This window comes from Anoplopoma fimbria, chromosome 12 (assembly GCF_027596085.1).
Source record: "Anoplopoma fimbria isolate UVic2021 breed Golden Eagle Sablefish chromosome 12, Afim_UVic_2022, whole genome shotgun sequence".
NCBI lineage: Eukaryota > Metazoa > Chordata > Actinopteri > Perciformes > Anoplopomatidae > Anoplopoma > Anoplopoma fimbria.
In genome coordinates, this window is record NC_072460.1 from 13,656,993 (window position 1) to 13,717,940 (window position 60,948).

Sequence of the window (60,948 nt, forward strand, 5' to 3'; positions counted from 1 at the left end):
TACTCTTTATATTTTAACAAGTCCAAGACTCCATTGATCAGCTTGTAACAAAGCTTTTTTTTTGGTTTGTTTTTGCAATAAACATAACATTGATCATATTTAAAGCCTCTTGGGTTGTTGGTTATGATTAGTGCAGATCCTCTCAAGGTGGATATACGTAGGGCCCACGTCTGACCGGTCGTAGGAAGATGAAGGGGTGGGGGGTGGAGGAGGGTGGGGGCGCCTGTGGAGGGGGTGGTTCGGTGGGAAGCTAAAAAAAAAAAAAAAAAAAAAAAAAAAAAGGAGAAAGAAAAGAGCAGCGTCTGTGCCTGTGCCGGTGGAGCAAGCCAGCTTTAACCTGAGCTAACGCACATCCAAAGCGCATGCCATGAGCCGGGTTTGAGCCTGCGAATCCTGGAAGAAAAAAAAAAAAAAACCCCACTCACGACTGCAAAGAGAAATCCGATGAGAGGAACGGCTCGGAGAGAGTGAGCTGGCGTAGATTGTCCAAAGGGGCAGCGTTTCTCTAGTTCCGGTTTGTCTGCCTGTGCGCGCTGTGCGAGTTGGGACCCTAAACAAAAGGCTGCCATCATCCTAAAGGAGATATTCTACAGCGAGAGAGCCCGTCTGCTTGATGCTAACTAAACATGAGCTCCTATTTTGTTAACCCTCTTTTTTCTAAGTACAAAGGCAGCGAGTCACTGGAGCCAACTTACTACGACTGCAGGTTTCCACAAAGCGTTGCCCGCAGCCACACGCTGGTTTACGGACCCGGAGCAGCCGCACCGGGCTTTCAGCACCCGTCCCATCATGTGCAGGACTTTTTCCACCACGGGACCACGGGGATCTCCAACCCAGGATACCAGCAAAACCCCTGCGCTTTGGCGTGCCACGGAGACGCTACGAAATTTTATGGATATGAAGCCCTTCCGAGGCAAACGCTTTATGGTACCCAGCAAGACGCAAGCCTAGCGCAATACCCAGACTGTAAATCGTCGAGCAGCTCTAACCCCGGAGACGGACAAGGCCACTTAAATCAAAACACCTCTCCCAGTCTTATGTTTCCTTGGATGAGACCCCACGGTCAGAATCATACAATTATTTCCTATTTCTTTCTATGTTACCCTGTGCGCGCGCGCGCGTGTGAGAGAGAGAGAGAGTCTATCTGTGTGTGATTTTTGTCTGCCTGTGTGTATGTGTTTGTGTGCACGTGTACTAAATATGCCCGAGTATACACGAGTGTGTCTCTTAACTATAAAACGAATGAAGTCAGGGAACATGATGGGGCAGATACAACCTGTACTGCAGGCAGCTGCTATACTCTGCAGCACACATGTCCATACAGGGCTGAATTGTTTTGCTTTGAAAAGTGCCTTTAAACACCGAATTGCTGATCACAGCTCATGACACCAGCTCTTTGAAGTCAATTATCGTTGCCATAAGATATTTCACAAACTCTGAACGCACTAGGCAGAAGGAGGGAATATGTCATAGTTTAAAATATGACGGTGCCACACACCAGCAGCGTGCAGAGTGACAGGAGGGTTAGCTGAAACACACAACATGCCCCGCTTATCCAGAATCAGGGTTTTAAGGGTTTGGGGGTAATTTGAACCCCAGGCCCAAATGTGGCTCAGACTCATACAGCCATAACCATAAGGGCTTTGCAGATATGACCTCCTCCATTCATGGATCGTTCTGTTCAGGATATCAGGCTACATTAACTCCACACAGGTGTAAGCTTCATTTGTATCTGCCCAGAGAGAGATTTATCAAGTCTGTCCCCCTTCTGTTGTTACAGCGCACTTTAATCTCACCTCTATTTTCGCATACTTTCCCCTTCTTCTGATTTGCCTGAAGTGTGTGTGTGTGTGTGTGTGTGTGTGTGTGTGTGTGTGTGTGTGTGTGTGTGTGTGTGTGTGTGTGTGTGTGTGTGTGTGTGTGTGTGTGTGTGTGTTTGTGTGTGTGAGTGTGTGTGACTGAAAATCGGAACCAGGCTTGTATAGGCCCTGTTGCTAGTGAGGAAAACCATACTTTTTTTCTCTGCTTCTACATGTAGTTTGAATACTAATCTTAAATACAATATTGATATTAGTTTGTAAGGATTCTGCATCAATAAACTGATGGCAATTTATGACACTTTTGCCTAAATGCACATGCATATGAATAAATAATTGATTTTGCTATGTAAATATATAAAGATAGTTTCTTTTCACACTCACCCAGTAACTCTTTGGTGTAGTGGGTGTAAAAGTCCCAGCTCCATATCTGTAAATAGTACAAACATACGTGAAAAAATATAATGACTTTTAGAAATTCCACATTATATGAACTCTATCACATATATGTTTAGACTAATAGATTTACACACCTCCAACTTCAGATTTAGACTTCCCCCGCTCATTATGAGTAAATGTGAAATAGGATGGAAGTGAAATGAAGGAGCTGGACGATTAGTATTCATGCTGAGGGGGAAAGAAGCAAATGCTGAATTAATTATAAGTCATCGCAATGATTTTTTTTTTATGGGGGGACCGTGGTCAGTCCAGCTAACCTCTGGCTTTATTTCATTCAAGCCCCAGGAAGACGGAATGGGAGGCAAACCTACAGTCGTTACCAAACTCTCGAACTGGAGAAGGAGTTTCTCTTCAACCCTTACCTCACCCGCAAGAGAAGGATCGAGGTGTCCCACGCCCTGAGCCTCACCGAGCGGCAGGTGAAGATTTGGTTTCAGAACAGGAGGATGAAGTGGAAAAAAGAGAACAACAAAGACAAGTTTCCGGGTCAGAGAGGAGAAGCTGAAGCTGAAGCTGAAGCCGAAGCCGAGGCCGAGGAGGAAGGCAACGAGGACGGTGAAGTGGAAGAAGCAGAAGAGAAAGAAGCGGAAGAGAAAGAAGAGACCAAGGAGTGATTTTATGGTCCTTTTTATGGTTATATGGCTGAAAAAGAGAGAAAAAAAAGAGAGGTCCCATAAACAGAGGAAGAGTCACACGGAGGCAGAGAGCGTCAACTTTATGACCATCCTTTCATTTTGTCAAGAGGGAACAGGAATCCCTCTCATATCACAAATAGACAAAATTCTCCCTCCTCACCATTATCCTATCATGATCTGCTTTTGGATTTTTTCTGTAGAAGCTACACATGCTTGTAGCACATTTTCTTTGATAGAACAGTCGCCCTTGCAAAAAAAAAAAAGGGTCAACTAAACGCATGTTAGATGGAAAATGGCATAGCTATTTTTTAACAAATTTGCTTTTAATAATAACTGTATCAAAAGCATAGCCAAATAGGATCAAAACATGACCAACGCCGACCTGTGTTGTAAATAGATTATAGCCTACATTTAAAAGAACGTGGACGTCATTTCAGAGTAGCCTTTCCGAAATTGTAAACGAAATGTAGGCCTATAACTTAGTAGTAAGTGTTCAAACATCATCGCAGCAGTTACATTGGCTAACAGCCTTTGTATAAACCACAAGTTTTATTATTCTAATTGTTACTGTTACTGTTTTACTCGTTTTCATGTGAATGGCCTAGACAAAGATAGCCATTAGCTCCTCAGACATCTTTTTTCTAGGATTACCAGGGAAATGCAATCGTTTGAAATCCTTTGATGCTACCTAAACCTGGGGGAATTGCAATAGAGATTTCTGAATATAGAGATTTCATATGGTTTTAATTTTAAAAGTGTTCTATATCAACCTTATATTATTAAGTTATGTATGTAGCATTTACCCAATATACACTATACACTTGTTGGAGACAATTTGTGAGTCTTGGGAAGACAATTAGCTCAAAGCCAAGCAAACAATTTTGAGATTGTACCACGGCACTACCTAAACTCAGAGCTTTGCCTTCGCTGAATTTATATTCCTCACTTGTGGCATCGCTCTGATTCGATTGCAAGCTATTTCCCCAACAACTAAAACTGCCTATAACGCACATTTACTGTGTATGATAGTACCTGCTACAATTACAAGGATTTTAAAGTAAGGGAATTTTTATTTGAATGTGCTGGTGACATAGCGTAGTTGTTTTGCACTGAATATAATCTTTATGTACGTCTTGTTATATATTGATGTTAACAATATGCTCGTTTCCTGGTGTTTCTCCTGTGAAAGACGGAATTGTGTGTCCCCGCCATTGTTGATGTAAAATCACAAATAAACAAGATGGCTCACAATCATTTCTGTTTTTTATTGATTTTACAGCCTCGGTTACCAAAATGATTTCCTCTCCTCCCTCCCTCCGTCCTCCATAACACATAAAAATGAGTCGCATACACACGTGAATGGGGGAAAAAAAGCGAAGACAGAGTGACTCTAACATGCAGTCTGGTACATATTCTGTTACCTATTTGCATCTTCTCTGCTTTTCCCTTGAACGAGTTACACACTTCGGGAAGCTGTAGAGTATCGGTTTTCATACAAAGAGGTAATTTGATACAAACAATCAACATTATGCAATGAGGGAATTGCTAAACGTGCAACAGTGTTGATGCTTTGATGTTGCGCTCAAAACATTAACTTGGCGGCGGCAGGAGGGAAGAATAGGCGCGAGCATATTGAATAGCTTCTTGACTAAAGTTTGCCTTATTTAAACTTTTCAACTCATTCGATTAAAAAAAAAAACCCCCACCAGAAGTGCCTTTGCAGACGGATCCCTCCACCTTTTAAGAAAATATTGCGAGTCCCTCTCACAGCATGCGTTCCCTCTAAAGCCTGAGTCGTGTTTGATTCATCCTCTTAATAAGAAACTTCCTCTCTTCAGGGAGAACGCCAAGCTTTCCTTAATGAATCTTGGGATGAATAATGGCTGTTTGAGATGATATGAACAAACATCTGGCGTGATGTTAATAATCAGACTAAAGCATTTGGGAGGCTTTATCTGTCTATACCATGCATGGTCTTGTGTAACACTTGGTGTCCAGACAAACCTCCGGAAAGCCGCAGAGCGTTGGAATCAGAGCGGATTAAGAGGCCAAGGCCAGGTAACACCTTGTGTCTTCTCTCCTGTGCAGCTGCTGATGCTGCTTCTATGACGACTGCTTAGGATAAACGAAGGTAATGGGCAGTCAACATCAAATCTGAATATTATTGAAATAGTACAGACACTTCAGTATGTCTCACTTGAAGGGTTGTTACAACAAATAACATAACCAAATTGCTCAATTATATTAATAAAAATCAGATTTTTCTCTTTTAAATCATGTAATTTGATCTCCTCTTCCCTCTACTGTTTGCAAGAGGATTTGTCCCGCATTTCACTGAAAGACTGAGCTGTGTTTTTAATTGTAAAGGGAAAACTTTTTTATATATATATATTTTTTTTTACAACTTTAATGTTATATTAGGACTTCATCCCTCGAATAATTAGCAATTCCGTCACTCCGTGTGGTTATTTCACTGTCATGAAGCTAAATTATTCAAAACTCGTGGCTCGTCTATATAGCCTGTCTGCGTTTTATCCGCTCAGTTAAAGACTATTTTCAATAAGCTGAGGTTATCCATTCCATGTCTATATGAGACACTGTGGAAGCAAATAGTTTACCGTGAAGATGACTGTAAGGTGCAAGTGCTTGTAAAGGTAATATGTCTTTAATTTGAATTCAAAATGTTTAATTATGTTTTATCTTGAAGGTAGATATTATATTTGGAAAATCAAGGCCTCGACTGAATCCTTTTTAGACAGAAATATACAAAACAAACAATAACTGCACGTTCTTTTGAAATTAGCAGCTGTATCTTAAAATCTTTTTATATATGTATATTTTTTTTAGCCCAACCAACTTAAAGATGAAAATATAGGAGCAATATTTATTACAACACTTGGTAAAGTTAATATAGGCTAAGGAATGGAGTCAAAACGAAATTGCATACAGGACTTTTTATTACATTTTATCTGTGTTAAAAAGCAGATTGTTTGCAAACTGCTTTTTAAATTAAGCACTTTTCCTCAATGCATGTCCAAGCTGATACCACAAAAGAAAAAAGGGTCTTTGAGATCTGCAGTTTAGGGTTTCCCCCTCAATTGTGTCTAAATGAAACAATGTTCATCCAGGATGTTTATTTTTCTATTTACGTGCGTGTAGTCTTTAGAAAATTCCGGATGTGTCCCCAAGTCACAGCTATTCTGCCCCACTGATGGGCCCATTGTGTGTGTGTACTTTTACCACAGGGTTGACATAACCAATAAAGTTTAGTGTACCTGCTGTAAACTTTATTGGCGGTGTAAAGGCTCGGCTCGGATGGGTCTGCATCTTTTGTCTGTCTGAGCCGAGGCTCAGTTTGGAGATCACGGCCTGCAAGGACAAGATGCAACACTCATCCAAGTATGTTACTCACGTTTCTTTGATACATTTGGTGTTGGGAATATATTTTATTCGTTACTGAGATACATGCAATTAATTTCTCTAAATTTAAAAAAATCAAGAGGAATTGCTCAAGTGGAATTTATGAGATAAAACCTGCGTGTTAGGCTGAAATTAAGTTATTTCTTCTCTATTTTTCTCTTAATCTTGAATCATCTTACTGTCTTTTATGCAATATATTTGTTGAAAGGGAAGACATTTTCTTGTAAACCCAGTGGCCGCCTCGCGTGCTTCTTATTTCTGAGATATACCAATGTATGTCCGTGTTTTCAAATACGTATTTTTTCTCCTTCTCTGCGTATGTTACTCATCTAATCTGTTGAAAGTTTACACCATCTTAACAATGTTTATGGTTTGCTTGATATTGGATAGCTGCTGTTGTGTGCGTGCGTTTGTGTGTTCTCTGCAGGTTACCTTTCCTGCTTTTCAAGTTTAAAATATGACGTTACGCTCCTTGGTTCAATTTGAAATAGTCTCCATACTACGCATGTACCTGGAGCATCTAGTTGATGTTTGATGTTCCCAGTGGAACATGATATCTGGTTACTGTCACATAATCCATCCTGAGAATCGGTCAGAGAGAAAGAGGCCCTAATACGGAAGTGTAGTTTAGCTAATTGAAGTTTAATTAGACGTCTCTCTCCATGTCTCACTGTGCCTCTCTATGTCTCCCCTCCCTTTATTTCTCACTCACACTTTTAATTCCCGTGGCTTGGGTACATCATGGCATACAGCTTGTCCACCAGGGGAACTGTCATATTCTTTTGATGCACGTCTATTTTGTAACAAATGGGAAATCTCAGCATCCCGCACAATGTCGGGTGGTCATTTTTTAGCTGTGTGCAATCGAAAAAAGGAAAAGGGGAAAAGATGGGTGCAAACATTCCTGGTTGTTAAAGGGAGAAATTTACAGCTGAGTAATAAAAGTTTACGACTGAATCCTTTCTGCGATTGGCTGCGGCGAGCCACGTGGCACACGCTCTATGAACATGAACTTTATGCTGTTGTCTATTCTCTGGTCGTTCCCTTGTATCAGCAGCAGACTAAGCTGGGCGTAGAAAACCTCTTTTTTTCCCCTCTACTCTAATTTAAAAATACTGCACAGATATGTTGTCGCTGCCTCGTGTGATATTCATCCGATCTCCGACTCCCTGTAACAGGGATCTTCGGGACAGTCGCCGCCTCCACCAGCCGCTGCGTTTATCCCCCCCGGAGGCAATAAAACCGCGACTGGGAAGGAGAAAAAGGAGCCAGTCAGCCTGCTAGAAAAGACTTTTCTCGCCTAACAGACAGCCAGCCTCCACGAGCTCCTTGTCGCCGGGATGTGAAGACAGCACACGGGAGATGTGCGCTCTGTTGATATTCCCCACCCCGCCATCGTGACCCCCTCAGCTGCTATGTTGGACCATAATGAAGCTACAAACTACGGAGAGCTCAATGGGGTAAGATTACGCGTGTCTCGATCACTCTTTATTACTTGTTTTCATGTGGTGTTGTGACAGTCAGCCCGTGGTTGCTGGATTGAAATGATGCGAGTGCGTTCGCGTGTTGTCCATTCCGTGTGACCTGACCTGTAGCCCGGGAGGCTGCTGCTGCGTTGTACCTCACTGCGTTGGTGGAGCAGCACCTGCGTGTTTGCCACTGACCGCTTTGGCCTACATTAGCGGAGCATTTTAGAGATGCTCTGCCAATGTGTTGCAATAAATTGTGTACTGATAGTAAACTTTGTCATCACTCACAGGCCCTACTGACCAGGCAGTGACAAATTACATCCTTGTGCGCTAATTATTTCTTGTTTCCATACTTGCTGTCAGTTGTTGTATTCAGCCTCTGCCAAGGGCCTGAATATCATGTGCAATCTCACGCACGCGCATGCAAACACACACACACACTCACACACACACACACACACACACACACACACACACACACACACACACATGCCACAGTATGTACACACTGACACACAGTGTAGATTCCGGCAGTGCCCCCTAGCGATCAGAAGCGTTTCATATGGAAGTGGGCGGGTGTTGAGGCTTGTTGTTTATGGCTGCTGGTTTTCGGCGGCGGTTCACTGCGGATGTCAGCTGACCCATCTGATACACGGCTGTAAGCGAGCAACCGCACGAGCTGACACAGAGGAGTGTTTCTGGGTGTCTGATTTGTCGTTGCCACCTCTGAGGATGAGAGATTGGTCTGTTTTATTGTTTTCTACTGGTGTAATAAGATGGTGATTTGTTGTAAGATCTTGTGACATAATCACTGACAACATTATGATGAGCAGCACGAGATTTTATTCACACCATTAGTAAAACATCAGCACAGATATCCTCATTATCATCAAAACCACCAGTAATAACAACAGTGATCTTAAAGAACAGGCCTACAGGTATAATTCAACTGTGTGTAGTAAATCATGAATGGTGCTGAATTGTGATGAAATTCACTCCAGTTCTTTGCAACAATTTGACCAAAAAACAAAAGCAACCCATATTCATTTCTAAATATTCTCAGTATATGTGGATCAGATGGGACTGAAACCATCTATCCATTATACAGGTGTGTGTGTGTGTGTGTGTGTGTGTGTGTGTGTGTGTGTGTGTGTGTGTGTGTGTGTGTGTGTGTGTGAGAGAGAGAGAGAGAGAGAGAGAGAGAAAACAAAAACAAAAACGTGTACAAAATATATAAATGGTTAATGATACTAAATTGGCCCTGCACGCCAAAACAAAATATATTAACAATTCCAGGTGTATCCAATGACATCTTCAAATACCATAAGTGTGTGTGTGTGTGTGTGTGTGTGTGTGTGTGTGTGTGTGTGTGTGTGTGTGTGTGTGTGTGTGTGTGTGTGTGTGTGATTGTGTCTCCCTCAGTTCTTTCTGTGTGCATTTAAAGTTGAAAGCGGATGTTTTGTCAAAGCTTGCTGCAATGCTCCCTGTGTTTTATTATAGTCTGTGCGGAGACGAAATATGCTCAGTGTGAAGTGAACTCATGTGTTTCTGTCCAATGCTGGAGCTCAACGGTCTCTGCGTTTCAGTCTTGTCAAACGCAATCATTGGCAGAGCCTCGCTCTGGAAGCCTTTACAGTCTTTTAACCTACTGTTACACACGTTTGTTTGTTTTCCCTTATGAACCATTGTTGTTGCAATGGTTCGTGTCCGCTGCTGCCCAGGACTTTGCCTGCAGAGAGAGGGAGAGAAAGAAAGGGAGGGAGAGAGAGTCCATTTAATCCATGACGGTGGGGTTGTTAGGTAAATCTTGGTTTAAAATAAGAGGGGGAAACCACAGTCTATTGTTTTGCCCTCTGCAGTGTTTTTAAAAGCAGAGATAGGTTCGCATAAAACTCCATGAAGTCATGAATCTGTCCGCATCACCACATTTAGAACCTCACTTACAAATCCCGACAGGGCAAAATTTTTGCCTACTAATGGTCATAATTTATGATGTGTGGATCAACATGCGCTCATTGGGCAACAGCTTCCTGAGTGCTTAACGAGCATAAAGTCGAACACTTCCGGACATTAATTGGGCTAGCCAGCGATGGTAAAGTGCTTATAGAGGGCTTTACATTGTTAGTATGTGAATTACTCCTTATTAGTAAGGTTAGAAGCGGGGGAGAGTAAAAAAGCATCAGGGGCCGACCAGACTTTGCCTCCCTCGCTGTGTTTTTAATCATGGCTGATAATGCAGAAATTTTACAGGTCCCGTATAGCTAATTCTGAGTGATGCTGTGCCGTTGGATATTGATGTATAAGAATGCAACAGACCAGTTATAGGTTCATGGACGTGGATGGGCCCTGTTGTGTTGCATGGGGAGCAGGCTGTTAAAGTTAGGCCTTCAGCAAAAGAGCCAATTATAGTGCACATTTAAAAAACGATCCAACATGACAGCTGCTAACCCTATAACCCCGACAAATAAAATAATAATAATAATATAAATAATAATAATAATAATAAGCCCTGTTACGCATGATCTTTTACCATAAGTCTTACCCTTCATTGCGCATTCACCGTGGATAACTACTAACTACAAATCAAGAGCATATAGTATTCATTGATAAATAATTAATGCTAATTATTAATATCCATGTTTGGTAGCCTACTATAGAACCAGGCTGATCATTTCTAATTTCTCGGCTAAGACCTTCTTGGATCTTTTCGTTCAACGCCAGTTATAATTTCCTTTCAAAGATCGTGGAAACGTGGACCAAACGGCTCCTTTCCTTCCTGCATCAAAAGCCGCAAGTGAATTGCCTGACGGGCCGCAATAAAACACTAAAACACGGGGGAAAGAATGACCTTTCTAATTCTGCACACTGGCACAACCTCTGCTGCATTCCTGCCTCTCCAGTCCACACATTGGCTTTAGTGTTCAGCTCTTATTTACAACCTTAACTTCATGGAGCGTTTCTTTTTTTCCTTTTTTTTTTTTTTTGGCGGGTGGCTGTGAATAACAATTAAGGAAAATCTGTGTTTTAAACCCCAAACAATTTGAAAAAAAAAAAAGATTTAGTTTAAATAAATATTTAGAAAGTTCATTTTTGAATAATGAGTAAATGATAACAACATGGTGACAGGAACATAAGTTGTTAATGAAACAAAGGCTTTTTACAAAGCCACTACTACGTTTCTGACACCGTGATCATGACAAAGTAACGTTGAATGCAAAACACCAAATTCTTCACATTTTGGGCTTCCGATTTTTTTAGATCTTAATTTAGTTTAGCTGTTAAAGAGATGAATAAACTTGATGTTTGTTTGTTTCTGTATTTTTTATGTTTTTTTTAACAATGGCTTCTCTGTGGGTTAAAAACACATGTATATGGGATGAATTGGGACTCCCAGTATTTAAACCCTGCTATTTATGTTTGTTCTGTCTCATCATCAACCGATTCATTACTTTATATCAAAGTGAAAAGGAAAAATTCCAGGGAAAGCAGTAGTGGGTCATTGCAGCCTCCAACTTTTGGGCTTTATTTGCCTAAAATTTGTGCCACGCGGATATCACATATGGTCACGAATAAGGTGAAGAGAAACTTTTATTGCACCAGCTACTTCCTTCTCTTTGTTCTTGTCTCTTTTATGGGCTATTCAGGATCCCAAACAACAGACCAAACAGTGTTGCACGTTTAGGCTGCGAGAATTCACCCTATTGAGGAAATCAATGAAGTGGACCAATAGGTTGCTGCGTTTGAACACACATTTTCAATAAATATATTGATTATTTTCTTGGTATCTATTGTGGCCTGTTCCGAACAGCGGAGATAATGTGAATTATATTGTTTCAAATGGATGTGAGAAGTTTTATTATTTGTCGTTTTTAAACGTCCTATTTAAAAGAAAAAAAAATGCTGGTGGTGTAAAACTACTCTCTAATCAGCTGCACGAAAAGTAATTAAATAACATTGATCACAGAAAAGTGAGAGCTCGGGAAAGTGGTCTCTTTTGTATCATAAATGTAGAATTTTACGCATTTAGTTTCAGAACATTTCAACCTGACAAGCGCTCAAGATTTGCAAAATTTTCGAAGAACACCTCAAAAGTAATTTCCAAACCCATAATTTGCTGCTGAGATAATTATCGGGTCCCCTTTCCCCTGTGAGCCAGAGGAATGTCGAAGTATGATCAGAACAGGGGGGGAGAGACTGCAACATCTGCATAAGCATTTTAACACTACACACGTTACATTTTAGTTTAATTCAACTCCAACTTCTGAGCGTAAATCTGAAAGCGTATTGTGTATAGCTATTATTAAAAGAGACTGTACCTGCTGTCAGCTCAAAGGGAACACCGGGCACTGTTGGCCTCTGGAGGATGTTTTGTCTGACGTGTGCTGGACAGTCGCATAACTGATTTAATTTTAATAGAGAGTGGAACAAATGGTCTTCTTGGACGCATGGTCTGTGCTAGCCAGCCGGATCTATACGCGCTGTTTCCCTTCACTTTATGCCTCCACGTGCTGTGCAGTGCTTTCAGTTCTCAGCCTGGGAGATTGCTGCTCTGTGTTGCAGGGCTCTGCTGCAGAGATAGTTGTTGGTGTGCTGGGGAACGTCACTTGTTTTATTGCCCTCACAGAAGAGAAGACCATAAACGCATTCTTACCACCTACACCCTCCCCCAGTACACTGCAAATGCATTGAAATTGCTCACATGCCAGATAATTCATACACAATGGAAACATTAAGACTATGCTGGAAACTCGTCGATATGGCTGAGATAAACAATAAATGCCAATATTCATTTTAGTCTTAATACAAAAGGAGCTGCGTCCTGCGGGATGACAGCATGCAGATATTGTTGCCCATCGCTGCAGTAAAGTGTTGTGAAAATAACTCTGTTTTGAAAAAAGCACACACACACACACACACACACTCACACAAAACACGAGCACTCAAAATCACAGAAAAGGGCTCTGCGTTCTGTTTCAGTAAATTGATATTATAGCTGATTTTGTGCACTCTTTACCACCTCTGGAGTTGTGTTCATATGTATTTTTATGCAAATGTCCCGCCTTGCTTTGAGTGTGATCACTGTACTGAATGACATTGCCCACATTCCGCATCATTCTTCCTCCCAAACATCACATATTGTAAAACTTCAAGTCAAAAATGTCTCATCCAGCCGGGCTTATAGTGTGCCACTCCAACTCTACGTTGTGTTTATCGGCATTTAGCACTAATGTTCAAGCGCTGAGCTAAAAGCTACAGTTTCCCCTCAACTCCTGCCTCTCAATTGGTGGAGAACGGTCAGCTGACGTTGTCATATTGTCTCTCACCGAGCCAAGCCTCGGCTATAACACTCGGGTTTGTGCGTCTTAACCGGAGATTGGAAATTAATAATATTGAATCCTCAAAGTAGCCTACGTCCAGTTAGAGAAGCAGAAAGTCGAGAGAAAAAAAAGAAGACCTTGGAGAAAGGTGTGGTTGGTTGACACAGACGGGAAGGAGATTTACTGAGAAGGAGATTGAAGAGAGACCGATAAAGAAGTGGGGAGAGTTTGGAGAGAGGGTTACAGGCAAGGTATGAATTCTTATTTCGCAAACCCGTCGCTCTCCTGCCATTTATCCGGTGGTCAAGATGTTTTGCCTAACGTACCCCTAAACTCCACCACCTATGACACAGTCAGACATTTTTCTTCGTACGGCGCTGCTGTGACCCAGAATCGGATATATGCACCTTTCTACTCTCCTCAAGATAATGTCGTTTTTGGGTCTGGCAGGGCACAGTATGAATATGGATCAAACGTGTTTCTTCAAGACAAGGACGTGCTCCCCAGTTGCAGACAAACAAACATGGGACTGAACACACAAAGCCACATTGCTCAAGAGTACAGTTTGGATCAAGGAAGAGCAGGAGCGCAGGATCAGAAAACCAACATCCCGATCTACCCGTGGATGCAGCGAATGAACTCACACAGCGGTGAGTTTTACTACGACAAATAAATTAAGGAAATGGGCCAGTTTTACGATATGTCTTACCAAGAGAGTAAGTTACTTTTTATGGCCCCATAAAACATTACTGTATCCCCTCGACTTGTAGATGGGCCTTTACATGTGCAAACAAACAGCTTTCATATTAAGAAAGATATAGTAGCCATAACCAGCAGCGAGAGACACAGAGAATGTATTATGATGCTTTCATTATTTCAGATAATAAAGCTAAGATGCCCTTTGAGAAGGGATTTGTCTTTCAGTTAAAATGAGTTTATTTTACTTCGTGGATTTGTATCACAGTTATGATTCTAACAGTGAAGTAAAACTTATGCTCAACTGCTTGTAAGTATTATTAGGGCACAGACAGACAGGCATTTGTTTTTTAATGTGAAATGTGGCTTCGGCTTATAAGCGATTCAATTAGTGACTTCACTTTGTATTTCAGCAGGAGTGGGCTACGGGACAGACAGACGCAGAGGACGTCAAATATACTCTCGTTACCAAACACTCGAGCTGGAGAAGGAGTTTCATTTCAACCGCTACCTGACGAGGCGCAGACGCATCGAAATCGCGAATGCGCTTTGTTTAACGGAGCGGCAGATCAAAATCTGGTTTCAGAACCGACGTATGAAATGGAAGAAAGAGAGCAACCTGACCTCCACGGTGACTGGAAGTGAACAGTCAGGAGCCTCTCCGGAGGAGGAAAGCAGTGGCGCAATCGAAGAACAGAAGGAAGAGGACAAGAAGAAAGAATAGTTGGAAAAAAAAAACAAGAGTGGAAAACACCTGATGACCATTTAAACCCAACATAACTACCTAAAAAAAATCTATATGGACTTGAGAGCGACTTCACTGCATGATGGCTACCGCAGCTCTCCCACTTATATCCCTTGTTGACCACAGGAGTGTTGAGCCTTAGAAATCCAGATTATTTCAGCCACAGTTTGTCCCCCTGTGACACTTGGGGTGCTGATTCTGTTTTATTGCAATGTCACACTTGTATTGTGAAAATAAAAAAGAAGTGTTCATTTCTACGTTATTTCTCATGCCAGTAAAACCAGTGTATTTATCCCCCAACACCCCATCCATCACTGTGAACTCTTTGATCGCCTCACAAAATACAGTGTTGGTCAGATTTATCTCAATGTTGTACATGCACATTCCACGGAAGGAAAGAGAAAGGACCAGACGGACACTTCATTTGATCACAGTATTATAGTGGGCCTACTTGAATCATCCGCCGAAAAGTGTCCTGCATAAACATGAAACTTGCACGGATATAGACCACAGTCCACACACAAACAACTGAAAAATGCCTGTATATAATCAAAGTAACGATATACTATGTAAATCCTGTCAGGACCTATGTGCATTTAGCCGCTGTGATAGACGCCGCATAACATAACATTGCGCTTAGCCCCCTTTTATGTTTATCATTTGACACAATAGGCTACATTGTGAAACAGATTTGTACACTAGTAATTCTTCACTTCTGTTCGGGAGGTACGAATTCATGTTTTGTCATAATTGTGTATCATGGAATAAAATATTTGCAAAAATGTCTCACACTCGTCCTGTGTTTTTGGGAGCATCGGACTTTCTGAGTCAGATGATCGTATAAAAAAAGATTTCTTGAAATATGCACCAAACTCAGTGCGTGATTCTGGAGACTTGTTTGACATTTTATTTTTATCATGACCTTTATGGTCAATGAAGGCTGTAAATGCAAGTTACAAAAAAAAAAAAACTAATGAAGGGATTCACTCTTTTTTAACCAATTTTGGCCTTTTAATTATGAAATATGCAACTTTGCATGATCCATAAGAGTATGGGAATGAGCTTTTGTCCAATATGCGGTTAAACAATAACATTCCCGTAGCTGTATTTCTATAACACATCTTCCGGCGCCTTCAAGTTTCACGTCCATATGAGTAAATATATTTAAACCGAGTGAGCACTTTAAATTGCAATAATTATTATTTTTATTGTTATCATTATCATTATTATTATTATTATTATCTTATGATATGGGGCTGTTGGTGGACTCGGTGTGTTGGGGGCAGAGAGCTCTGGCCGGTCCTGACCGTCCTGCCCCATAGCAGACACCAGATGACGCTCTTGTCTTACTGTCCTGCCCTTTTTGCGCTAAAGATCCCTGCCTGGTCCTCAACAACCAACAGCTCAAAGTTTACCGGACACGTTTCTCCTATTCATCAATATCCCCATTGAGTATCAAAGCCAATTTATGACTGGCCAACATGTGCACGTGATCCCATACAAATACCCCATATTTGGGCAGCGCACGTCGGATCAAGAATTAAAAAAAAAAGATACCAAAGCCTACTCCACCTATAAATCCTGGATTATTTTTTTAGGGCAGACAGCTCTGAATTTTCCAAAAGCGGCTACAAAGAAAAGCAATGATCAACAAAAACAAGGAAATAAGCGCAGCAAACATCCCGCAGCACTCTCTAGTTTAAAAAAAAGAAAGTATCGCTGGTTGTTTATAAAAAAAATGAGCTCTTATGTTGACAGCTGCAATCTCAGGCAAACAAGCGAGACAACTTCTCCTAACACTATGTTTAGTTTCGATCTGTCTGGGCGCCCGTCCAGCGGCTATGCGGGTGTTAATGTGAACGGGATATTCACGTGTCCCGTCCCAACGACCTCTGGTGAACGGGAGGAGATGAAAACTAGCCTGCGTGGCAATACGGATCCTCCTCTCCCGTCAGGACCACAGATAACCATGGTCTCCAGTAGCTCGTCTGTGAACGCCAGCGGTCTCAGCTACGGCACCGGCACGCTGCTGGGACGAGGGACGGAAAGAGACCCGGAGAGGAGCGCCAAGTCCGGCGGCAACAAGAGCCAAGAGGGCGAGAGAAACGCGGAGAACACGCAAACGGTGAAACGACACACAAATGTGAGCCAGCGTCAGGACAGTGAGCCGCGGCCACAGATTTATCCATGGATGACAAAACTGCACATGAGCCACGGTAAAGTTTGCCTGTTTTTCTAAAGTGCGACTAAAGATGCTTTTCCTGATTCTCTCTTTACGCTGCAACACTTCTTTTCGGCCGTTCCAGTTTCCCCTCTTGAGTTTTATAGGCCAAACGCAGGAAATAATAAAAACTCGTGGTCATAAATTTTATGACAAAGGCATCCATTGCTCGTAAACCTGCTCTGTTACGGTGAAGAGGTGATCTGCGGGGTGATTTATGGTGGTATAATTGGATAAGAGAACAAAATTGTGATAAAACTATGAAATAATATTCACAAATTCAGCTCTAAGTATTAGTTTTTGCCTTGCTTGCTTTATAGTCGTAGTTAATGTTTTACATCGTCAGACTCACTGTGTGGGAGAAGCTTTAGCCTTAAATTGAACTCTGGGAAACACCAGTGCCCTGACCCAATCGTGAACTTTTCACCTCTAAAAGATGTGAATAGGCGTGCTCCTTCTCCTTGCCCTAAAACCACTGGTTGACTATTTAGGCTGCAGATGGACGATGAGCACATTTGCGGCAACAAAAAAAAGAAAGAAGAAGCTACTTCTGTTTTGTGTTCCTCCATTTGCAAACATCCTGTAGGGATGATAACAAATATTCAATACCAATAGCAGCAAAGGCCTGTTGCTTGGCACGTCTGCGTATGAGAGGTGTGTAAATCTGTAAATAGGAAAACAGATCTGGGAAACATCAAATTCCATTTTCTAATCCCACTTCTTTAGATTTTACACATCTGTTTTTCCTCCCACGGTGTTCCACTGCAGCAGTATTAGGCCGAGGTCAGTGTTTACAAGAAGGCCAACACATTATTAGTGATCCAGTTTAACATATGACAATAACAAGCGTGTCTTAACTAATAGTCTTGTTTATTTTACATGTTTTAATGCGAAAGAATGTAGAGGGCCCTCCTTCTTTTAAGCCAAGTTTATTTATTCGATCTAGTTAACCATCCTTATCAGCCTGACATGATTTGTATTACACAAATCCACAGTAAGTAAGATCAGGTTAAATTGGGTTATATAAAGATATCTGACCTTTCAAATGAGGGTGGAGGGGGATTTAAATTAATAGATGTGTGCTTGTAATTCTTATTTTTATGGATGAGCAATCTTTATTTAAATGTTATAATACTATTAGCCCATACTATTATAGGATATTTATTCACCACTATAATGCTGCTGAAAGCTAACTGATTTTAATGCCACTTCAGAATCGGAGGGTAAGCGGTCCAGGACCAGTTACACCCGCTACCAGACTCTGGAGCTGGAGAAAGAGTTTCACTTCAACCGGTACCTGAGCCGCCGCAGGCGCGTAGAGATCGCCCACACCCTGTGTCTAAACGAGAGGCAGATCAAAATCTGGTTCCAGAACAGACGAATGAAGTGGAAGAAGGACTCAAAGATCAAAGTGAAGGAATAAAAGAGCACCATGAGAGCGGGGTGCATGCAGCACGTTTTCAGCCCCACACTGCACAGTGCTGGAGTGCCGCCTGACCTCCAGATGAACTGCTAGGAGCAATGACATCATGACACCGCGCTGTGTGCTTCATCACCAATTATGTGTCACTTGCTGCAGTTTGGGACCTAATGTATTGAATATCACTCACTTTGATCAATCGGTTTACATTTTTAAATTAATTTGCTGCCCATGCGACGATAACCTCACTTTGCTGCACGAAGTGGACAAGAGGTTGAGGGGAGCCGGGCCCTTCAAACTGCGAGGCTATGTATAGGTCTGCAGTGCACTGAAGGGCTGCACAATGCTACCAATTATGGTTTTTAATTAGGATACAAGTGGTGGAGGCTGGGTGGTAGCCTGCATCATTTCCAACTATATATATATCATCATCATGTGATTAAAAAAAACAAAATTCAACGTCAACAAATCAAAATAAAGGCAAAAATATTTCTGTCTGATTACGAGCTATCCTGTAAGCAACACTGAGATAGATTCCCACCAGTAAAAAAAAAACACACCACACTTTACCATCTCTTTGCTTTTTCTTTTTAAATCCACTCTCTGGTATGTTGCAGTGGTTGAATGTGTGATATGTCCAGTGAGCCAATATCGCCGTGAGTGTGTCTCTGTCAAGGCATCATCCCTGTTGTCTGTCATATCATTGTGAATCTAAATCGTTCTGTATAATTCAGCGACTGTATGTGTTAATAATGTGATGTGCAATGGAGCCATTTCTCCTGCCCTCTGTAAACTTAAGGTGCCTGGTTCACGCGAGGCCCAGAATGACTGATAGTTGGCTTAATTGTCGATTGTAACCAATAAAGTCTCATAATGAACAGAGAGGAATTTTCCTTTGGTCAGTATGTACATTTATGTTATTGTTTTTCTCATATCAGGATTATGTTGATTAAACTAATATAGACATTGTTGCCTACTTTTAAAAAAAAAAGAAGATTTTCCGATTTTCCTTGTTTTATTCTACTGATCACGCATTTTGGGATGGGTAAGAATCCACATTATTTCATTGACTGACAAACTCTGAAGCTCTGAAGTTTAAGGCCCTCATAAAACTTTATTGCCCCTTTTCCACCACTCCGCCACAGGCAGACTCCCGTTTCCTGTTTTGTCAGGGACTGAAGGAAGGGGACACACTAGCCTGTGATAACACTCGCCCTCAGCACACAACACAACATGGATTCAGAACCTTGCTCTCCTGTGGCCAAAGACTGACGCGCCACCACTGTTGAGGCCATATGGCAACTTTATGACATCGCCCTGCTCTTTAGTCCTGGCATCATTACACCGTAGTTAAAACAACACGACCTGCTAGTATAGAAGACATAAAACCCTGCCAGTTGCTGGATGTCTGTATCCAGCAGCAGCTTTTGTAGAAGTAGAAGTATGACGCAACATAGCCTCAAGGTTATCAGCTAATTTATCTATTAATGAAAATAAAAATCAACTCACCTCTCAAACTAATAGCTTCCTATTCAACTTCCTTGACGGTTTTGAGAACCGGTCAGCACAGCGTCCACTGTGTCTGCGCTCTCTTAGGCCTAACATATACGTGGACAATGTATTGAATCCCTTTTTGAATGTCTTTCTTTTAGGCTATTTTAAAGTTTACAAGGTTACATATGCCAATTGCCCCAAGCAGGGCCTGTGAATGGTGCGCAGGGAGCACGTGGTGTCATTTAAGTGGGTTTTATGGCCTGGAAGAGCTGACAAACCTTCGATATATACACATCATATATAATCTTAACTGTCCGGAATCGCAGCTGCTGGTTTCCCCTTATCTGAGGAAGAAAGGGCTTTGTGGCAGTGAGGATGCAGTACCTTTCTCCGGACTGTGTAGTCGGTGGTGAGGAGGACTGAGAGCTGCTGCAGTAAGTTGCTTTTTAACTTTGCCTTTACAGGCCTGTGACTTTAACGTTATTTCACCGTGAAAACAATACATTGTTTCTTTTTTTTTTATATTAGCGTGACTTTGAATGCGTGGATGTTTAATTGGTGAACCTTAAAGTGAACGATATTAATTGATGGTGAATGTGCGTTTTATAATGACAGAATTATGCTTTTAGAGTCACCGGGAAAATGTTGCTTTTTATTTGTTTAAAGGAGACTTGTTGTTGCATATTTAGTCTTACAGAAACGGGAATATACCGATCATGGTTGTTTGTTTGTCATGGGAATAATTATTTTTTCTCAGAATAATCTTTGTGCTTGTAGCAGATTTAAATCTTACGAGATAAACGCAAAAGAAAAAAATGTATATCCTAATGCATCTCAACATATTTGAGAGACAGTGACAGTCTGTCTGATTCAACAGTTTGCTTTGCATAATCCTGTCAGTAAAAGATTAAAAAAATAAATAATGGAAAACGTTTTTTTAAAGTCCGCCATAACTATTAAAAATCAGTAGGCTTTCAGCTTCACCATCCACCCTCTCACCTTTTCTCTTAAAGATGTATGTAATTGTTTTGTTTAATTCTTAGTAAAAGCTCACAGTTTGATACCGGGGTGCAGATTGTGTAACTGAAAAAAATGTGTTGAAAATAAAATGTGACTTTTGTTCTGTGTGATGCTAAAATGTTGTCTTTTAGTTTGAAATACTGCTGCATAAAAGCTATAAAATACAAAACCTCCTTATTAAAATGCTTCATCTCACTGTGTCACCTTGACACGAGGTTAGTGTTTGTCCTCGTGAGCTCCTGTTGTTTTAGGGTCACGTCTGGGCCAACAGACAGGTTTGATTCAAAGGCACTTTGCAGTGTAATTATGGCGTGTCCAAACTCAAAGCCTGTAAAAAACAGCGTGGCTGTGAGCTCGAACAGGAGTGTTGCATGTTTTACACAAACGCACCTTTGTTGCACAGTAGAGGAATGCTTGTTTTTCTCCCCCGTGCCCCTGCAGACTTGTCCTCACTGCAGGGGCAGATTTTTACTGAGTTGATCAGTTTGGAGACTGATGAGGAGATGTGATCTTATTAGCTCGATAATTTTCTGTTGCTCTATAGGGCACATCATTTAATTGCCCATATGTCTTAGGAAGCAGTCCGTTCTAGAAATACTGGTCTTTCCTAATCAATGTGTGGAATAGCAAATGGCTCATTTTGATATTAGGTCTTTTTTAGGGTGAGGGCAGCTCAGCTGACGGAGCAGGGTGCAGCAGGGGTGTGCATGATGCAGCATCAGAGGCTAATATAGGAATTATATAGAATAGAAATGGATGATCTACTCTAATCAAAATTGGGAGCATTCAGGCCTCACGTTCAGATATCATGGAATAGGTGCACGCTCACATATTGATAACACACAGTTGTGTCTAGTCTTTTTGTTTTAAGGTGGATGATCAATTCTACACTTCCAATAGGGGGCACTGTGTAACACGCTGCTGTGTGGGTGAGACGCTGTGGGGGCAATGCGTCCTCGTAAGGGCATGGATTAGTGCTCTTTATATACTATGCTTTTATTGTATCGCGTGCTGTTTTTAGTGCCTGTATTGTCATGTTTACTGTTATCAGAGGGAGAAATGATCAACATACGCTCTCAAACTAAATTAAAAACTAAAAAATCCCAAGTAGAACATTTTTCTCCCATAAAAACGGAATAATACATTTTCTCATCTCCAATATATTAAAATCTAATTTGATGTGTGATAAGGCATCTCTATCGATGATGCAGGGGCCTTGTTATAATCAAAACTATTTTATTCTCATGACTTTTCAGTCATTGCATCTTGAGATGGAGTTTAAATCAAGTACGTTGTTGATATCAAAGTCACTCCAGCTTAAAACATTCTGATTTCACTCGGTAAAAGTGGAGCAGTCCAAACATCCGTTTTCACTGCCATGTTCTGTGCTGTTGTATTCCTTTCTTTGACCTGTGGAGCTGACACTGTCATCATTCAATCCACCGAGGTCATTTCCGGGTGAGCACAGACTTCCCTTTGTCTGAGCCCAAATAAGAACCATAAAGTCCCATTACATCGTTTTCCAGCACGGCCAGCATGTATTTACAATGTGAAGGCAACGTCGTGATTCTTTTACTGACTGTTCGCCATAATTCAGCCGCGCTGAAGTCCTGGGATTTCTATTCATAGAACATTTGCCCAAGGAAATATCATAATGCTTGTAAATTTGGTTTTACTGTCTGACAATGACCCGTCCTAAATTTCTCTGTCGCCGGCCCCAGTTCTGCAGGAGCCCACACATGTCAACGCTTTTCTAGGGCAGCCTCCCTTCAATTAGGCTGGATAACAGAGGAGATCAGACGCAGAGGCACAAACTGAAGTATCACTAAGATGAAATGAGAACGCAACATAGCAAACATTTATTTTTTCTGTTTCAACACAAAGATTAAATACAGAAAACTTGTAGGAAAAATGTTAGGGCTGAAATAAAACATGCTGCTTTTCGATTATTTTAATAGAATTTGATGCTCACATTTGAATTAAAATCATTTTTATAAATGACTATTTGTATGATATTGTGGCAATTTTAAATGGAGCAAAAACGAAATATGTTACACAGAATGCATCCATACATCTATATGCCTGATAACGTGACTTAAGAAATACTATTTAATTCTGCGAGTGGTGAATTTATTCATCTAACATAACGTATATATGTGTAGAATTTGTAACTACTTTGTCAAGAATTAAAATTTTCCAGTTTGGATGCAAAAAGTAATTTTCCTAACTCAAAAATAGAATGTCCTTGAACTAATTTTCGTTGTCTCTTTTTTTCTCCAGACAGTTCTTCGGGTCAAAATGAGTGGGACCGTGGATTTATCAGTAAGTGTTATCCATCGCCCTTCGCCTTTCCACCTGGCTTTAGTCAAGAGATGTGACACTTCGTGGAGCTTGTTATTTGGCTGTAGGCAAACAGCTGGCTCCACTGACATCACGGGTACTGATGCCTGCACGCTTAACGAGCTGCTGTTCTGCGGTTTAACAATCACACTGTTTTTACTTTCATTTGGATTTTTTCAATTACAAACATTACCTACTGGCCAGAGAAGTTGCTCTCTTGTTGCACAGGTGAACTGGATTTAACGCTGCAGTATGAGTCCGATGAACCACAACACAGACATAATGATCTGCAAACCAACCAATGGTTTCTTTGGGGCATCTAGTATCCGAAACCACCACTGCTCCCCTGGCTGCTGCTGTTAGAGGGTATTCATATCCAACTAGTCTCCAGTCTGTCTGCACTTCATTAAAACTTTTTTTTATTTTAACTGGACGATCCGGCTTAACGTTATTACACCTGGGGAGAGTAAACGTGTAGAGGCTATTAGGTTAAGGGTTTGATTAAAAGCGCATCGTAACCATTTTCATCAGGGAGCGGAATATTACTGCACTGTCTGCATCCAGGTCAGGTGCTGCTGGGCCACCAAATTAAAAACATGCCATGCATGGACACAACCACACCCTCCACATAGTTTTGCAAAGATTTATTTTGTTTACATATGTACATGTGTGAACACGCTTGTACGGTTGTTATTTTGCAAGGGGGGAGGGGGGGGGGGTTGGGGGCGCGCTTAACAATTTCTCAAATGAACAAATGAAACATCAAATTAGTCCGCCCGAGGGCCTCATTTTTTGTACTTCTACATTATAACTAGTTATTGAACTAGGTGCACGATCTGAAAGCCATTTGTGGGGAGAAGGAATTCATTGCTGTCCCTCCATCAATAATCCTTGGCAGTGAACTATTGGAACCAGTCAAACGCGAGGGGTGAAACGCGGGTCAGGCTGTCTAACTAATATTAAAATGCGTCCGCCAGAGCGCATGGGGCGAGAGGGGAGTGTGCAGTGTGCGTGCAGCTCGTTCACACTGTGCGCACAACAAACTGCTTGTATTTAGATGAGCATATGAAAAAGGCAAATGAACGTGAGTTAGATTTTTCTTTTTTTGACACTATTTCCTCTCTAGTTCCTCTCTAGTTCTAGTTTGTCTGCTCAGAATGCTTTGTTCCCAAATAAAAATGATACATATATATATTTTTTTTTAATTGATATATAGTACACGCGTGGAATATTTAGATTGAGATGTGTTTTGACATTGTTTGAAGTCCCTTGAGCATTTCCACTGTAATCAAATCCATCGATTCACAACCTGAGCGTGTTTGCTGTTTTTAATAACCTCGAAACAGGTCACATGTCTGATATTGCATTTTTCATCCGAGGCTTTTCTCATTAGCTTCCAGAGTGGCAGGAAGAAAGGTTACCGAGCGGTCAGTATGGTAATAGCAAGCAGAAGAAATGGTTGGGAACAATAGAAACTTATTTTTCATCTGTGCTGTCACGCCGTCCCTTTGTATCCGCCGTGTTTGTGACTGAATATTCATATAGGAGCTACCTCAAAGGCAGAGGTTGAATGTAAAGAAAAGACACCCTCTTGTATTTTGCACACGACGCGTTGGTGTGTGTGCGGAGGCGTACTTGTATAAGCGAATTTCAGTTTATTGGATAAAATTATTAAATGCACATTTTTCTTTAGGAGTGGGGCAGCATTGATTTGTATTCGGGATAAACAGCGTCTCGCTTTGTGCAGTATTTCTACTCGATTGCATCCTGAATATTTGTTGTGTTTCTTCAGACATGATAACCTGCTTGCACAGAGGTTTGGCTCAGACATCACCTCTGCATTGTCTACCCTAAAACACATTAGTTGTCTATATGTACCCTGTAGAACCGAATTTGTGTGAAATGCAAACAGTCGCAAATACGTCTCTACAGGAATACATGGGCAACTGAAAAACAACGCCAGCCAATGGATTCTTCTCTCCTGCTCTTCTTCACGTCTCTCTGCCTTTTTCCCCCTCCATGCTATTGGATATACAATCATCACAGCCCACATCCAGGCACTAGCAATGCAATAACATTGTCACAAAGTGTATTCATAGTCCAGACAGCCGTAGATCGTGTAGGTAGGCCACAGAGAGCAAGCCCATGTGTGCAGACAGTTTGCGGCTACTACTGTGTCAGACCCTGTAAAACACGTTAGGAACCAGGGGTCGTTTAAAAGTGACTGATTTACGGCTTTTATTGCTCTATAAAACGCCTCTAACATCCTCGCAAGGGGTAATAGAAATGTCGTGCGCATTCTGTACAAACAGGACAGCCAGAAAGGCCATTTCACGTCTCGTTTTTAACCATATTATGTAATTATTGCTGTGAAAATAGATTCATCAGTTACCTTGCAATTTGCTGCTTTGGACCCATAGATTGACTTGTGTGCTACTTTTTTTTAAAGCTTAATGTTTCTTCAAGAGGGAGCCTCTGTCATTTATTATTATTATTATTATTATTATTATTATTATTATTATTATTATTATTATTATTATTATTATTATTATTATTATTGTTGTTGTTTTTTTCCTTCTTGTAGTTTGGGCTGTAGATGACTCCATAACTAGGCTATCTCTCTCTTTGACCACAGCTGACTCTGAGATAAGAATGGGAAGCATACAGCACATGACAAGTTTACACAGCCAGGCGGGATCAGTTTACAATATAACAGCATACCTCCAGTAATGTGGCTGATGGTCAGGGCTTCAGTCAAGAATAGCATGTAACATTTGGAGGCAGCAAGACTGACATAGTATTGTAGTGTTGTTATTGTTCTGGCAATGAGTTGAACTATAGTTTGAAAGAAATAAATGTACATATATGGTATTGTAAACATGTATGTTAGATCGTTTGCATGTATTTCTGTACATATAAAGCAAAACTGCATTATTCAAAATCCTCCTCTGCCTTTTTCTTTCGTGACATATGGGTTGCACAGATTCAGCTGATTTATAGATGGGGTCACAGGGTTTTATTTAAGGCCATAACAGAGGTCACAATGTGTCTTGCAAGTACAAGATAATGACTTCTCAAAGATGTTAAAACAGAGAGTCATGAGGAGATGGAAATATACAGTCAAGATCAGCATTTTTTGTCAGAAAAGCCCTAGTAGTATGAAAGAATTTGATGAATTCAGCTGCATATATTCTGCGAATTCATCTCTCAGCAGGACTGCACTGCATGTACAACTGCTCCAACATGGACCAGATTAAACACTCTGTGACACAATAGGACTGCTCTGCAGTAAAGTCAGCAGACCATCATTTCGGAGGGTTTGTGACAACATGACGACGTCGGTCCTCGGTGACATCATGGTGGTTGTGTTCCCATGCTGTTGTGTTTGTGACATGATGATGCTGCTCTGCTGCAGTCGTCAGGGTTGTAACACCACAGTGGTGTCTGGTCTGTGACTCTACAGATTTAACAGTATTGAGGTAGTTTGGGCAGTTGGCTTCTCAACTATTGTCTGGTCCCTACTTGTATTATGACTTTTCTCCACTTCTCTATTTTTTATGTACGTATCAAAGGCTTTGGTTGAATGCTTGTTTTATATCTCAGAACTAGAGGTAATTATCAAAAGTTAAAGGAATGTGTTGCATTTCTACTTTACATACTTTCACCCTTTTATACTGTGGACAATAGGAACACCATGACTTTTTTTTATTCTTATCATCTTATTTGCTTCATTGTAAAGCACCCTACACCTTAATTCCAGCAGATTTCTCTAAAACAGTTTCTCCCTGACAGATTCAATCAGGACAGTTTTGGATGTAAACCTCAACAATTTCCAATTCAATGTTGAAGGTTTAGCCTTTTAACGACGAGTCAGTGGAAGAAAAGGGATACAATTTTAAAATAGACAAATATCTTATCATTGAATGAAGGTTTCTGTTTAAGCAGCCTGTCCACCTTTCTCCAATATTATAAATTAGCAGGCCTACTTTCAAAAACCACCCACACCCCCAGAGCATCTCACCACTCCAGTCTTCTCTGACATTTAGATTCACAACAAACCTATTAAATATTTGTGCTGAAATGCTTTCGGCAATATCATCTTACAAAACTGATGCAGCTCCAATTCTTAAGTGTATTAATTGACTGTAATCAATTTTACAGCTGAATGCTGCTAGTAAAGACTTGTGCCTTCATTAATTAGCAGATAACCTTTATATAAGGCGTGCAGGCTAACAAAATGATTGGTTAGTTGTTCTATCTTATCCTTGGTGAATCACCTATTGTCCCATTGAATAATTGAGACCAGAGGATTTTGCCTGTTTTATTTTTTCCTTGGTCAGCAACTAGCTACTAGTTTTGTCCCCAAGATCAATTGCCTTGGTAACACAACCAGAGAGGGAAAGGGGGGGAGGGAGAGAGAGAGAGAGACAGACAGACAGAGAGAGAGAGAGAGAGAAAGGGAGAGAGATTTGTGCCCACAATGGCGACTGTAGGTATGCTAAATACCTCTGGTTCCTTATCCGGGAACTACCTCTTACTCTGCTATTGGGCCATTGGGTCACGTGGTAAAAGTAACTTTACAGGGCTGCTCGCAAGTAGGAGGGCTTTATGGAGCAGAAAAACGACAAAGCTAGAAAAATTATTTTCCACTCCAGAAATTAATGATCATGAGCTCGTATTTGATGGAGTCTAACTACATTGATCCGAAATTTCCTCCATGCGAGGAATATTCGCAAAATAACTACATCCCCGAGCATAGTCCAGAATATTACAGCCGCGCAAGAGAGACTGGCTTCCAGCATCACCATCAGGAGTTATATCCTCCGCGGGCGAGCTACCAAGAGCGCCAGTTTAACTGTGCAAGCATCCCTGAACCTGACACGCCAAGGGGACATGGAGTACCCCATTCTGCGCACCTGCTGACAGGGAAAGGGCAGCCTGCTTCATGTGAAACCCCACAGTTGTCCATGTCCCCCGCCACCCCACCGGCCGCCACCTCCGCCTGCAACCAAGCTACCCCGGAGCATCCAAACAGCACAGCCTCCTCCAAGCAGCCTGTGGTGTACCCGTGGATGAAGAAAATTCATGTCAGCACTGGTAGGAAACTTGTGTGTTTATGTTCCCTGCACTCCTCGTGCTCCTCTCTCCCTTTCCCTCCCTTTATCAGTCCCTCTGACTCCCATCTCGTTGCCAGCCCCTGCTCCGATAGCAGGGAAGCCTTTGAAATGGCACAATTGAGGCGGATTTACGACTCGGCATTGGTAATTACACCCACCATAAATTTTATAGCCGAGGTATACTCAGGGCAGCCGTATCACCATGTGGCTTCTGCTGTTATGTATTGCGCGATAGTGAGAGGGGGAGAAATGAATAAGAAAAAAAATTGAGCTTTGTAATCTTGCATTAATAATTTAGCTCATAGTTGGATGTGAGTGTCCTCTCATTACCCTGAGAAGTTCTTAACTTCCCATTTAAATTTCTCAAACAGCTAAACATTCATATCCAATAAATCTTTCTAGCCATATCTCAGTAGAGGCCATTCTTGTTTACCCCTCCTTTCCTCCCTTCTCTGTCTCCCTTTCTCTCCACCTTATCCTATTTCCAGTGAACCCGGGTTACAATGGGACGGAGCCCAAGCGGTCTAGGACAGCCTACACGCGGCAGCAGGTCTTAGAATTGGAGAAGGAATTCCACTATAACCGATATTTAACTCGGCGGAGGCGCATCGAGATCGCCCACACCCTGGTTCTCTCCGAGCGACAGATTAAAATCTGGTTTCAAAACCGCAGAATGAAATGGAAAAAGGATCATAGGCTCCCGAACACCAAAGTGAGATCCTCTTCCTCCACCGGGTCCAACACAAGCTCAGCAGCCGGCGCTGTTGCCGCTGCTTCGGCCACCAACACTGGGGCCCCCGACGAACTCACCGGAGCACAGCATGGAGAGGATATTACCAGGTTATAGAACCACGAACCAAGGGGTAGAAAAAGGACTGGTTATTTATAGAACAATTATATATTTTGTTTTCGTAGCTATCTTGTGCGGTTTCCTTTAAGTCCAAAGTTATATAAAATGCATGTTATATAGCATGGATTATTGCGAATACCGATGAATTATTTTTACGTGACACAGGGTTTAATTTATTTGAAGCTCAATTAAGATGATGTTTTTTATTAAAAAATGTTTTGAATGAAGGAAAAAAAATTGTAGAAAAAAATATACATTTTATCAAAATGTTATTGTGGGCCATTCTTTTGCCCTGGTGCCCAAGGTGAAATGCACAATCTATTTATTTCAAACAACACTGGAAGGAAATCAATATAATAATAGTTATTTTTGGTATAAAAAAAGCTGGAACACACCATTGATCTTGAACTTGTATTGTTTTGGACAATAATGTGTGAATTACCTCGTGTATTTCAGAAACAGGATTTTGATTTACAAATTAGTTTTGTGGTGTTGATGTTGTGTTTAGACCGTTACAAAGCAGATTATTGTGAAATGCAATAAACGGAGTGTAGTGTACTTGTGCTAATCATATTGGTCAATAAAACAGTGAGTGTCTACTAGTTTTATATACGTTTGGTCGAGCTTCATTTTAGGCAAGATGAGGTCTGCTATTGTTTTATGGCTTTTTTTTTGAGGGATCACCTTAAAAAGTGTACAGACGTGTGAATACTTGAACATTTCATGAGGGTAACAAGAATCACTGTGTTTTAAAATTGTGATTATAAATCCTGCAGCTCATTCTTGCGTCTTTAGCAACGTGCACAGACTGTGTGTGTGTGTGTGTGTGTGTGTGTGTGTGTGTAGTGTGAGAGAGTGTGTAGAGAGTGTGTGTGTGTGTGTGTGTGTGTGTGTGTGTGTGTGTGTGTGTGTGTGTGTGTGTGTGTGTGTATTTGTGTGTGTTTATGTGTTTTAAAGAGCCTCATTTATAATGGACTGAAGTTATTTCTAAATTCTGAAAATGAAATATATTGCACTGTGCATTATGTGCAACCTCATCAGTCTGAAGGGCATTCAATTAACGCTAAAGAGAAGCCTCTGAGGCCCTCCACTCTGTTCCAACACAAAGCTGCATGCGTTAAAATGTAAGGGGACATTTGTTAGATTATCCATTGTTGTGAAAATATTCATATTCATTTTGTAACCTAGTATTTTCCCTGCTTTTTTTTTCCTGCAGTCCACTGCGCCATGCGGCTGAGTTTTCAAATGTAAAGAAATAAAAAAAAAAATACAATAAAGTGGTGAGATGCAGATAGATTGTATAACGCGTCATGTGGTGATGGAGTGAACTAGCTGACCTTTGTTATCGGGCTCTGTAGCAGTGCCCCGGCTAAAAGAAAAAGCAATGCTGTTGTTTTCTTGTCTGTTCACTCTTGGCTTTCTGCTTGTATAAACACTTTGCCTTATTTACCTGCTGTTTCCCTAGTGGGTGCTTTGCCTCCAGAGTGTGTAGCAGCTCGCGAGAATTCAAGAATCCCAACAACTACAATTTAAAAAAAAACAAAAAAACGGCGCGTCTCACTGCAACGTCATCGTCCACACTGGAGGACCGACACACCACAACACCGTTAACGAGTGTAGATCTGCTGGACTCGTACAAGTATTTGACAAAATATCACTCAAACTTCACCTCTCCACAGTCTTGAGATCTCTTTTTTCCCCACAAAGATGCATTCATTTTTTTGTAGTTCTTTTTTTCTGGGGCAGATCTGTGCAGAAGGATTTCGGTTGAGACATTACTTAAACCCAAAGACGCGCAAGAATTTGATAGATTATTGAATTGTGACATGAATAGGCCTTATAAAATGCCTCGCGTAGTGGGGGGCAGGGGAGCACAAAGGGAAGAGGTATTCTCCATCATCAATCTTTCACTGCAGAGCCTTGTGTTATGTTCTGGAAAAACAGCTCTGGCAACAGCCAGTTTTGATCCTACAAAATATAATGTACCAGGCCGTATCCTCTACCATTATTCCCAAACGTGAGAGTTTGAATCGACTTTGAAATAAAGTGCTCTGACTGGCCCATAGCGGCTAGCATCTGCTCTTTGGACGTGGCTTTTGGAGAGGCACTAGAATGGTGTTGAGACGGCGTTGAAAAATGAATCCAGAAGCCTTTATGTTGCTCGACAGATTAGAGAAATTAATGTGCTCGCCACAGTCGCAGCATCCCTCCAATTCCTTTCTAGGCCCTGACGCCTCCATGTAGCGAGGCTGAAAAGGTACTTTATTGAAGTTTGGGGGCGAAGTGGGAGAAGGCCGAGTTCACCTCGAGGACACATTTTCTGTCCCATTAGGCTCATTTCAGTCTGGATGGCCGACCTCCCCAACCCTGTGACCTGACTCACTCTCTATACGTGTACCTTCTGTGCGCGCCCTCACTGGTCCCCCTTGGCCTCGGCTTTCTTTGTGGATTTTTCTGCGTTGTGCCTAGAGAGAGGCCTGCGGTGGGGCATCACTGAATGTGTTGCTCCTTTTGTTAATCAGGGTGACCCAGAACAGTGTTGAACTCTTGGACAAGTCCTCTTTTCTGCATCCAACAGATCTGTAGGACCTCCGAACTTTACGTTACTTTCACAGGAGTTAATGCTGTGATAACGAAGTATACTCTGATGCAATATTCTGAGATATTAGGAGAAATGCTTTATTTTAAATCTAAATCTTATTGTAAGTCGCTTTGGATAAAAGCGTCTGCTAAATGACTGTAATGTAATGTAATGTAAATCTGTGTCTTTCAAGCTTTTACGAGCCTGCATGCTGAAAAAAAGTATTTTTAAAAACATTTATTACACAGGCATATTTCCCGTTATACAACCTTATTAAGATGATCAAATTACAATTTCATTAAAATTAGCACCAAGCATTAAACATGTCACAATGTCCAGGGATTAATTAAATTCTCTAAAGTCTCAAAAAATAGGAGGCAGTAAAAATAGTCTGTGCGGTCAGGTGACTTCAGTGTGATTTGAGAGAATAACTGGCCTCAGGTCAGTACATCCGCTCAGAAACAAGCTGCCAATTATAGGTGTTTCTGACAGAATTGGGACAGTTGGTCATTGTGATTAGTTTATGGACAGGGACCTTCAAGTTAAAAACCTTGCAAACTTCCCACTGACACTCATTTTGTTTATGTCCAAATGTAAATTATTTTTCGCAAATGAGACAGAATGTAACTTGTAAAGCTTATTGATGACAAATAAAGTTTTGCTCTAGGATGCCCCACAATTCTAATTGTAACAAAAACGCAAAATGTGAGCTATTGCCATAAGATATTTTAACCGTTTTCCTGTTTTTTGTTGTTGAAAAACTTACTGTTTTTTGCAAGCAGCCTGGAATTTATCACAATTTTCTTATTTGGATGCATTGAACCACAAAGAGTCTGGTATCCGTGGCCAAGACCAAATACTCTGCGCTCAAGGGAACACATTCAACAGCATGCCTTCTAAGATAAACAGCTGACACTGAAACCAAAACATCTGAGTGTCTCTCATTTATAGCCTATGTGATAATTCATCCTGCTCCTATTCGTGTGTCCCAGGCTACAGGTGGAGTTTAAATCACAACCTGAACTATGACGGGATGTCACTTTTTGTTTGAGCTCTTGTAATTGATTTGTGTAAAGTAGGAATATCAGGTATCTTTTGCGGAAATTTTCTGTCTTTACTTTTCATTGACTGATCTGTGCCATGGATTTAATTAACACAGCCACATAAGGCATTTCTGGATTTATTATGAGAACAAACAATGTGATATTTAGAGTGACTCTTTAAACAAAAGCTCGTGTCGTTTGTCAGTCATAAATCAGTCCTTCCTTGCGTTTGGTTATTAAACTTTGGACTAATGGACAATAACATCTACGTTACTTTTTCAATATGTACACAGAGATTTGTCATCATAATATTTGAGGATAGAAAGCGCACAAATTATACTTTACACATGATCAAATCAAGCAAATCATTGCTCACATCTGTTAACTTCAGTCTTAGCTGTCAAAAGATCAACATGAATAAAAGACAACATAATATCCGTACCTATCCTTTTTATGAATAAGAGTCAATCTTAAAGTTTCAAATATTCTCTCAATGATTTTAATGTAACTTGAGCTTTTTAGTTTTAAGCAGCCCTTTGCTCTCAGTTGAATCTGTAAAAAAAAACAAAAAAAACTAAGAGACTTTAGTTATACTTGCAGGAATATCATTTTTTAAAGGTATTTCCAATGTTTAAATTCCCAAACACTTACTCAGCCCTAACTGGTTTCTTTTCTGACTCGAAACTGTTGAATCACACATGATTTTTAGCTCACATTGCACCGCTGCAGGCTCCATGTGATTTATGAGCACCTTAAGCGAGGACACTCTCTCTCTCTCTCTCTCTCTCTCTCTCTCTCTCTCTCTCTCTCTCTCTCTCTCTCTCTCTCTCTCTCTCTCTCTGAAGATAAAAACTTTATACAAACAGCCATCGAAATGTTTTAACAAGAGGCAAATACCAAACCAAAACGATCAGCTGTTGTGCTGGTGGAGTGGTTTAAAACCTTTTTTTTTTTATTGTCTAAGTATAGCTACAAAACGTTTTTTTTTCCCACTCGTCTCAGGTGTGTGTTCTTCAACCACTTTGGTTTGTGATGAAAGGTGTATTGTTATGGCGTAGTGTGTTTAAACGACAGCCATGGCAGTTGCATAAAGGCTGCGAGTTGAAACAGGGGTCACGCTGCTATTTTCCAGGGACAGAGAGGCTCTCTCGCATTGACCAGCAGTGGGTGTGTCATACATCCGTAAATCTCTCTCCCATCCGTTCACTCCTGGGAGCAGATGCACCATGTCTTTTCTTTTTTTTCTCTCTTCTCTCTCTCTGTGTGTGTGTGTGTGTATGTTGCGTTAAATACATTTACATAAAACTAGATTTTAAAACTCCATCACACATGTTAAATGATTTGCTGTCAGTGCTGGCAAACATTTCAAGCAGGGGGACGACAAAGCAGCTTGGATCAACAGTGATATCCCGCTGCAGACTCCAACATCACATCACACAGGACATGATGGCCTGGGTAAACTTGCCAGTAACAATTTATGTCATCATAATGCCTTGGTGAGAAATTTTTCATTAGCCTATTTGCTGCATCGTTGAAGACCTTAGAAATTACAATTTCCCCTCAGTTCAAGGTGTCACCGGGGGCCCAGACGGTCACTAGATTTGAGTTATGATTATGTTATTCACTTTTCATTAGCAGAAGTGATCTGAATTTGGGATCCTGAGACTATAGATCCACAATTATGTATAGGTTAAGTGCAAATGTTCTTTTTATTTGATTTGCTCTCTGAAAATGATTCTCTGGTTTATGCGTGTGGCCACTAGTTGCTTTTCTACAGCAGTAGTCTCATACTTTGACCACAGCTGCTGCAGCATTAGGAATGTTACAGGCAATTGAACGTTAGAGGCAAAGTACGTCATCTGGATGTAGAAACAAAAGAGTACCCTCACTTACAAAATGTAAAAACACAGGAGTGAAACCTACTGTCACCCCCAGATTCATCGATTGGATTATAAAATATGGTTGTTTTTTTCTGATCATGGTAAAGGTTTGTTTTTATCAGTAAAACAGGCCAATTCTCATTAGTTGAGAAGAAAAACAAAATATCTTTAATATTTAATAAATACACACACAAGCTGTCTACACTTATTGTAAAACCTGTAAAATCAGAGTTCACAGGAGAAATAAATGTGTATATATGTATATAAACATATTTGTTTTGTATACTTTTAAAGATATCATGATAAATACGTGAAAAGCTATTTCCAAATTTGATGCTTTCAGATATCCATGGTCTCAGAGCGGCCGGATTTGTGTGTGTGTGTGTGTGTGTGTGTGTGTGTGTGTGTGTGTGTGTGTGTGTGTGTGTGTGTGTGTGTGTGTGTGTGTGTGTGTGTGTGTGCACTCTCAGCAGACAGGCCAGAAATTACAGTGAGCTGTGCTTTAAACAGACCCAAATTAATACTCCATGTTAATGCACATGCTCATGCAAAAGTCAGGACTCGTTTGGGAAATTGACAATGTGTGTCTTTTCCTCACTTATGAAGTGCAGTCTGCAAACTCTAGTCCTTTCATTTCACTCTGCATTGTTTACAGCAATATAGGGCACCGGGCCCATAAATCTTCTCCTTGCTCTGCCAAGACAGCGCCATTTGTATGCACCGTTTTAACCGACAGCATCCTCTGCCCATTAACGTCTTCTCCCCAGCCCTCTCTCAGTCTCCTCTTATCTGCCCAGCTCTGTCCCCTGGAAATACATTAACTGATCCGTGCATTCGTTGAGCTCTGAAAAACAATTATGTTTTTTTGATTGTATACGGAATATATAATTTATGTGAAGAAGAAAATAAAAATACGAGAATTGCATCCTGCAGGTTCCCCCGCGTGCGCGCGCTTGCAGATATACTCCCCATTCCCCAATACCGTTGTAAGTTATTGCTCTGAAAAATAAAAGTTTATCGACGATTTGCTCGGTTGTTTGTGTCAGCAGGCGAGAGAGCGCAGAAGGTAAGGAGGAATTGTAAAAGGGTTGACACCCAGAGCGACCGGCGCGCTTTTGTGTGAGAGAGAAAAATGATTTATTGCCGCTGAGGCGGTTCACACAGAGTTCACGGAGAATTGTGGTGGAGGCGCGGAGGAGCTAAATTATGGTCTTGCTGAGCTAGTATATCATAGATCCTATCTCCAATTCAGAGAGTGTGTTCAAGGGTGTGAGGTAAGGAAAACAAAACGAATTTAATTACTTTCCCCCATTTCAGTCAGTGCTGATGTACACTGCCTAATTCGCCTGATGATACTACTACTTCTACTAAATAATAATAATACTAATAATAATAATAATAATAATAATAATAATAATAATAATAATAATAATAATGATAACAACAATACTAATAACAATAACCACTATTATTATTATTATTGTTATTATTGTTGGGTGTAACTAGATACAAGAAGATGTTATATTTAAATTTATTTTGCTGTGATGGCCTACATTCAGCCAATACTGAGATTAATTGAAGAGACATTTAGCACTTAACTGCCATTTTAATGGACAGGCTGAGAAGATTAAAGCTGTTTTCAGTTCATAATTACAGTCATGTTTCCAAGCTAAATGTTTATCATTTTTAGTTAAAATTGAATAATGATCATGTAGCAGTCGTTTTGATGTCGATCATGGTTACTAATAATAAGCTATAGTGTATGGGGCGATAGTTGTATTGTGTCCTTGGAAATTCCAAACTAAAACAAAACAAAAATAAATAAATCCAAGGACGTGACCAGGTAAAACCTCAGTGATGGTGGCAGCCAAAGCAGGGGTGAAACGGCAAAGGGGGAAGGCTCCTCTTCTTCCAAGCTATGCAACCCTGAGTGCATAATCCATCACCGCTGAGAGACATCTAAAGAGGGTTTTCTCGACAGCTTTGTTGTGGTGAAACACCAGAAGGAACTTGTATCCAAAGCCTGCTTCAACTAAGATTTATACACAGAATAAGCCGAAAACTCTCGTTTTGGAAGATGCTTTTGGGTGCACTCTTTCATTTAATAATTGTGATGGCTTCATTATTTTAGTTATTTATCCACTTTGCATACATTGTGCTGTGTTGAAAATAAGCAATCATGTTTTATGAGGTTTTTTTCCCCCAAAAAGTAACTCAATTTGGCCACACTTGATGTAGCATTAAGCCAAAATAATTTCTCCAAAAATATTTATAATGGGGGTTTAAATGATTCACATTTTGTTTAAGTGCTTTGCACCTTCATAACTATATTTCCGAGTTCCTTGTGTTTTGTATGCTGTATGTTGTAACTCTAAACATGCGTTAATAAGGGCCCTGCTGAACCTCTCCCCCGACTCTTTTGTCCATCCAGCCGTGCAGAGAGCGGGGTGTTTACCCTCCAAAACCTCACAGAGCCACAGACAGGGACACTTGATACTGTACAGTGATGCCTGCTTAATGCAAATGCGCTGGAAAAAAAAAAATCTCTAATGATTGCCTCCTTTGTCTTTGTGTGGCAATGACTGTCAAGCCTTTGTTTGACCACTCCCCGTGAATCCTATTAAGCCAAAGCTATACTTTCACTCCGACAGTTATAAGCATATGCTGTTATTTAAAGGAAAAGCCCGCCGATTTATACTGGGCAGTTAAATGAGTTGCAAACCAAATTATCCAAAATAATCGGAATAATTTATTTTACAGGCAAAAAGCAGCCTTATTGCACAGTGCCCCATATAGAGCAGCTAATAGCATGGAAATACGGGAAAAATAATATTTATCATTTTGTTTAATTGGAGAAAAATAAACCCCGAACACCATCTATTTTTATGCGTTTTACTTCTAAAAAAAAAAAAAAAAAAAAAAAAGGCTGAAGCGAAATAATGAGTTGTGGTCGATGGTGCGTAATTATCCAGTATATTATTGTAGCTCCTACACATACTATAACAGCATGTCCCCGCGCTGTATCTGGTAAAAACCTACCACTTAAAGTTCAGGATGTGCAGCTGCAAAGGTCGACTCCTTCTAAAAAATCCCGTCCACTCAAAAAATTGATAATATTACAAGAAATCAACACTTAAGTTTGTAATGAGACGTTCCTCACCAGACAGTGTTATCTCTGTCTCCCCCCCTCTCTCTGCCATTGTTTCTCTCCCAGCGTAAAAAAAGCATCTCCCTCTTTCTCTCTCTCACACTGAATACATAGTTTTTGGCGTCTACTCATATTCCGTTTTATGTTTTTATAGATAAAGGAACGCAGGCTGCTCATAGAAATGTTGTCTGAAGAAATATCGCAGAAGCTTCTTCGGTCACCCCAAGTTGCCAGCGGATTACTTTGCAACTACAGAGCTCTGCTATTGGAGGACGGCCACACGTGACCACGGCACCCTTCTGGTAAATATTATTCAAATGTTCCACATGGTTATGTCAAGTGCTCTTCCCTGCATGGCTTTATGCATTCCGGTTAATTGTGATCGGATATTAGACAGACATAAAGTCCTATAGTCTTTACTACTGTTGAGGGATTCCTGGTTTTATTTGAGACAGTTTGATGAGCTGGGTCCATGGACCCCCAACAGTCTGCCCTCCCACTGCAGCTGCATGGCAACAGTTTTGCTATGAGCACTGGACCAGTGCCAAAACTAAGCGAGGGATACAATGAAGAAGAAGAAGAAGGAGAAGAAGGAGGAGGTGGAGGCCAAGAAGCTGAACTTAATCAGCATAACATGACCTCCTCTGCTCGTGTCAGTTCCAGGTTAAACCCAGGTGAACAGCCTCAGTGCCCACTGGAGCCTCTGGTTCACTGCCATGCCAAGGGCAAGATGGACATCAAGAGCAGGAGCTGCAGTCTACTCACCATCTGCCGATCAGAAGTCATTTTTCCCTGGATGAATCCACGGACAACTGACTCTGAACAATCTGGTAACTCTAGTTTTGTTTATTGTCATTTCCTTTTTAAAGCTTAACAGCAATCAGTGTGTGTACAATCTTCAGTAGGTTCAGTGATTCAATGAATCCAAATTTAACGAGCATTTCCCTCATTTGTGCATTGAATATTTAACTGATATCTGACATTATAGCTGTTAGAATTGTTGTTCCATAAAGACACATGCTGCCCCCCAATCTTTTAAACCTGATAACAACATTTACAAACAGAGCAAGCAAAAGTCTCACTAGTTAATATAATAATGTCTTACCTGCTTCGTTTAAATGTCATTGTCTTTTAGTGTTTTGCTCTTCCGGGTGCTGTTGGCAATAATGATTCCAAAGCTACAGGGAGTAGGTTGCACAGAACTACACATCTGGAACTAAGAAACTTAAACTTTTTCAATAAATGCATCTTAATCAGCAAACATCATCACTTTATGATCCTTTGTTTCTTATAACAATTGTTAAACAAGTTTATTTTGAGTGTAAATCATATTGCCTCAGTACTTTAGGTAACAAAAGAGAATTAAAGAAATAGAAAATGATAATATTCAATTAATAAAACTAAAGTAGATGATCAAACAACAAAACATTTTTTGAGCTAACATTATTTACTAAAATTTTACAAAATAAATAAATCACGATCTCTACACTACTATCAACAAGGAAGCTTCAGTCTGCCAGTCTGGTGTTGGGGAGAGCACTTTTCTCTCTAAGGTCACTATTATTAGGCCTATTAGGTATCCATTAACCCCTGTGTGTTATGTTGTTATTAACAGGGCCCCGTATCGCTCATATACATCTCAAATTGAATCTCTAATGGTGGTTATTTTCAGTGGTGGTCCCAAGGTACCTTTTAAGTGACTGAGATGGGGATTTGACAGGTCTGCTTCCGTGCGTAGCTGTGATTAATGTGGCCTGTCAGGCAGCCGTAGTGGCGTCAGATGTTTCCCCCAGACTGTTTCTTCAGGAGGTAACTTTCCCTGAACACATGACACAGTAGACAGCCAGTCTTGTATAGTATCTCAAGCATGACTGAATACAGAGGAAGAGCTGAGGGCCCTACTTTGTCCCAGGTTGATTGGATGAGGATTAACATGGTTCTTACTGGCACTTGAAGTCCATGGAGAGTGTACATCTCAGGGTAGACCTGTTAGAAATGTGGCACTAGCTCTTAAGCCCCTCTCTTCTTTATGTGCTTCCTCCTGCATCAGTCAGCGGTGGTGTGGCGGCGGATCTGTCAGGCCGAGGACGGCTCTGTGTCAGGAGGGAGAGAACGGCCTTCACCAACAGCCAGCTGCTGGAGCTGGAGAAGGAGTTTCACTTCAGCCCTTACCTCCGTCGTCCCCGGCGGCTGGAGATGGCCGCTGGGCTGCATCTCACCGATCGCCAGGTCAAGATTTGGTTTCAGAACCGCAGGATGAGGTACAAAAAAGAGCAGCGGCATGGAAAGGTGGCAGGGTCTTCCCAGTGGTCTCCCTATAGCCCTTCCCTCAGCTCAAGCTCATGTGCGGACCAGCTGAGGTTTCAGGGTGATTGTGTGGTTAGAACTTCCTCCTCAGAGCTGCACTTCATGGATTACGCTCCCATGTCCTCCTCTCTCTTTGGCTCTCACAGTGATGCCAGCAGTGGTCAGTGTAATCACCCCGCAGACCTGCCCCATCTGAGCTGCATACTTCCATCTGTTGCAAATGGTCCTCCGCCTTCCTGTACTGGCGCAGATAGTCATCACCATGCTGGCATTTCAAACTGGCCCTAGGGCCCCATAATGGCCATCCCTCCTGTGCTCATCAAAATCTCAATGATACATCCACTTTCACTTACTTATGAAAGACTGGTGGATGTCTTATTAGCATCCCTGGGTTGAAATCCCCTTAACACACCATTCATGAAGCATTTTAATTAAACTATATGAACATATCTTAATTAAAGGAGAGCTACAGCGATATCATTTGTGTTTCTCAGGCACAATGACTGAAGACTGCAGGTCAAACTTGCTGCTCAGATTGTACTCTTACGGCATGCACATTCAAGCAATTAATTACTACATGTTTTCCTGTGATTTTGTGCCTGTTACATTTCTATTGTCGTTGCATGTTTAATGCATGTGGGAATCATATGAGTGAGTTTTTATACTTCCCTCTTTTGTCAAATAATAGCTAAGTGGTGATCCCATTTTCTGAGTGTTACATTTTGGCTCTTTTTCATTATCTACTGTAAATAACAGGTCATTTGTGTAAAATGTTTTAACTGTGAAATGGGCAGAATAATGTTCATATCAAATGATGTTATATTTTTGTTAAAGCCATTAAAGGATAAGGCAAGTCTTTGATACAGTTCTTGATTAATTGAGGTGTCATATACTGTACGTGCTAAATAAATGCATTCGGGAAAACCAAAGCACTTGTGCAATGTTTACCTTATTCATCGCTGATTAGAGTTCCATTTTTTTTCTAGCAGTATTTCATGATTAAGGATTCAGATCCCAAATAGAAAAATAAATAAATAAATCGTGAATGTAATCAAATTAAGGCATGCTTTAGATTCATTGAAAACTCTACAGTATTGTGCATTCAAGTTGCACAATCTTGCCACATAAGCCTCTCCCTCGCTCCTGCCTCCTAGTTCCCCACCATTAATCACTGAGACAAGGCAGTCCTTCCAGCACTCCAACCACAAGCTCTGAACCCACTGGGCACCATGACAAGATCTCTTGCCTCCTCCCTCCCAGCCTTTGCCTTTTCAATAGCCAAATTGTAGTGCTGCAAGTTGGGGCTGGCCTCCCTCTCAGGGGGTATGTTAGTTGTTTAGCTTAGATGCCCTTCCAGCAGCCCATAGGCCACAGCAGACCAGTAAGGTTCAATCACTAATGACAACTTATTATCTTAAAAAAAACTGAGGAGACTTTGTTTTTTTAACAGCATTCACTGTGCCTTTGTGACAAGTGGTTTCTCAAATGTAAATAATGTCATGGAAACATTTTCCTCTTGCTATTTTTGATTTCAGAATTTTCGTCTCACTGAGCTAAATTACGCCCACGGGGAATTTCCTTTTATTTGACAGAAGTGGGTCACGGGTTCTCTTGGGTCTAGACAGTTTTGCACATCAAACATAGACAGCAACTTTCACGATGAAGGAGTTCTTCTCCTCTTTCACTCGATAATGTGAGCTGCAGTATAAATGTTCCTAACACAACTTTACACATTTTTTGGACATGCTGACAGTTTTATATCAGTGGCTGTACTGTAAATGAGCCGTCACAGAGGACTACTGACAGCTATGAAATGAGGAAGATGATCCCCTGGTGGTCCTGGATAGAATGACTTCCTGCTCCCAATTCATTAGTTAATCAGTCAGTAGATCAGCTGTCATTTGGTAAATATTTGACACCATTTTCAGCAGGTCTTAGTAGTTGTCAGGGGAGCTATATAACAGCTATAACTCTGTGGAAATTCAGAATCAAATAAAATGAGGTCCACACCACATATGTATCAAATAAGTGGTGACAACCAGGTAATTTAAGAGAAAAGTAATAAAGGTGAAAAAGACGAAGCAAGAAAAAGTTCTTCCTTTCAAATATGTTCGTCTACAAAGAGAGAAAGAGGGGGGTTGTGTAGAGGAAGAAGCAGCAGACAGTGTTGAATTCCTGAGATTCTTGTATATATGCCGGGTGATTTATGGTGTTAATGTTGCCGAGGCTCAAAAGGAACTTTACCTCTGGTACCTCACTACATTCTCCTTACAGACGCTGAAAGCCAGGAGGATCCACACACTGGAGTGCAGTAATTCTGTGGATGGGGTCAAGGGGGGATCCCCAGAGGTCATGGAAACCCCCCCCCCCTTAAGGGCCCCACTGCAAGGGGGAACAGACTACTTCCATTTCAACATTAAATTAGCCAGTTGTTCTCACATTCAGTGGCTCCTAGTAAGCAACTAAAGTAATTATTTCCTTTAACTCACTTAAACTCAGTTTGAGGACATCTGTTTTGAGGGGGGGAAGATTTGCAAAGCCCAAAATCCCTACATGTTTTTAAAACATGTAAGGCTTTGACCAGACTGGAGCGATGCATTAAGTGGATTTTTGAAGTGATAAATGATGCCAGCCGTGGTGCCATGAAACCAGCTTTGGTTACGGTCCATCATTAATTTTGAATTTTTTGCATTGTGCATGTCCTTTACAGTGACTGATGTTCCACTGTCCCATTTGCAGCTGTTGTGAAACTGATTTTGGGGTTAGATTTGAAAAATGCTCTATGCATCAAGACTTTTCTTAAGCTGCCATGAAAACAAAACGGCCATGTCTTTAACAAAGAGATGGTGCTTTAAGTATCTTTCAAAGCATTTGGCCCTGTGTTCAACAAAAGTTAAGCCTGAAGCTAATCATGTTACCATCACAGTAAGCTTATAGTCTTATGTTAGTGGTTTTACGGGGATCACTACCAGAGGAAATAAACGATAATAACTGTTTGATGTTAGGATGGTTGGTAGTGTTAGTGGGATGAATTGACCAGGATGCAGCCTTTGATTTTTACAGGAAAACTAAATGTATTCAGACAGGCCACAAAAAGGAGAAACTTAACAAGTTAGTAAGTAGACTTAACTTAACAGTTGTGTTTACTATAATTTAGGAAACCACTTAAGCACAATGTTTTTATTTTAACAAAGTGCCATTATAAGCATCTCAACCAAGGCCAAACTAAAAACAAATCCACTTTTAAGCCTTGTAAAATAATATTTTCACAGTCCAAATATAAGGCAAATGGCTTGAGCTTGGTATTTAATGTCATCCCTAACAGCATATCCTGCATTTTGACCTGGCTGCAGACTATCTTCAGTTATATGAGTCAATACCGCAACAGAAACCTGTGTGAAATCCGCGATGGCATCCAAATCCTGTGATATAACAATAGGTTGAAAATGAGGTGAGAATTTTGGCTTGACTGTGCAAAACATTCAAAATACCAATAATGTGATACTTACAAAACAGACTTTGAAGAAATCACTTCCATCATCCCAGAGGAAAATTGGGAGAGATAGTTACCATCATGGCTATGACATCATGGGCTACCAGTGGGGGAAAATGGTAAATCTAAGAGAAAGTTTTTTTCTGAAGAAACTGGATCACATTTTTTCCAAATTAAGTGATTTAAAATAATAGTTTGACATGTTTAGCCACTCATTTGCTGTCTTTCTGTGCTAGATTAGAACGTAATTATCACTCATGTCTGTATGGTAAATATGAGGCCAGAGTCAGCCGCTGGCTAGCTTTACTGCGCATAAAGACCACTTTCACAAGAAGAAAAAAAACAATTCCCTTTTTAGATTTTAAGATTTTAAGGAAACAAGTGGTCCATTCTGCAAAAACCTTCAAGGACAAAACAGAACCCAGACACAAAATGTTGTACCAGGTTAACAGGTGACCGCAAATCTGTTAGTTAAACTGTGCATGGGACAGACAGTTTCACATCATGCAAAACGTGTGTTTTTACTTTTATGCAATTTGTATACTTATTTTATTTACTTTTAAATATTTATTATTTATTCCCTGTAGCAAGCACCATCCATACGTTGTATTCATTTTATGAACTTGTTGCTTACCTGTTTTTTGTAAAGAGCCGGCCAGCGTTCCAACATCCATTTCACAGAAGGTTGCTCTTCAATTTCATTTTTTTTTTTATGGCGTCTTAATGGGAAGGTCTTATTTATCAGCTTTAAAAATGAGGTCAATGAATTCAGGCAGAGCTCTCATAGATGTAGCTAATGTTACATGCCCTAATGTTACGTGAATGACATGGAGGTGTTAGTTAACTGAGTTAGCTTAGTTAACTTAGTTACTGATTACTGTTACCTAGCATTAGCATTAGCCTACCAGGAGAATAACTAAACATTTCCAGCATTTCCAGGAACACAAAGCAACAAGTCCAGTTTACTCATGTAAAGTTAGTTTTATACCTCTTTAAGGCAATACGAGTACATTACTGACATTAAGTGAGTTCAAACCACAGGATAGTGAGCATAACTAAAGTACGCCAATGTTATTTAAGTAAGGTAGGTATTACCTTTAAGAGTGCAGGATATTGATGACTTACGCTGCTTTCCAGACATCTCAGAGGTTGGCATTTTCCCAGTTGCAATTTACATCTTCAGGTGAATGACGTTAACATAAATAAATTAAAAAAACATGGCTGTCATTGACAAGCTGATGCTTCTTTGGCAAGTGTACACACAACTGAAGTCTCAGCAGTGCAGCCTCCACGTTCTTTTGGCGTTTTTAACATTGTTCCATTGTAGTTTTTCTAGTAAGAGGTTGAACATTTTTCGAGTTCCGAGTTGTCTTTTACTAAGCATTATTTTTGAAGTGACATTAGTGACATTTGTGACTTGTCTTTCATGCTTATGTTACACTGTTTTGTTGGCCGAACATTACCGCGACCTTTCACGGAAGTAATATACTTGGGGTAATGTATATATTCTGAGAGGAAGGTGCACATTCCTCTGGCTCATCTGTTCAGCATTTATATGAGCTATGAACTTGTTTTTGAGAAATGCTTTTTCACTTGTGTTTAATCTTCCTGTTCACACAAGTTTTCTGTGGGGGGGCTTCCCTGTCCTGCCAGACCCTTTAAGAAGGAACACACTTCCCCTTTTAAAATGTTTTGTTGGTCATTTTTATTATTAGTCAGTTCAAACAAAGGGTACATTTACTTGTTTCTCACTTTCAATAACTTTATTGATTTTTTTTGTTGTCAAAAAACGTATGAATTCCAATCAGCTCCAAATGGGGGGGAGATTAATGCCACCTGGGTTAAAGTGGCACTTATTCCAGAGATCCTCCCTGATTGGCTACAGACAGCAGGTGACTGGGTTTAAAAGGCCAGTGAAGACAGCAAACTGGTTTACTACTTTTCACTCTCCATGAAAGTGGAGGAAGGACAGTTTTTTGTGTGTCTAAACTTTTCTTTCCTCATTACATTTCTACAGGAGACACTAATTGATAAACCTAATGAAAGGGTTTATGTTTATGCATGCTATTCTATTGACATATGTACAACTTTTGTTGGCAGTGGTGGGATGGTTGGTGACTAACAATACAGCGGGAAAAATACAGACAAATACATTTTAAGTGGAAGTGTACTCTTTCAGGCAGAACAAAGAAAACCCCCTACAGAAAACCTGTATGAACAGAAAGACTTAACACATGTGAAGAAGCTTTTCACAAAAATAAGTTCATGGATCTTTATAAATGTTGAATAATGAGCGGAATGTGCACCTCCCTCTCAGCTTCCATACCAATATTAACTCAAGTAATTTACTTAATAGGAGTGGAAAGAAAAGGCATAATCTCTGAGCATGACAGTTTGTCTTGAGGGGCAACTGGGGTATAAACAAAAGATCCAGAAGTTTCCTCGTCATGACGTAAGCTCATGTCTGTGCTTACGTCCATGCGGGAGTTTAACCGAGGTCTCAGCCAGCAGTTAGCAGCTAACAGTGCTAACAGCACCAACAGTGTGAATAAGGGCAAGAGTCCTGACGTTGCTTGCAGTGTTTACCTGAGGGGGTCAACCCTGTCTCACTCCCAAACTGTCAAAAACCAACAGTTTGAAACCGACCAACCACGCTTTGAATTAATGCATGTAAACCCACCCGGCATTATTAGATGTTCAGAGCAAGTTCCTTTGAAAAAAAAACCAAACAGGGCAGGTGGGAGGGAGGTGAATGGGTCAAACACAAGACTATTGTCCAAGAGAAAGCTGTCCGTGTCCTGTACCAAACTTAAAGTAAACATTGACATTTTGGCACAGTATTAGTTAGTCATGTGAGTCGTTAGTCACTTGGTAGTGATCTGAGTCATCAGTTAGGTTAATGCCAACCACGCTCTTTTCCTAAACCTAAGTGGTTTTGTTGCCTAAACCTTACTTCCTATGAAGACAGAAGTTTATTTTGAAAAGACACTATGCATGTAATGATTGGAAACTTGCCACGTCCAGGGCTGACTAGAGGGTAACCTGGAGCACCATAGTATGAGGCTTATGGCCACTGACCAAGTGCTGGTATTTGACAAGTAAGGATTACGAATTTGAACGCCATATGAACAGTGCAGAGCGGCGACAGTGAGCTAGCCATTGGGGCACAACACAGAAACTCACATGCACTAAAAGGCACGCACGGCCGGCACAGCTATGTAAAAAGCATATAGAAGCTCTGATTACAACACACACAGAAGGAGACTGACTTCATGCCCATGTCATCTTTGGTAAACTTTACACCACTTCATTTTTACTTTGCTCTTACATTAATGTTCTAAATCCTGTATATAGAACCTTCAAAGTAAAATAAAAGTTACCATTATAACATCAAACCTGAAGCCATAAAACAGCTTCTCATGGAACAATTTACATTTACAAACTCAATCAACTTTGCATGCCTTTACTGCATATTTACCTCTCAAACAATCTTGTATGCTTCAAAGCACTGTTGAGGTTTCATTTGGGTTTATTCAGTCATGAAAAAGTATAGCTATAATATATTTACAAAAATAAACAGATTTGTCAGAATATGTTTATGAACATCACTGTTTTATGTCCCAGTTATGACACAGCCTTATCAGCTAGACAGCAAAATCTACTCTTGCAAAAGAATACAATACACAATATTTAAGTTTATGACCAATTTGGGACTCATTTTCAGTTTTCCTTTTTTAATAATTATGCTTTATAATTGAATGATTTGTACAATAAAAAATAATAATAGCTGTAAACCATCCCATAGCGTGACTGTTACATGCAATACTTTGGTCCATTGTTGAGCAAAACCCTGAACTTTTATGCCTGGCCTTTAGGAGGTTTTGTTCTTTTTATGACCTATTAACCTTCTCAGCCTTTTCCCTCCACAGTAGTTACTGCTGCCCACCAGTCTCTCCAGGTGCTTGTTGCTCAAGATGATTGTTAAGTATCAATTTTCGGTGTCATTTTTATGGGTTTTATTTATTTGTCTGCTCCTTCGTGTGGAACAGAGTCTGAGCATTACTCAGGTAGATGGATTATAACTCAACTGCTACGACTCATCAATCTTGGAAATTTGACTTCCTGAATCTCATACAACTGTTACTGTCATATTACTGCACGGCATTATCAAGATCAATGACATTTTAAATGCTTCCCAGTTAAGGATGATCGGTGACAATAAAAAGGTAAGTTGGTGATGAAACTGTCTCAGCTGTGGTGAGCGGCACTGTGCACAGTGACAGAGTCACCTGCTGGATGGAGCTCACTTTTCCTTCTGTGGAGCTCCAGTTAAATGAATGAACTTGTAATCACAACAGTCACCCTGCTAAATGTCACATGTTGACCATTATTGATCACACAAGAAATATTTAACACCCAACGGCTTTATCACACAGCATCTAATCAATGCATACTTTCTTATGGTTTTTTCTCGAAAAAATCTGTGTGGAAATATCTCAGATAAAAACATTTGCATCTTATAAATATTTTGGAAATGTATCAGATTACTGATGTTTGGATGTAAATATTCAGTGTAAAATTGACCTTGTTTTATGTGCTTTATACCTCACAACGTGGTTTTGAAAATGGATTTTCATATGCTCTATATCTGTGATTGATGTTGACATCTTCTAAACTCCAAACTGCCCTCAAAACATAGTAATGTCACAATGTAGGATAACACACCGTACATTTCTATGCCTGCGACTGCCTTTTTGACAAACAAAATGAATTTATGTTTGCCCATGCATAGCTAAAATAACAACCAACTTGTGATTTTGTTTTTTGTGTGTGTGTAGTAATAATGCTTCCTTATTTTGTCACATCACATGTCCATGCCCAGTTTGTGTCAAATGGAACCACTTTAATACTTTTCTACATACTGGGTTTTATTACCTTTAGAAAAAAAATCCCAAATGTTGTAAAGGAAAACTATTTTCTTTGCAAATACAATGCTGTTTTTACACATACAGCAGTTGGGTCAGTGGGACACTGCACAATGAGGAAGTTAAGCTAATGTCAACAAAACATAAGGGTTAAGTCTGGGACATTTGACATGATATTTTATTTCATTGACTGCATGAAAAACATCAACTGATAAACTGAACATTTCTGAAAAACTTATTATCACAAATGTTATATTTATCTTATAATCCAAAATTTGTAGATACAAAATATGTATTTATGAAATTTTGTGGAAATGTGTTTAAAATGATGCACAAGACATCTAGATTATTCCCCTTTCCAGTATTGATGGAATATGCAACCGTAGAATTCATGAAGTACTGGGGTTGAATATTTCACTTAGTGTAAACATAATATAGCTTCAGTGAAGCTGAGACAGAATAAATGATTCTGTCAGACAGTGTGAAATAAGATGATTTTAACAAACTCAAAGCTACTTAATGTGGAATGAAATATATTAAACTAATATTTGGATATTGTAAATATCCAATACCTTTTTCACCTTTTTTAGGTTTCAAACTTTTACACGGTTGACATTTTTCCTTGAGACTGCAGGAATAATCCTTCCTGAGCCTCAACAGAAGATTAGTGCTTTATTAATACAGTGTCGTTTTTCTATCAGCATTTTGCTATTATCCATGATTAGCATGCACAGTAGACTACTGATCTGCATTGTGAACAAGCAGGGGATGTTTAAGCAGAAAAATAAATAAATTAAAAACCACTGCTTCTCTTTCCCTGCAGCGAAAAACAGAATATTACAGAGTGCGGTGCAATGATGAACATTTCCTCCTGTTTCATGTTTAACCCTGCTCATTTCCCACAGTAAGAACTCCGGAAACACACAAGTCTGCGCAGCAGCTTGGGAGGGAGATGACTGATGGCTTGTTGTCATGGTGTTTGGGATTCTGCCGACTCCAAGCCTCTTGGCTCACTGAAGCTGTGAAGCACTGCAGTACATACTACAGGCTATTGTTAAAAAGCCCCGGTATTAGCAAGGTATTGCTTCATTGTCAGACTGTTGAGCCTGTGCAGAATGCAGTTATCTGTAATGTCCCTGGCCATTTGCACTGTAGTTGCATTGGATTTATGATTACGGTTTATGTACTGTGACAGATTTCATACCATTCAACGACGAAGCAAGGACAATTATTAGAATTCCACACCGTGAGTGGATGGATTTCTTTGTTTCAAGAGGTATTCCCTGGATTGTGTGTGGGCTGGGTATACACTAAGCCAAACCTCAGTTCTGACATAACTATTTTTCAAAAATGTCAATATTTGAAAAACACAGACATGCTCTATCAATCATACGGATAGCCATCTTTCAACCGGTCAATGTGCCACACTTTAATATCTGTCTCTTATTTTGCCTCAGCCTTGCTCTGACCCTTTCTCTATCTCTCTCTTTATTTCTCTTTGCCATATTACAGCTCTATCATGATGCCACATTGATGAGCCTAAGCTCCATAAACATGGCAAAGATGGCTGTCGTCTTCCCCTCCTGGAACTGCATTAACGGAAGTGACCTCTCTGGCTGGTGGTGACAGTCGTCTGTCAGCGCTGGTTAATTCCCGGTCTTGTGAGGGTCAAGAGCTGACATATAATTAGGCTTGACAGTGTTGCAGGGCAAGACAAGGGTCCGGTGTCAACGGCGGCGAGTAGCATCATGTCAGCAGCGGCAGGATGAGGGTTCAATTCAAACCGTGGAGGTAATCTGAGCACGGCCGCGCTGATCCCAGGGCCTCAACTGCCTATTGACACACATCAGAGCATGGACGCAAAACAAATTAGCATCAGTCAATATTCTCTCCCTCCTCCTGCCTCCTGACACAGCCACCCAAGAGCTGCTATATGTTTTGCTTCACCTCCAGTCAAAACAATAGAGACAATAGTGATCATGATAGAAAATGCCTGCACTGAGTTTTAAGAGGATGTTTACAGGGTTTGTGGCAGAATATTCACATTTCTGGTTTGTGTGTAGATGGGGGTGTAGAATTTGGTTTGAGGGAAATCAAATTCAGAACTGGATCCATTACCCCCAAATCGGGAGATTATTCTCTTTCTTATTTCTCATGCAGAGTTTGTGGTTTAGGGGATACAAGCTGTGCACAGGGAGAAACCCTGGCTATAGATGTCTTATTTTTTTGTGTTTGCTAAATGTGATAATATAACTTCTGTTGCATAGAAGGTGCTGGGCAGTGATGTGGAACAGCACTTCAAATATGCTAATCAAACATATGGCACTTCAAGGGATTGCTGTTCTTGTCCTACATGATAAAAAGGTTACTTGGTTTTAAATGTAATTTGAATACGTCCGAAGGCTGAGGCATGCGTTTAAAAAAAAATCGTTTGCATACGGGAATGCTGGGATTACACCTGTTTTTCTTATTCTTCTTCTCCTTCTTATTCTTCTTTTCTCTCTGCAACCACTTCCCACCTCCCCCTCCCTGTGCTGAAAGCCATTACAGAAATACAATTTCTAATACCTCTGCACAGGTCTTCGATCGACTGCAAACAAATTTATATTCAGGCGGTAAACAGAAAGCTGCAGAGATTTATTTATTGAGTGTGGAGGAGAGAAACAAGCTAGCACGTGAACCCTGAGTAACCTCCGAGCTGACATGAAGATGGATCAGTGCACCCTGCAAATGCATGGAGAGAAGGGATATATTGCACTCAGTCATTCAGCACATCGCTGCCTGTGGAATCCTATTAACTCCAACAGCTGGGACCATATTTCTGTGCTGTAAGAATGCAGTTAGACGTTGTTCATTACGCTGAATTATTTTGTAATTACTGCAGACTTAAAAGACATACGAGATATTGTTCAAATAATACGAAAGAACAGTAACATGTTGTTGTTTTAAGTTTAGGTTGTTATTCAAATGTCACGAGTGGTAGATTTGTACAGTTATCTGATAAACTGTAAGATAAAATATAACAATAATAATGATAATAATACTGCTAAAAAATAGCATTAACCTGCATGGTCTGGCTTTCAATTCACATACTGTATTTGTTTTGTCATTGATTGATCTAAGCATACAGGGACCGAAAAAATAAACAATTCTAATTAATTATAAATAAGAAATAATGAAAAGTAGAAATATAATTTCAACATCATGGCTCCAGCTTGAGTGATAAATTGTATCGCGACGAAGCCAAACACATGAAACATGACTTATAAAACGGGCTACTACTAGTGTTTCTTTGGAATTTCACAATTGTTGGATTTCTTTGAAAATACAAGACATAATCACTTCACTTTCGATTCAAAGCAAAAAAATGAAACGGGTTGGAGATTAAACATTAACATCAGACTATGAGCGTATTATTATAGCTTTAATTATTCTCGTTCCAATATATGCGAGCAGCCCGAGCAACGTATTTCAAAGTAGGTCACCAGTCTATAGAAAAAAAACAACCTCTGCTGCACTGTGGAGCTCATTGACATTTTAACTTAAGGGCTGGGTGGAAACACTGGGCTGCTGTGTCCCTGTATAGTGTACCAAAATATAAGTCAGTTGCATTAGGCCTATTTGCATGTTTTAAGTCAGTGTACATATTTGCAGTCCTGGGCTTGGTGTATTAATCTTTTATGCACGTCATTTTGGGAGTGTTTAAGGTTTGTTTGTTTTTGTTTATGTCAATCAAGTTTGAATAGCAGCATGCAACGCTATTTGCACATGCATGAAAAGTTTAACATGGTGATTCATGACTGAGTTAACACACCTATGTCGAAATATATGAACAGTCCTCAAACCAGATATTTTGGATTCTGCATAAACGGATTCCAGCAGAAGAGCTAGTTTAACCTAGAGATAAACATGTCCTCTCTGTCAGTCACAACTTCTTGATCTCTGCTCGGAGCCATTTTTTGTATTTGTTCGAGGCTAATTACAAATCTGCTGCCACTGAACTTCTAAATACCAGCTGTCACGACCTCTGAACCCATTAAGTGTGCCTTTCACATGACCTAAGCCCCTTTGCTAAAAAGGGCCTCTGGTTTTCAAGTAGCCTTCCCAGATTTGCATAAACCATTAGCTGCATCAATGTAGGCCTATATTATGCTAATTTAGCTTTGGAAAAAGAAGAAGTGCTCATTGTTGTGAAAAATAATCAAAATACCAGAGTTTGACCCAAAATATATTCCTCCTGAGGTAAAAAAAAACAAAAAACCAATGTAACTTACAAAAAACTACTGTCGTCATAGCCTACCTGTTTGCATAGGTGAGAGGCCAATGAAGGCCCTCAGTGTCTGCTGATGATGACTGACTTTCCTCGCTGCTTTTGAGGTTGTGTGTAGGTTTTGCTGTGGCCTGCGTGGTGCAACGCTTTGTGCTCGGGCACCATTACAATGTTGACCCAACGTGAGTTTCTCAACTCTGTTTAATCAGTGCTGTCCTCTCTGATGACAGAGATGTCCAGCTATTGGCCGAGACCAGGAGGGCACGTCATCTCCATCAATCAGAGACTGCTGTTTCTCCTCTGAGGAATGTCCCCACGGTCGTCCAGCCGCCTGACCATGCGTTACTTGGATGCATGAGAGGCCGGGCATGAAGTGCAACCCCGTCCAATGATTATGCAGGGGAGAGGTGATAATGACTTCCTATCAAGAGTTAACGGCCGAAAGGGAGAGTAGCCCTCTGTTCACGGGCTGCCGCCGAGCAAAAGAGGTCATAAACCGGGACCTGGACGTCAGGACGCATCCTGAACTCGACAGTCGTGATGAGGAGGGGAAATTGGAGGTGAAAGTCGCCTCAGGATTTAATACTCCGCATCCCCGGTACTTAACTCTCTCCAACAGTTGCACCTCTTTGGACAGCCCTCCTCCTCCTCCTCCTCCAGCATGCGAGACTCTCGAGGGCTTCTCGGCACCGGCCTGCCCCCACTCGTCCCTTGTCCCCTGGCGGTGCAGGGTGCAGGGGCAGGGCTCTCCAGGACGCGGATACTGCGCGTCAAATAACAACGAATCGCTACAATCCGGTTTTGGCTCCCTGGCCGAGCAAATTCAAATCTACTCTCGTAATGGCCCCGAAATTCACGTCGCCATGGGGAGTTCAGCTGGCTCGGACTGTAACGTGGCTCATATGGATGTAAGCAGTACAACTTTTGAGTGGATGAGAGTGAGAAGGAGTCAGCACCAGGCGGGTAAGTTTTTTGTCATGGGAGATTGTGCACGAGATGAGGGATACATTAACCTTGATATATTAACGTATTCAGGATAAATGAGTTATTGGTGGAACTTTAAACTTTGGATAACTTTCATTCATAGTTGGGGAAAGTTTGGTCGAAGTTTTCTCTTCAAGCTGGAAAAAAAAGAGAAAAAAAAATAGCTGACGTGTTTTGTGCGTCACAGTGCACCAATTCCTCCGTCACCAACAATAAAGTTGCATTTAAAAAGAAATCATTTCCCACTTTTTAAAGCAGATCAAAGTGTTTGGAATACGGCACTAGCTGTCTAGTCGACGCCACATTTGAATATGCACATGAGGACCCGGTTACTATTTCCTTAAAGTTTCCATGTTACTGTAAGTCTGTTAGGAATTTTAACATTGTCGCTCCACCTACTGTTACAAGCAGGGTCTAGACTGTACACAATGAGGGTGGAGAACAGTAGAAAGCCTGCAAAGCCTCACTGTATATTCAACTGGAAAATAATCAATTATTTACCCTTGCCCTTACTAACCAGTAGCCGTTGAATAATGCAACAGACCACTGGCTGTCGAGACTCACAGGAAGTTGAGTAAAACTTACTGTTGTAAGCTGGAGTGCTCCCTGGGTATTGATTAGTTGTCTGTTTGTAATGAAAGCCCTTGTGTATTGATTTCAGTTTGCAGCACCTTTACATGTGTCCACCTTTTTAACATAATTGCTGTCACAGATCATCATTTCCCTGACTGATGAGTCCTGGGCAGAGAGCCCACAGAAGAATACTCAGGCTTTAAAAAAATACCAATAGCCTACTAATGTGAAAAATGCCTATCAATCCTCAATTTTATGTGAGTGATAGTATCTTATAGATCCCTCATTTGGTCAATAATGTCAGTTGACTGACTTGCTACTGGAGTTGGGATGGGTTTCATACATTTTACATGGACGAAGATTGACTACAATGGTGGTTAACCTTTTTTTTTATCCCAAAGCACAACCTCTGTCTACTGTAGGGTGCTGCTGACCCAAATGTTCAGTGACCAAATATGCAGGTCTTTACCACCAGACTGTGAAAAGGCCTAAGCTCCTCTGCAAGTACTGCTACAAACCCAGGGCTGCAGCAGCATCCACATTCACATATAAAATGATGTGAACACATTATTTCTGATGATTCAGCAGAGGGGGGTCAGAGTGCACAAAATCAACAACATTGATTTGACTGCACAGTTAACATTTTTTTAGCTTTTGATTACCCTGTTCATGTTCATTCATGATGTGCATCCATACAGCTTGTGAAATGTCCCTTTAGATTAAGGCTCCATTACAGATACAAAGGATGACGATACTACATCTGATTTTACTTGGAAAAGTTCAATGTTATATGATGTAGAAAAGGATAAACTGACAAAAAAAAAGAAATTCAATCAGTGGATCATTGTTCTCATGATGCTGCTGTATGAGAAGAATTTTTTTTGCAATGTTTAACATGCAACAAACACAAAATTGCACTTTCTAGCCTTTGGTTTCCCACTTCAGAATCTAGATGAGTGGGACGACATTTCTCTGATGATGCCACAGTGAGGGAGGCAAAAGGTGACAGCAACACATTTCACTGGTCGAGGAGTCGTTTCAGTCATAAAACACATTAGCCACTCATCTGAACTAAATCCGTGCACTTGTGAAAGTAATTTGCTCAAACCCACCCACGCACACACATCTCCTCGCAGTACCGTTTGCATCTTTGCAGCCTCCTTCTGTATCTATCTGGAGTGGATCATCTGTAGGAGTAACTCATTAGCGCTATAGTGTAACTTGTAGAAGAGTCATTAGTGAAAGTATGCTTTCCTCTGGAGGTTGTATTGGCTTTGGCACAAAACAAAGTCTTGCGTATATTCCTCCATGTTGAAAGGCCTCCACAGACCTGCAGTAACCTGATCTCTTGGCTCAGTGTATATACTCCCAGTGCGTCATTCTTCAATTATGCTTTGACAGCACCTGAATTACTGTGGGCTGGATGCCCAGATGACTGAGGCAATGTGTATCGATCTATCCCTTTTCTTCTTCCCTCTCCTTGGCTCAGAAGGCCCTTCCATTCCCTTTGCTGCCTGGCTATTTTTAAGCATGCAAGTCATTTCTCAAATATTTAGTTTGATTCTTTTATGCCTTCTGGCCGGCATCAATTCTATTATCTTTGGTGCCATTAATCAGAATGTGCATGTGATTTGCACTCCTGATAGCTGAAGTTCTTAATTACGTACACTTCCTCCGTATTGGTTCCTTCATATTCACTGCCCTCTAATTCTCAGGCTCGGTTACCTTGACATTCATTCTCTTAAAACACAGATGTCGACATTTATCCTATAACTGACCTTTCCATCTGCTATGCTTTTCCAAGTGGCTAGAGGCCTGTTAACCTTCCTATCTATGAATTGTGGTGGTAGACATTGCTCTACACCTGGCACACTGACTCCATTATGCAGCAGCAGCACATTTTCTCAGAGGCAAAGACACACTGACAACTTACCCACAATGTCGGCAATGAAAAATCAAGATATAGCTGCGGTTCCTGTCATTCATTGCACATAAGTAGCATAGATGATACTTTAATGTGTGACCCAGAAACCTCAGAGGGAAAAAATGGAGGCATTTGTCATTAATGCAGTGTTTGAAAGGATTTGTAAACTGTTAAACTGTCATTGACACAGAAAGGCCTAAAGGCAAATTATTAATGATTCTGATGAATACAGTTAATGGGCTGTAAACGATACAAAGTTGTTTTGAATCGCCAAACATTTCCTGACAACTTTTCCATATATCTGCAATATACCTTGACAAATGTTGCTTTACTATTTGGTGAACTTGTCTTGGACTTTAAGGGCAAGACCTTTACGAAATATATGTGAAACGTTCAAATCTCTCAGACTCAGAGGTGTTGAAATCCTTTTTCAGTCTATGATTTGTGATGTTGTTGCATGAGATTGCATTGTACTGTACAGGTGTTTCTGTTATTATGTTCAAGTAGATAACACATCATTTCCCATTCACATGTTTGACAGCAGCAAAAGATTTTACAGTGTGCCTATAGGCTACTGCTAAAGTTGATACCTCGGTGAAATACGTCTGTTATACAGACAAAAAAATGGCTCCCGGGTGAAGACTTTAATTCAACACTTTGGCACATGGCCAATTCCTACAAATCAGTTTCTTGTAGATAATAGTTTTGAATGTTTGAACTCATTTCTTCAGTATCAAACAAATCTGTGATTCATTTTATTTATTTATATTCCTCAATATCACACAAATAACCAGTACAGATGCATCTCTAATGAATATTTTATTTAATTTCTGGGGATTTATACAAAAGTTAAAACTTCATATATGTGACCTTGACTAAAGTTTATTATACAATAATAGTTTCAACTCTGTAATAATATATAATTTTATCGTGGATAACTTTGTTCAGTAGGTTTTTTGGGGTAACCTTATTGATATATTGCTGACGACTGATTTCATGTCCTCTGTTCCCAGCCAGGATGCCCATGACCTGTGGGTTCAGTGTTGTTGGCTCGGGCCTCGGTGCTGTGGAGGCGGGAAGCAGCAGCATCTGTACGGGTGACCATGCCACGATGAACGGGGTCCCGAGGACCATCTTCAGCACCAAGCAGCTGACAGAGCTGGAGAAAGAGTTCCACTTCAGCAAGTACCTGACGCGGGCCAGGCGGGTGGAGGTCGCCAGCGCCCTGCAGCTCAACGAGACGCAGGTGAAAGTTTGGTTTCAGAACAGACGCATGAAGCAGAAGAAATTACGGAGAGACGGGCTGCTCTGCGACCCGGGGCCCGAGGCACCGCACTCACACGCCGACACTTCGGACACCTAGCTGCCCCTCTCCCGGACTGTCCTCGTCAAAACACCTGCCCCTGAACTCCTGAACTGCAGGGAGCTGCGTCACGCGTTGCACATGCAAGGGCGCCTGCCGGCAGATGTTTTGATTCCCCTTTGCATCGGTTTCAATCAGGCTTCACCTTTATTTGCTTACCACGATGGATGCTTATCGCAAGAAGCGCAATGGCAAGTTTCTTCATGCAAGAACGGGTCAAAACAATTTGTCATCCTCCCTCGGCTTCAGACTGGTGCTGATTTGAATATTAAAATTCAAGTCATTGCACTGTGCTCCTATCTACACAATGGAAACAAGGAAACAAAATTATTATTAATTGTCCATAGAAACTGTGGCAGACTATTTGTTTATTTATTCTGTACAATTCATCCAGGAGCTGACTTTACTTGAATATTTTCTCAACAGGACACGCGCCTCCTAGATTTGTTTAAATAAGAATTATTTTTATTTATTAAATGTACATTTGATCATATTTATTCTATTGGATGTATTGTTTTTTTTATTACTAATTATACTACTGCTTCCTCAATCAATTCATGTTGCAGCATTATGGAGATTTTTTTCTATTTCTTTAAATTGCTGTTTGTTTCTGACGTATTTGTTGAATAAGTCAGGTGCACCTGTTGTAGACAAACACCATCTTTAACATCTAAGCAGATAATTATCAGGCTAATTTAGCAGAGCTTTAATGCTGCTTTAATGTTGTGTATTTGTCCGGTTTTAATGTTTTCCTTCACGGAAAGATTAAAATGACATAATTGACTAATAGATTTATTGATCGTTCTTATTAAGAGTATTGATCCGTGGTGATCCATCTATTTGAGGCACAAATCTGGGAGCATTTGCATGCATCTGTAACTGCATGTTAATGGAATGTAGAAAAATCACGGTCGGGAGTTGTTTCGTCTTTTATTACCGCTATATACATGCATCAGAAAATGATAATTTAGCTTGAACACTCATGCGGGAGAGCAGACAATAAAACGCTGTCTGTGCCGTTTTGCAGATCAACCAATAAATTGCGTGGCACCAGCAGCTCGAGCTGCTAAATATTCCTTCTAGATTCACATCTCATCTCATATAAAGTAAATGATTGTAAACTCGGCCCTTAAACACTGTTATGTTCCCTGTATCGCAATGGGTTTCTGTCATGTTAATGTCTATTCTAATATCAAGATATGAGGCCATCAGCCACACTAATTCCATGTTAGGGAATATTTTTGTTTAGCTTTCAATTAGCGGTGTTTGCACTGGATGCGTAGGTAGGTAGATCCAAAGCGGATGTTAATGACAACAACAAAGGAATTAAACCTTAAGCAGCTGGGTGTCGCTTAGAAATATAAAGCGAGAATCAAAAATGAATGAATTAGGTCCGTTTTAAACATTTAACATGTTGCCTCTTTGGAATTAGTGTTAGTTAAATAATAATATAATTATTGGACAGTTGAACCTTTAGGATAATATATGCAGTTACACCGAAGTTCACCTCTCACCTCTTGACCTTTGTCTTGCCTCGGGACAACGATGACCCGGTCACCGGCCCAGAGAGAGAAAGATGCACCATTCATTTGGACGACCTCTAAGTCTAAGCTTTCCCTCTCTCTTTCTTTCTCTCGTTCTTTCTTTCGTTTTCTCTTTTTTTTCACCAACTCGGAACGCTTTTGTTCTGGTGGTGGGTCTCTATGTCCACACAATAATATTTCATCCAGCCGAATAAAGGGGCGACTAGGCCATATGATAATTGTTCATATTATAAATTCATACCAAGCCACATAATGCATTTTTTTCTACACCTAGAGCTAACCTAATTTTTGCCCTATCTCTTATTTTAATAAGCCAAAAAATATGCTCCTGGCTCACTTTATAAACTGGATAAGAGAGTCTTTTCACCCAATAGGTTTTTGGATATAAACCACAGATCTATTTTTAATTGCAAAGTTGAAAAATTAAAGTTACTTGAGCATATGGAACACTAAATAGGGTTCCATGTCAGAGACTGTATAAACACAATTTAGAGCAACTATTCATAACACCCTCGCTGCTTTATATATTTCTTGCATATCGCCTTGAATAATTTTAAAAGAATTTAGACATTAATTCCCTTTAAACAATATACTTTATAATGTTCATCTCATAAATATTAACTGAAAGCTAGAAAGAAATAGAAGTTTAAGCTTAAGGTCTGCAGAGGAGCTCGTGACAGTTCAAACATTTAAAAGTTTTATTTGTTATTGATACAAATTATTTTACATGCAAGCTAGACTAAAAATGTGTTGAGCTCAATTTATTTTACATTTGCATTTAAACAAAATACAAGCCATTAGGGTGGCCTTTCTCTAAACAAAATAGCACAAAGTTGAAGGCTTAAAAAAACAATCAAATGTGTCTGTCTTCTTTTAATGCAAATAAGAGTGCACTTGTGAAGGTTATGAGGATGACAAAGAGTAAAATGATGATGAAATAATGTGATGATAAAGCTCGTGAATGTAAAAATGGCCCCCTCACGTCCATGTTGCTAAGAAGTTTGTTAAGTTGACCTTATTAGAAACTCTTTCATCATCTTGTGCAAATATGTTCCCTTGCCACAGGGCATTAGGTTGCAGGTTGTGATGAGGATGCTTGCAGCAGGTGTGCAGTCAGATTTTTTTTAAATCCAAACTTACTTCATCAGAGTTTCTACTGTATAATTGATTCACTTAGAAATGCACAACAATTTAAAATAGCAGAGAAAAATGTGTGGAGGAAAAAAACTTAATGTGAGTTATAGGTATTATGTGAAGGTGAAAAGAAGAGTTGATTTATTTTGGGTGAACTATCACTTTAATTTCATTCTATGGCAGCTTCAACATTTGCCTCTCAATTGATGAAAGGCAAACTGCATTGTTTGTTCAGACCTGACATTTAGTTCGAAAGCATTTGAGTGTGACTCTACTCTGATGAATTTGTGCTCTTCAGTAATTCCTTCCTGAAGATGTACGGTTGGATCACAAGACTGACAGCTGTGCTGTGCTTATACACGAGCAAACACATGGTAAATGGAAGGGAAATAAAACCAAAATGACTCAGCTGCAAATGTATAACTGCCGGTAGTAGTAACAGTGGTGACATTGAACAAGTTGGAATTTTCTTCACCTTTCATTTTCTTTTCCCCTCCTGTACAGCAGTAATTTATCGTAATGAAATTCTTTCCAAAATCTACTTTATTTTAATCATTCATTTAAATCAATAAGAAATATATTTATAATAAAGCACAATAGCTCAAACATGATTTGTCGAAGTTAAGTTACCTGTTACATTTTTTTAATATAAAACACTCAAATTGAGATATTAGATAAAAAAAATGTATTAATTCATCACCAATGAGGCTATTGAGCGTGTTCTGTATTGTTTTCTCTCGGAGGTTTGCTGATGTGCG

General features: G+C 40.4%; 6 protein-coding genes across 7 annotated transcripts; all 6 read left to right on the top strand.

The window, feature by feature from the left end:
• Positions 1-626: 626 nt before the first annotated feature.
• hoxc8a (homeobox C8a) lies at positions 627-2,954 on the top strand. Its single transcript, XM_054608949.1, has 2 exons — positions 627-1,062; positions 2,556-2,954. Exons 1-2 carry the CDS (start codon positions 627-629, stop codon positions 2,888-2,890), a joined length of 771 nt encoding a protein of 256 aa, XP_054464924.1. The 3' UTR covers positions 2,891-2,954.
• A 10,307-nt stretch (positions 2,955-13,261) lies between these two features.
• Positions 13,262-14,538, top strand: LOC129099681 (homeobox protein Hox-C6a). 2 transcript variants are annotated; one of them, XM_054609019.1, is made up of 2 exons: positions 13,262-13,768; positions 14,228-14,538. In XM_054609019.1, the coding sequence occupies exons 1-2, from the start codon at positions 13,372-13,374 to the stop codon at positions 14,536-14,538; spliced, it is 708 nt and encodes a 235-aa protein (XP_054464994.1). In that variant the 5' UTR covers positions 13,262-13,371. The 2 variants fall into 2 exon arrangements, with proteins under 2 accessions (XP_054464994.1, XP_054464995.1); XM_054609020.1 differs by having other exon boundaries at positions 14,231-14,538.
• A 1,759-nt stretch (positions 14,539-16,297) lies between these two features.
• Positions 16,298-19,034, top strand: hoxc5a (homeobox C5a). Its single transcript, XM_054609054.1, has 2 exons — positions 16,298-16,775; positions 17,995-19,034. Exons 1-2 carry the CDS (start codon positions 16,298-16,300, stop codon positions 18,201-18,203), a joined length of 687 nt encoding a protein of 228 aa, XP_054465029.1. The 3' UTR covers positions 18,204-19,034.
• An 8,641-nt stretch (positions 19,035-27,675) lies between these two features.
• On the top strand, positions 27,676-29,038 carry hoxc4a (homeobox C4a). The gene is made up of 2 exons (XM_054608934.1): positions 27,676-28,151; positions 28,660-29,038. Exons 1-2 carry the CDS (start codon positions 27,716-27,718, stop codon positions 29,016-29,018), a joined length of 795 nt encoding a protein of 264 aa, XP_054464909.1. The 5' UTR covers positions 27,676-27,715; the 3' UTR covers positions 29,019-29,038.
• A 9,107-nt stretch (positions 29,039-38,145) lies between these two features.
• LOC129100137 (homeobox protein Hox-D4-like) lies at positions 38,146-40,812 on the top strand. The gene is made up of 2 exons (XM_054609679.1): positions 38,146-38,503; positions 39,754-40,812. The coding sequence occupies exons 1-2, from the start codon at positions 38,146-38,148 to the stop codon at positions 40,266-40,268; spliced, it is 873 nt and encodes a 290-aa protein (XP_054465654.1). The 3' UTR covers positions 40,269-40,812.
• A 12,269-nt stretch (positions 40,813-53,081) lies between these two features.
• Positions 53,082-57,512, top strand: hoxc1a (homeobox C1a). The gene is made up of 2 exons (XM_054609778.1): positions 53,082-53,631; positions 57,163-57,512. Exons 1-2 carry the CDS (start codon positions 53,082-53,084, stop codon positions 57,510-57,512), a joined length of 900 nt encoding a protein of 299 aa, XP_054465753.1.
• Positions 57,513-60,948: the final 3,436 nt, after the last annotated feature.

Coding starts and splice junctions, on each gene's coding strand:
- hoxc5a (XM_054609054.1), top strand. CDS start 16,298: ATGAGCTCTTATGTTGACAGCTGCAATCTCAGGCAAACAAGCGAGACA. Junction 16,776..17,994: donor AAAACTGCACATGAGCCACG/GTAAAGTTTGCC, acceptor ATGCCACTTCAG/AATCGGAGGGTAAGCGGTCC.
- LOC129100137 (XM_054609679.1), top strand. CDS start 38,146: ATGGACCCCCAACAGTCTGCCCTCCCACTGCAGCTGCATGGCAACAGT. Junction 38,504..39,753: donor AACTGACTCTGAACAATCTG/GTAACTCTAGTT, acceptor CGGATCTGTCAG/GCCGAGGACGGCTCTGTGTC.
- hoxc1a (XM_054609778.1), top strand. CDS start 53,082: ATGACTTCCTATCAAGAGTTAACGGCCGAAAGGGAGAGTAGCCCTCTG. Junction 53,632..57,162: donor AAGGAGTCAGCACCAGGCGG/GTAAGTTTTTTG, acceptor CTCTGTTCCCAG/CCAGGATGCCCATGACCTGT.
- hoxc4a (XM_054608934.1), top strand. CDS start 27,716: ATGATCATGAGCTCGTATTTGATGGAGTCTAACTACATTGATCCGAAA. Junction 28,152..28,659: donor GAAAATTCATGTCAGCACTG/GTAGGAAACTTG, acceptor TCCTATTTCCAG/TGAACCCGGGTTACAATGGG.
- hoxc8a (XM_054608949.1), top strand. CDS start 627: ATGAGCTCCTATTTTGTTAACCCTCTTTTTTCTAAGTACAAAGGCAGC. Junction 1,063..2,555: donor TCCTTGGATGAGACCCCACG/GTCAGAATCATA, acceptor ATTTCATTCAAG/CCCCAGGAAGACGGAATGGG.
- LOC129099681 (XM_054609019.1), top strand. CDS start 13,372: ATGAATTCTTATTTCGCAAACCCGTCGCTCTCCTGCCATTTATCCGGT. Junction 13,769..14,227: donor GCGAATGAACTCACACAGCG/GTGAGTTTTACT, acceptor TTTGTATTTCAG/CAGGAGTGGGCTACGGGACA.